Genomic DNA, 66,523 nt, shown 5'->3' with positions numbered 1-66,523 from the left:
ATGGCCGAGGGAACATCGATAATGACGCATTTGCGTGATTTCGATGAGCTGGTTCGTAAATTAAAGACAGCTGGGGCGAACCTTACGGATGGAGATTTGGTCTCGCAGCTGTTCTTAAGCCTGCCAGATAGCTACGATCCGTTGGTGACTGCTCTGGAAAACATGCCAGAAGCAGAACTAACGATCGAGCTAGTAAAACAAAGGCTCCTCGCGGAAGACCAAAAACGTAATATACGTGGTGAGAAAAGTGAGCGCGAAACGTCGGCAGCCTTTATCGGGCAAAACCATAAAGAAGTGAAAAAGTTTACAGAAAAGTGCTATAACTGTGGAAAAGTTGGACACTACAAACGGAACTGCCGAAGTAAACCACAAAAGTGGAAGAACAATTCGTCACGCACGTGTTTTATGGTTGATTGTGCAGAAAAGGAACGAGATGCATCAATGTGGTATGTTGATTCAGGTTCAACAGAGCATATCACGAATGAGAAGAGTCTGTTTAATAAATTGCAAAGACTTCCTGAACAAGTTACAATCGCTGCTGTGAAGGAAGGGGATCTCATTACGGCCACACATGGTGGTGATATAGATGTTTTTTCGGTTCCAAATATGGGTCCACCGGTTTTTATAACCATAAAAGATGTCATATACATGGAACATGCGCGCGTGAATTTATTATCAGTGATAAAGATGGTGGAAACCGGGTTGCAAGTGATTTTTCAAAATAATAAAGTGAAAATACTTCGCGGTAAGAATGTCATCGCAGAAGGAAAGAAAAACGGAAAACTGTACAGTGTCAAATTTTATAGAGACAGTTCAAAAATTTTTTTTGGTGGTCGCATAGAAAAGGACCAGGAACTGTGGCATAGGCGTTATGGCCACATAAGTTCGAAGAATTTACAAACACTTCAAAAGAACGATTTGGTGCTAGGTTTACCAGTTTTAAATTCCGTGAAAAACAATTGCGATACCCAAGTATGTGAAGCATGTGTTCTCGGAAAACAAACAAAAGAACCGTTTGCGAAACGGCGAAGTGAACAATCCAGCAGACCGCTTGAAATAATACACTCCGATGTATGTGGCCCCATGCAGGAAGCAGGGATGAACGGCGAACGATTTTTTGTTACTTTTATAGACGATTGGAGTCGTTTTACAATGGTATTTCTGATTAAAACTAAAAACGAAGTGTTCGATAAGTTTCGTGAATATGAAGCCATGGTCTCTAAAAAGTGTGGCATTGGTATCTCCAGGTTGAGATGTGATAATGGTGGAGAATATAAAAACCATCGGTTTATGGATTACTGTAAAAGTAAGGGAATACAAATGGATTTTACCGTTCCCTATTCCCCGCAGCAAAACGGTACAAGTGAGCGAATGAACAGAACCCTAGTGGAAAAAGCGCGTACAATGCTTGAAGACAGTGGTGTTCATAAAGGACTATGGGGTGCCGCTATACAAACGGCAGCATACTTAATAAATCGTAGTCCCACGGAAGCTATCTGTAAAAGTACACCCTACGAAATGTGGAACAAAAGAAAACCAAATGTGTCCAATCTTAGAGTGTTCGGTTCGAACGTGTTTGTTCACATTCCAAAACAATTTCGTAACAAGTTCGACGGAAAAGCGTGGCGCGGAATAATGATCGGGTACACAACAAACGGCTATCGAATTTGGAACCCCGCGAGAAGGGAAGAAGTTGCTGCTCGTGACGTTATTTTCCTGGAAGACAAAGTGCGGATAGGTTCGAGTCCAGTGAAAGAAGACAGTTCAGAGGATATATCAAACAACAATCACCAGAATGTCGAACAATTCAGTGAAAAGGAAAATACGGAAAGTGATTATGATAGCGCTTTGGACGAGACGGTGAACGTTCCTGAAATGGCAGATGCAAACGAAAGCCAAATTTGCAGTAATGAAAAGGTGTCAGAACTTCCATTAGTTGATGCCGTCGAGAATTCGGACAATGTTTCCAGAGAAGTCAACAGGCCGGTTCGCAGCACACAAGGTAAGCTGCCACGGTGGATGTCCGAGTATGTATTGGAAGCAGTCAACACGTCGGAAGGTGATCCCTCAACTGTACACGAAGCCATGGGTTCCGCGAATGCCGTTGCATGGAAGAAGGCAATGGATGACGAATTAAAATCACACAACGATTTGGGAACATGGGAGTTGACGGAATTGCCGGTCGGTAAAACAGCCATTGGATGTAAATGGGTGTTCAAAAGAAAACTGGATGAAACAGGTAAGACCATACGGTACAAAGCTAGGTTGGTCGCACAGGGCTATTCGCAGAAACCCGGGATAGATTTTCATGAAGTATACGCTCCTGTAACCAAGTATACTACCATTAGAACAATATTAACAATAGCAGGAAGAGATAAGCTAATCCTGAGGAATATGGACGTTAAAACAGCTTACTTAAACGGAGAGATAGATGAAGAAATTTATATGTTACAGCCACCAAATTATGAACTAAATGGTCAGGAGGAGAAAGTCTGCAAAATAAAACGTAGTATATATGGGCTGAAACAGTCAGCCAGATGCTGGAATTTAAAACTTACAAAAGTATTGGAAGGTTTAGGTTTTAAGAAAAGCATGGCAGACGAAGGACTTTTCGTGACAAAGAAAAAGAAAACAACAATGTTCTTAATTGTATATGTTGACGATATACTTATTGCTCACGATAATGAAGGCGAAATCAAACAAATTTATGAGGAACTTCGTAGACATTTTTCGATAACGTGGTTAGGAGAAACAAAATATTTCCTAGGTTTGGAAATTCAAAAAGATGATTCGGGAATTTACAACCTCAGTGTAAAGAGGCACATTGACGATATTATTACAAAAGTTGGGCTTGGTCAAGCGAAACCAGCATTGTCTCCAATGGATACTGGTTACATAAAGGATGACTCTGAAAGTGAATTTTTTAAGGATATTACTGAATACAAAAGCGTAATAGGGAGTTTAATGTACATTGCCCTCTGTGCCAGACCAGACATAGCAGCCAGCGTTGCCATACTAGGACGAAAAATGAGCAACCCAACTATGAAAGATTACGTTGCCGCGAAGCGAATAGTAAGGTATTTGATTAAAAGTAGACATTTGCAACTGAAATTAGGAGGTAATCCCCAAAAGGATGTGCAAGCCTATACCGATTCAGATTGGGCTGAAGATAGGACCACTAGAAAATCGACTACTGGATACGTGATTTTTGTCGCAGGAGGAGCTGTTTCTTGGGCGAGCCATAAACAGACTTCAGTAAGCCTCTCATCAATGGAAGCTGAGTACATAGCCTTGGGCGAGACATGCCAAGAATTAGTGTGGTTCAGAAAACTCTTATCTGACTTAGGAGAAAATTTAACGAAACCAATAACTATATATGGCGATAATCAGGCATGTTTAACTTTCGCTAAGACAGGAAGATCTGGTAGACGATCGAAACATATTGATACAAAGGAACATTTTATAAAAGACCTTTGTGAAAAGAAAATCATTGAACTGAAATATTGTCCATCGGAAATGATGAGAGCAGACATATTGACGAAACCGTTAGGAAATGTAAAGCATTCAAAGATGGTGCAAATGTTGAATTTAAATGAACGTTGAGGAGGAGTATTAAGAAGTAACGAATAGCAACGTTCATCGAAAGAACTAGTTCTCGTGTATATAAGTAAGCAAAGAACTGGAATAAAGTGAGTTGCAGTTTAACCACCGATCGAGCAAGTCGTGTTTATATTCTTCCACACAAGTGTAGTTTTTCCGAACACAATCAACCTAGGGGTGTGGTATGAGGGGGGCCCACGGGCCCCCCTTATTTCACAAATTTATAACAAACTCCCTTTTTCGGTGGACCTAGCGCAGTCCGCTCGCTACGCTCGCTGCGGGCGCGCCGCCGTTTCAAACTCATTTCTTCCAACTCCAACTTATTGGTTTATGATGTCCATCTTGCTCAGTTTAACCGATTAGTTCAAATCATTACAGCTTCTAACGGAAAATCAACGGTTCGAATATTCAAACTGAATTGATGTGCCACCTATTGCATAACTTTCAGGCGCAAACGTGGAACAAATGATGACGATGCGGCGCCGGGGGGGCTTCATTTGGGATTTTACCGACTTCTCGTATGCCGGGATACACGATTTTTTTTAAAATTTGAAAAAAAAACGTACAAAACACAAATTCATGTTAAAACAGTCACCACAAGACCAAAACATATCGCTAAGATGCACAAATCAATCAGAACGCAATAAAGAGCCTATACGAGATAGTTGATAGACATTTTTAGCAACAAATAGTTTCAAAGCTTACTAAGATTGATATGAAGGTAAAATCCCAAATGAATTGAATTGAATGTCTCGTTAAATTAAAGATTATGGTTATACTGGAAAGGATGTACAACATGAACTCCCTCATGCATTACTTGTATGAGTTTATGAAAATTCGGCTACGCAATTAACCTAGGGGTGCGGTATACGGGGGCCCCAGGGGCCCCCCTTATTTCACAAATTTATAACAAAGTTACTTTTTCGGTAGACCTAGCGCAGTCCGCTCGCTGCGCTTGCTGCGGGCGCGCTGCCGTTTCAAATTCATTTCTTCAGTACAACTCATTGGTTTATGCTGTCCATCTTGCCTAGATTAACCGATTAGTTCAAACCATTACAGCATCTAACGGAAATTCAACGGTTCAAATATTCAAACTGAACTGATGTGCCACCTATTGCATAACTTTCTGGCGCAATCGAGGAAAAAATGACGCCGATGCGGTGACGGGGGGCCTACATTTGTTATTTACCGTATAAAACAGAGTAACGGTACCTGTACTTGGCCAGTTAGGCGACGCGTGTCGCCATATGGTGGAATTCCTGATACTGCATGTTGCCGTCGCGCGGGCTGGCTATTCGATGGCCTTTCGGGTTCCTCAGGAATGGTTCCGTCAGAATAGTGGCATTGACCCAATTATGATCGTTCTTATTCTTGACGCTAATGTCGATTTCAAAACTGAACTCACGCTTACTCACTTACGCTTCACTGAACTTTACGCTTTACTATCGGACGATCAGTCATGGGCGGACTATGCCGAGCGGACAACTTGGAAACACTTGGGTTATGGCACTGTTTTTTCCGGTCGTGAAAAGAAGACTTCTACGATGGATGCTGGATTGATGTGGGTTCGTAGTTTTCCAGGCCGAGTGAAGCGTATGGCCAGCCAGAATGGCTCTCTAACGACTTCAACTTAAACAACTATTCTTGAAAATTGAAAAAATTGAAAATGAATGAAAATGCGACAGGCACGGATTGATGTTACCCCTGGCACTTCCAGGTCAAAACTGAGAGTCTTTATTTTACAATTAGTTGTTCTCATATATCATACTCAACCCTGTTGCTGTTTCTTCAGCTCTCCGCCCCCTCATCATCGCCACACCTATCCCTCCGCTTTGTCTTCCGCATTCCAGGATGGAGAAACATTCCTCGGTTTCCGCGTTGTTTCTGCTAGATGTTTGACCAACAATTCTTCTTCTGGTGTTGCAGTTTGTCAACAGCTGCGCTTGGAGTGAACAACATCTTAACTTCCTTGATCAACAATTCTTCTGCTGTACCCAACTCGTAACCAGGTTAAGTTGGTCAACATGTCCAGCGCTGCATTCTGCTGACGTAAAGTTTTTCGGCAACGGTGTGCCATGTGAGCAGTGCTGTGCTGGCGCGAGTTCCGACCCTGGCTGTGTTCTGCTGACGCAATGACGTTATCCTGAACCTAGCATATCTGAAGAAAGTTCCCTTTCCTTGTTCCGCTATGAGTCGCTTCGGCATGCGCTCGGCTCGTTCCGTGGTTCCCACGATGCCCCTTGGTGTCGTATGACACATGCCTATGTTCCGTGCGTGCCTCGAAGGTCGGCGTTATGTTTGGTGTTTATTTATGACTCATTAGTTTAAGCTTAGGTTGACTTTGACTTTGGTGTATGTTATGCAATATTGTAACCTGTGTCAAGATTCTTCCTTCTATGGGTGACTGGAACATTATAGAGTGACATGGGTTTTCCTATTTTTGGTTTTTCCCTTTCGGGGTTCTGCTTTTCGTTAACAACTCTCTGACTGTACATTGTGTTACATTGTGTGGTCTAAGAATGTTGTGTGTTACAAGGTGTGATTTGCTAAAAATATGCGAAAGGGTGTGTTGTGCTTAGCCTTCCAAAGGAAAGGAGACGGCAGAGAGAAAGATTGTACATAAACAATACGCATTCATTACTAGCAGAGAACGTGAGCCCGAAATTTGACAATCTCCAGATGGCACTGTTCTCATGATACACGTAAGTGATAGTATCCAGATGTCCACATAGAGCGATGCGATCGCTAGATTCAATGTAGGAAGTTTCAAGTGGATGTTACAATCGCAAGGCACAACTATCCTAGGGAACAATCTCTCATTAGGAGAAAATTAGACGTTTAGAAAGAAGGATCATGGAACGGGATTAGAAGATCAATCGTTACGTAACCCTCCCACGATGCGCGTGATCTGCTATATCGCTAACGCTCATCAGAAAAGACGAGCGATTTTAGTATATAAGGACGAGGAGATTGGTAATGAAATCAGATTTCCATGAGTTTCGTTCCAAGACGATCATTATGACCGTTGCCCTGAAGTAGGCCTTTCTAAACCTTCGTCCACAAAGACTACTGCTAAATTTTTTCTCCGTTGGCAGCATAGTCATGCCGCCGACAGGAATCTCGGTTTAACTTCAAATCTAGGTTGAAGTATCAGACGTTGTTTTCTCCGGTGTCGGTAGAGTTGCGGCTCAGATCGGATGCGTTGATACCAAAACCAAAGGATTTTAAGTTGAGCATACAGCAGCATATAGCAGGTCTGTTTGCTAATATTTGTTTTGTGACTTACTGTTGAGTATTTATCAAACTAAAGGCGTTTTCGTGGCCTGCTTATGAAGGTTCGTAAGTGGGCGACTACACTCGATACAAACAACCCACACAACGCAAGCTCTCTGTAAGATCACCGAAGACAGTTTTATCCTGAGATTATTGTTTCCTTTGAAATTTAATTTATTTAATTTTCTCCTAACTTTTTCCTTTACTGTCCGAAATTTTGCTAAAGTAAGAAAAAAACCCAATTTCGTAAACATTCGGACTTATTGTCCTTTCATTTTAAATGTTAGTGCCCCAATTTTTAACGTATGCAGGCTTTTCGCGGGGGTCCGCGACAGCCGAGCGGTAGCGCCGGTTAGAAAATCGACCCATGAGCGGAGCCGGGGCTCACCACCTCGACGGCGTGGGTTCGAATCCCAACCGAGACCGGACCCTCCCCTGTACGAGAGGACTGACTATCCACGTACAACAGGCAAAACAAGTCTCGTAAGCCCTTAACGGGCAGGCATGACCAACAAGGTCGTTACGCCAAGAAGAAGAAGAAGAAGACTTAAAAAAAAAAATGAATAAAATATGAGTTATAAGAAAATCCTGGTTTTTATCTGTATTTAGAGATATTTAAAAATGCAAATGGCAAATCGATTAAAGTTGCTGTTCGAGTATTCTAATGTTTTCAAATCTTTTTTATGTGCGCCATCAGTTATAAGTTCCTATTATACAAAAAAGTAAGTTTTCTTTCAATAGAAAAACGTAGAGGTAAAACAAGGCGAATCAAACACTTAAGCACTAAAATTTCGCAATTATTATTTGGATATTTTATTATAAAACGTTAACATGTATATATACAAACACACACACATGCAGACACAAACTTTCACTTTAGTACACGTATGTGTAACAGTTTTCGAGTTCCGCGTTTTTCCCAGAATCATCGGATTATACATCAAAACTATAAGTTCCCATCTGGTTTGTCGTATTGCGATACAAGAAAATGATTACATATCCATCGATTCACTGTGGCTTCGTGCGAAGTTCCCTTCCTCTCTAGATCTTCAATGCTGCATATTTTCTATCGCCCAATGTCGACTGGAACACACGTTTTTCCTTCTACGATCGAGTTGTATCATGCCCTTTTTTGTCTTTAACGTTCTATTTTCGTGGCGTGCTAATTGTCTTCCATAATTTGCAATCGGTCATCGCTTGCCCCCTCTCGAGTTTTATTTTTTGCGTTTTTGGTTGTGTCTGATCTGAACTTGAATTCTCTGCTGCGTTTTACGGAATTTTTGGATCTGTTCGTTTTTTATGCTTTTAATTTTCTTTGTTTTTGTTCTCATTTCTATTTAACTGGTGTGGTTTGTTTAATTTACGTTTAAATCGTACTATTTATTCATCCTTCGTTACGCATAGAATCTTAAAATTATCTCAGTTTTTTGTTTAAATACTCGTCAATATGACGAAACACCGTCTGTTAATTTGACTCGCCGATAACAGACTCTCTTTTTAGTTATTATTTCGTAAAAACTTGCGTTTGTTAAAAATATTCTTATTTACAACTTTTTTAGTAATTATTTTGAACTATTAAGGCCCTCAACTTTCAGGCTTATATTTAGTAAAAATTACTTTTCCCTTTTTTTCTCTCTTCTTAGTTGTTGATGTCATGCAATTTTCATTGAAAACATTTTGGCATACATAGATCGCTCGTTCCATACTCTTGGATTGTTGTCAACGTCATGATACAGTTTTTCAGCATAGCTCTCCCACTGGAGGGAAAATAATAAAACAAGTTATACTAACAAAACACGGCAACGGCAGATTTTGTATTCTGCATTATTTTAGGATACAACTGGGGAGAGGGTGTTGGTCAATCGAAGGAAAGTAATCTTGTGCTTAGGTAGATTGGAAACGGATTGACGTTGGAGATGGGGCGTGTACTTGCAAGGGTGTATGCTGCAGGGACTGTAACTGACGTACCCGACTCACGCCCAGGGCTATTAATAAAAACATGCAGAACGTTCTAGCATTCCTGTTTAAATGTGGCTTGGTAAGAATTTATGAAATTCATCCTGTTTTCTTAAAGGTGGATCCCGACCCCGGTCTCATTCCGATGCAACTCACCTTGGCCAACGGTAGGCGACGTATCGCATTACGATTTTAACATATGTTTGAACAAAACAATGTAAATATTTTTTCTCTTTACCAACCATTTTTTACCAGTTTGATCAAATTGATGGTGGAGATGTAGTAAACAATCGAAAAGTCTTATGGTGCGAAAAGGTGCTAAAATACGTATGTTCCATCGGTTCGCACAACATCGTTCGATGGTAAATCTATACTATCTTCTAGATTGGTTGATGAACTGGTTAGGATAGGTTTAAGTTAGTATCTATCATTTGCTGAGTAAAATGCAACGTGACGCTCGAAGAACCGAGGCCTACTGGGCACCCTCCAAGATGATCGTCGTGCAAGATAGCTTCAAATCCGAGGGGGATTCTGTTTGGTGGTGTATTCGGTGGTGATGCTCATGTAGTAGACGAAACAGTATGCTTCAATAATGCCATCAGTTTCCGCTGTCGGATACGTACGATCCCTTCAAACTAGCCTCTACTATAGTATCATCTTTTACGCAGGTATCCTAAAACGGATACGGACCGCAAAACATAGTCGACGTCGATACCCGCGATACGGGGCGTATCCACGGTTCGATCTCCATCCCAAAACGGAAGGAGCAATGCAAAGAACGCAAACGCGTTCGAATGGATTTTTCTAGTGCTTACGTTGGTAAGTGTTAAACATGGCTGCCGCGTCGTTTTTTTTTAGGATTGGCCAACCGGCTGATCACTGTTCGCGGAAAGTAGTGTACCGTATTTCGATCGGACGCGGATCATTTCCGGTGCTACTTCTGGTTCGTGTGGCTCACATTCGAAAATGAATGTGTCCGATTCTTTGGTTCTTGGGGGATTTAGGTAACTGTGTTCACTAACCATAGGCTAGCTTCGGTCTGCTTCGGTGGATAGTGCAATAAAAAAGTTGGCTTCATCGTTCGCATACTAACGGATCAAGATTACGCCGCCGTTCCCGCTCGCCCAGCAGTATCGGTAAGTTGCATCGTCGTGGAATGGAGCCGTATGCCACGGTAGCACGGAATATCCATCAACGAAATCTCTCTTCCTAACGGAAATAACACGTGTCGGAAAGGACGTGTAAATCGCACGTAAATATGTCATTTTCGCTTTCCTTCCTCTTTTTTGTTTGTATTCAACATTTCCCAAAGAAATGATCTCTGCTCTGTCGCTCAGCACACCCAAAGTGCCAAAGTGAAGATTGAGTGATAAGTAAACAGTAGAATGTCGTATAAATATATCGCCAATACAAATAGTAACAGTATTTACTTTCTACGTAAACGGTTCCCAGTTTTGTCCCCTCTACGGAGGTTAGTAATAGGTAAATAAAAAACTCCTTAAAAATGAACGGTAAACTGTAAAATTTCGTGCGGTGGACATTCGATGCCACATCATACCATCAACATCTTTTACTGGTTTTTTCCTTATTTTTGCTTTGTTTTGTTTCAACGGGGGCATAGTATTGTTCTCTCACGATTGTTTAATGTATGCTCGGTACCTTTTCTCTACTCGATCGCCATTCTCGATCTTATGCACTCCATCATTTATACCACACATGCACGCACATACAAAACACGCACACATATCTTTGGCGCTACAAACCGCTGGTTTCAAACTGCAACGCGAACGAAAGTAAACCCTTTGTCCTAACTCTTTTTGCGATTCCTTTCTTCGAAAAAACGATAGTGAAATGGGTAGTAGCGTTAGCGTAGTGTAATCGCACTAATAATGGTGCATACACAGTGCATCGCGTGGTTCGTATAATTCCGATTAGAATAGGTGTGGGATCTCTTTGGCACCTGATTTACTTTTTCAGTTATATATCATCTGTCTTTCACTACTAATAGTGCGCTATTGCGGTTTGCAATTGTACCGAATGGTGTCAATGGAACTGTACGCCATTTCGTAGTGTATTTCGTGCCCGAACGGGTGCGGTTATCATAACGTTGTTGCGCCTATTTCGATCGAAGCCTACTTTGATCGCAAGCTCCACGTGCTCCTGTTAATATATGATCCCCGTCTATGACGGAGTATGCTGCCATGTGCTGTGCTTGTGTCAGAGGAATGGTAATTCTTTGTATGAGTCTGTGCTATTGTTACGCTGGATAGTCTGAATCCTTTAACGTGGCTGTTACAGTGCTGTGCTTTTTTTCTATGTTTTTGTTCTTGAGCAAATTTATTAGCATCTGTCTAGTGAATAACTGAGATAAGGAAGGCAATTAAGTAACCGATAAGTCAATAATATTTCCAACCATAACGGGGTGCTTGCTGCATATGCTAGATACGTATGATACGTAAACATATACACACAAACACACACCCTCCATATGCCATCAGATTGCGGTTCTAGTTTTTGAAACGCGCCTAATATGTGCTGCAACCATTTGATACGCTTAAATTAAACTCTTTCACTATTCTCTCTGGTGATAATCACAAGTAACGTAAATTAATATATTATGTATACATATATATATATATATGTCCCTATTTATAACTCGATTATATACATATAAGTCTATGCATGTATATATATATTCATTTTCCTTTGCATGTATAAGTATAGAGCGATCCAATAATTCTCTTCGAAATCCTTTTGCCCATTCGAAGACTTATTAATTAGTGCATATTACAAATGCCGGCAATCATATGTAATATAATGCTCCGTGTGAATGTGTGTGTGTGTGTGTGTGTATTCCAGTTTTTTAATTAATTTTGCTGTCTCTGTTTTGATTTTCACCCCTATGCGGGGAACCGTGTGGGTGAAGGAGCTACTACTGTGGGTAGGCGGAAAGCAAATATGGGAACCAACCCTCGATAGCCTTTTTCATCCTAGTCGACCGACACTGCGAACTGCAGTGCGATAGCGCATACACACTACCGGTGGTGGGCGGTAGCGGTAGTAGGAGTAGCCACGTCATAGTAGATCAGTGTACTCGACCGAATAAGTAGTAGCTACGTGACTTAGTAAATGCTAGTACAAAATGATTAATCCTTTGCGTCGTGCGCCGTTGGTGGGTTTTGTTTTTATTATATATTCTTTTAAAGTGTGAGAGTAAGTATGCGATGATGTTACGTGTGTATGCTAAGTGTGACTCGGTACAATGTGCACTTAGTGTCACTGCAATCACACACACTCACACACAAACAATAGTAAACTCGAACATTACCAAAACGTGTACACCTTTTGGCAAGGAACATAGCATAAATTCGATTCTATATTGTATAAAAATATTAAAGACCTATCAACCTCGCTTATCGTGCCGGCCGCTGCTCGAATATAGTTGCTATTTTGATTGAGACGCTCGCTTATTGTGTAAAGTAGTGCGTAGTATACGTAGTTCGATTCGATCTACCGGCTACATTGCGCTATCGGGGCTGACGCACCTCGGTCTAGTAGGACAGCGTGGACTTGGGGTGGAAGAAAACCAGTGTTTTGCTAACAACAGCAATAGTAGTAGTAGCAGTAGTAGTGGCCATAGTAGTAGTATTAGTTTTAGTAGCAGTAATAGTAGTGCAGCAGTAATAGTAATGATAGTTGTGGAACTTTACTAGTAGTAGCAGCAACAGTCAATATAGCCTGTACCTGGTACTGTCACCAGTTAGTAGTGGTCGTAGTAGTAGTAGTAGTAGTAGTAGTACCAACAAAACAATCCAAAAACCCACCGAACAACGAACGAAAGCGTTCACCGACCGTATTTCGTATTATACTATATATGCATCTATCATTCAACAACATCTAGTTGCAACTTCTCGTGTACCATTACTCATTAACAAACTCGACGCTGGCGAATTGGGTTGCGCACGATAAACTCAACTAGAATCGGCATCCGATCCATTATGGCGTAATTGTCAATAACGTTTATAGCATCTGTCTCGAGCTTCTGGTTGCCCTCATTAGCTATGCGTTCAATGTTGTAAGTAGTTTCGCTCGCGGTAATATTTATATATGTATAATTTGCTGTCCTTATATTTTTTTTTAATTTATAGCAGCACTGTCATGTCGTGGGCGGCTGATTGTTACCACCCAGTGAGTTTCGCGTGAGTATGGCATCAGTTCAGATGGCTAAACCTTTGTCGTACGTTATCTGAAACCTATCACTAAGCTGCATCGGATTCTGCACGTTTTTTTTGTTCTTTTTTTTTGATAATCTTATTTGGCTACTCAATAACGCGCACGCATAACTTGCTATAGCACTAGAAAGAATGACTGTGTAGTGCAGTTTGATGTTTGCTTTGTCTATTTTTTTCGTTTCTTAATAACATTCGCTTGCACATTGCGCATTTGCATTTGCGTGCATCCTCCGTTACGGAAAAATCGTAATTTTTAAATTATTATTTTCGTTATTCCTTTTAGATGAATAATAGTTTTTTTTTCTATTTATCTGTTGCACCTATTCGATTTACTTCTTCTAATAAGAGAGACGTGAGTTTTAGGTTTTGCAGTCCCACCGTGTAAGAACTTTTCCTAAGTATTTCGAGTTAAGACAGTGGCTTTAACCGTGTCGCATATATTTAACATATGCGTTTTGCTTCACGCAAATCACCGATACACAGAACGTGATCGTTCACTTACTCGCGATCTAGCAACGATTTTTGTTTTTGCATTTTGCTTATCATGGTAAGTATTGTTATTTGCGTAAAACACAATTAAAATAATTTACCATTACGCCATCTACATATAGATGAGTAGTCTTCAATATAAAAGTACTTTAATCAAGTCGCTCGATTTTCTGCAGTACACTTAGTATACTATTTCCAAAAATACAACACTACAGTATCAAACAGCGTTCTCGTATCAAATCAAGATGCTTGATTAAATATATAGCTTTTTTCGATTTCACTATTCCATCTGAAATATTTTTTTTTGTTTTGGTTTCACTATTACTTTTTTTCAAATTTGTCCCTGTTGCTCCGTCACATTGCGCGCATCCGCTTGTATTTTGGTGGTATTGATTCATCGTAGGATTGTGCCATTTATTGGTTTTGCTTTTTTTATTTCATAGTTTGAAGTTCGCGCCTTGGCGACCACGTTTAGCCCTCGATTTTTGTTCTTTGTTTTGTTTCTTGTAACCATCTGAGATCGTACTGTTGGAATGTTTTGTTTGTACGAATCTTTTTAATAAAATTTTTCATTTTTTTTAAATCTTTGCCATGCAGCTGTGTGCGGATGTTCGTGGCAGTGCGATTAGATTTTAACACGCACAAGAGCGCAAAGTTGTAGCTCTTTGAAGCATTTGTGTTTTCATTCCCGACGATCATTATTGCTGGTCCTACCGCCGCCAAACAAACACGTCTGCGATGCACGTGACTGTGGTCCGCGTAACGAGGGAGCGAAACGCAAAAGTGAAATAATACACTCACCGCAATGTCCCGGTGCGAAAAAGGAAAAGTCGTAGGAACAACTTCACCGGCTTCCAGCTCAATTCCTGCGCAGCCAAGTCGTACCGGAGCCGACACCGGGATCCAGCCGGTTTACGCACGCTTAGTACGTTTGGTCGCGCTAGTGCTTTCCACGCTACGTACACTGGCGTAGGGATGCGATCCTTTCCGGTGCTTCTATCCGGCCCGACTTTTACCGTCTTCTCGTTGAACATTGTGTGAACGTGCAAACCGACGAGTCTGTGTCGTCGTATGGTAATTGTAGTCGATTAAAATCCATCTGTTCCATCTTTTGTTTTATCTAGAATCACTGCTACTATTTGTTCACGATGCTACTTATGTGTATAAAATATATATTTATATATATAGGTTTGTGTGTATATATATATATAGATATTTGTATTATATATATACGTTTTCTGGTTTGTATTTTTATCAGCTTGTCTATACGAAACTCAACACCACGTGTGCGCGTTGGGTTTAACGTTTAGCGGAAGCTGTCGTCTGGTTATTGCACTATTATATGAGGAGCTGATAGAAGCACAGTGACGGTCGCAATTATTGTGAATAGAGTAAACACGAAAAGGCAAAATCTGTTGGCATAAAAGTGTGGGGTTAAAATTTGTTTTTGGATCACAACAAGAAAACCCCGTGACAGGACTGAGAACGAATCTTACCTATCAACAACCATCGCCGCGAACTTCCAGTCACTGATCAATTCCGCTTCCTCGTCCGCCTTCTTCATACGGTTGGTGATGAACTGCAATTCCTTCAGTATGTGGTGCAAATCCTTATGCGTACAGCCCGAGTTGGCGTTCTGCTCTTCGACCGTAGTAAGACGCGTGAAACTGGAACGGGCGAGGGGAGATATTAAATGAAGTGATGTTGCTTGGCTATATTCGGTGAGCTTTCGCAATCCAACTCCTACGGCCAGCAAAGATACTTACACGGAGCCACCTATCGCGGTGGTCGAGCCGGATATGCCGGAGCAGGGATGCCGGAAATCGTCGTCGATGTCCAGCACATTCGCCAAGAGCGACTTCGAGGAGCGCTCCTTCAGCTCGAGCTCCTTCATGCGATTGCTCAGGATAATGGTTTTACGGGTGATCTTCCTCCCGGGACGCCCCATCCGTAGTATCCACGGTAGCCATTGCAGAAAGACCGATTTGATCTAGAACCGGCGAGTGAGTGGGTTCGTCATCGTTAAAATGTCCTGAAAAGCAAGACCGTTTTAACACTCACCCATGGAGGCATCTCGTGGATATCAGCAGTCCGATGATGGTAGTTGAGTACAACAACCGTCAGCACGACCGACGAAGCTACCATAAACATTATGCAGTTGAAGTACGTTCCTGTGAAATGAAGAAGTTTGATTGCAAGGAGAGCGTAAAAAAACATTACTAAAATGAAAAACCCAGCGGATGAAGATGTTTGTTAAAAGAGATAGAGCTCAACGTAATTTGGACATGCTAAATGAAGCGAAACACAATAATCAATACAGCACAACGATGCGGAACATATACTAAATGGATTTAGTGTTTTAGAAACATGCAGGGAGCTTTCAATCTCTTGAATTCTATGAGGTAGTTCCAACAATCGAAACCATGCAGAGGCGAAACTAAACCATGTAAATAATGTTGATGTATACAAACATGTCAATAGGGAACGTGGACAGAAAACTGAGACTATAAAACAAGGTAGCAATTGTCTTCCTTCATTTGCATAGTCAACTATTGCGATCCTTGACTCTCACGATCATGAGAATTAATGTATCTTTCATTTATTCATCTGATGACACAGATGTTATAGAAATAAAACTAACAATAACGTTACGTATGATGTATAGCAAAACAGTTTATCAGCAGTGTGCATATCGTGTATCAAATCTGACTAACTGGCAGCATGTTTTCATGTGTTTTCATCATTAGCGGGACACGAGGAGGCTTCTATGTATGTACTCAAAAGGCTCGAGCTGGCGATTGTTTACTCTGTAAACTGAGGTACTATTAATATCGTATCAGTAGTATAAATTCTAGCTGAACATGCAGTTACCAGATTGTTTAACGTAGCGCGTTTCAAATAAATGAAGAAACGATTACTCTATTCACAGGACAAACGATAATAGAAGAGTTTTAGAAGATTTACCGAAGATAATTAAACCGGCCCGTTTCAGCTGAAAGCATCGAACTTAAACATCAGCAGTAGTTAAAAATGCTGATGGTAACAAGCTTAGTGTTACCACCGACAGTACACTTCCAAATTAATACACAACATAGCAAAAAATGAGAAAACCAAACAACAATTGTACAAGCCAAGTCAAAAGGACAGTAGAGAAAAATAAGGGAGCGCTACATTATCTCTCCGTGCATAGGTTATATGCTCAAAAATATATCTACTAGCTTAACCAATATTGATAAGAATAAGGTTGCTCTAAATTTCTTGTTTAAAGAACGATTCGCCCTAAGTCTCTATTTAAAGCTTAACTGAAATGTAGCTGATTTTTTCTCTCTAAAATAATCATCACTATACTAGCTGGCAATGGTGCTGAGAGCGACCACGTCACATTGACTAAGTTTAAAGTAGGTGCTACCTGCCTTATAGAGGTTGTAGAAACTGTGTATACTCAACAAAGATCAGAGCAGTAACAGAGAAGTGTTTACAAGTTTATCCACAACGGTACTTATATCGTGGAGCTTCGCAAGTAGTTCGGGTGTATTGAATTGTGTTCTGTGCAATTTGTACCACTTCTATCCGGGATACACGCTAGGAAATTACGAGGAACTTCAACGGAATACGGTGAGCAAAGAAAAAGCGAACGTAAACCAAAAGTTAATAGAAAACAAACCATGCAGAAGTACATCATCTGGTAGCATCCACAAGAGTTAGTGGCGCACTTAGAGTTTAAAGAGGTTTGGAAAATTTGAGAAGGTGTTGAGAGTCTGGTAGTTTAGTTTTGTTTTTCGCTTTCGCTCCATCGCGGATGCTGTACGCAAATTTGGTTGGGGTTTGTTTAGTACCTCGAGCTACAATTAGGTTAGAGTAATTCGTTTAGCGTTATGTATAGTGGGTACAATTCGGTTTAAGTCGAAAAGCTTTAAATTGCGCCGCCGTTAGCCGTGAATGAGTGGTTTCATTCAACGCATCATTTAGTGAGCTCTGTTGGAATACATGTTATTAGTACTGGTTTACATTGGGCGATATTTTGTTTTTGGGTTTCGTAAAGGTTTTACTACAATCTTGGCTATACCTAGCAAAGGGACTGCTTCGCTCGTTTTCGTAATAACATGTCCCACTAATAATGAAAACACAGTTTGTGATACCAGTATAGTAAGTCCTGTAAAATATAACAAGAAAAACACAATCAAAACCATTGACACAGCTTTTCCAGTAACGAGGAAACCAGACATTTGCTTCGGTAAGGTCGGCCCCCAATACGACGTGTGATTGTAGCTCAGTTTGTCGCGTTACGTTATTGCCCTATATTATGGGCACTTCTTAGTGCACTTTAACAGATCCTTTCTCAATCGACGATTTGAACTAGCGATCGGGTCCAAGGGGGAGCCAAATATTGTATATTTCGGAAAGAAAGAAAAGACAACCAATGATGCAAACTGTTACAAATCATAGAAAATGTTTGGGTTTTTGCGCCTAAACAAGGAAAATCATGGTTTCGCGTTTGTAATAACGTTTAAAACGTGAAGATTTTGGGATAGTTTAGGTTTTCCCCTTTCTAGAATGTCATTTGAAATAGAAATTTGGAGAATTAAATAATAAAGCATTCTATCGAAGAACTACACGCAGACAAATAAAACAATCATACAATCCTAAATAATAATCACGTACTCTGTCGTGTTTGCTCAACGAAGAAAAATGTGTACAGTTCGTAGTGCTTTTTTGTTTTGTTTTGGAAATAAATCATGCCATTTAAAAAACAAACCAAAACTGCATGGAAAAACATTCAATTGTTACAAAATGACAAAATCGTTCAGCAAGAAGGCAACAACAAGAATGCTCCAGCGGTTTCTGCTGACAAAAAATAATGTGATGGGAAAAGTAGATATGCTATTTGGAAATTAAAAGGGCATGTATGAAAATGGCATGTACGACTGCAGAAATAAATTCATTCAATTTCAAAGGAAAAATAACATATTAACTTCATTGTCTTATGTTTAAACGACATTGGATTATGTCAATTCATGCAATTTGGTATGGAAGATGAAAACAGAGAAAGAGATGAACATCAACAAAAAAGATGAAACATTCTAGGCTTAGTAAAGAAAAGTAAAAAATTTGTTTTAAAAAGTTACGAAAATATCCATCACTAATATATTAGGAAATAGGATAGAATGCATGCTTTGAAAATGCTTAGCATAGGTTGATGTTAGTTTCAAATGACATTAAGAAATATTTAGAAACACGTCCACCATTTATAGTATAGATCAATATCTTATGTTTGATAAGGGAGTGATTTAAAGAATATTCCATTCAGATTTTAAAATTAATTAATAATGCAATCGGAAGCACTTAGAAGTCGCAATCAACGCAAAAATATGTAAGTATTGGATGATTTGGAGACATAATTTCAAGGGATTTTGTTATTTCTGTGATTCATGTCTATTCGTTCTGTTATTATATCTTTCCTAAGACTCTAAACACACACTGGTTGACTCAGCTACAATTGTAAGGACATCACGAGACAGAAAACGATTGCTAATTGTTTTCTAGGGTGAAATTTGGACGATCACGGAGAGACAAATATCAACGAAACCGAGATCGGAAACGAAACTTATCGATTTCAACCTAGGTGACAAAGCCAAGCATTCACACACAAGTACACAGTTACAGTTATCGGGACAACAGCTAATCATTCATCGGAAAATTTGGAGGATAAAAAAGAAAAGAAAAACGGAATAAAATGCCTAACATTTCAATTCAATTCTAACCTAGTAACGGAATTGCATCGGATACTTGAGGTAACGTCTCCGCGACTAAATTAAGGAATACAGTGAGTGATAGCAGTATAGTTACACCTGAAATGAGAGTGAAGGGGTTTAGTAGAACTCGCGTAGACTGGTTTGCGACGAACACCGGGCGGACCAGCAACCACACGGAGATGTGGAATGAATCGTTTGGAACAATCATTTTTCACCTGTACGCAGTCGCGTATTTCAGTATATGATATGAGTGGACAAAATGTTACAACGATCACCGATGGTGTAATGAAATGAGCAGTAGCTCAAGTTTTTTGGCTATGCATTTTGACCTCGTTGCAGACAGCTATAGCTGCCGTCGATATAATACCTTGAATATGGATATATCCAGGTTCGCAGGTTTTTGTTTGGATGGAACGAAAGCATCCAGAAACACAAATCGTCGTCCAATGATCACTACTTACCTAGAGTCAATTTTTCACCCGAATCAGGCGGAAGCGTAAATCCCAGCAGGGCCATCGAAGAAATTAAGACGCATGGAACTATCAAATTGAAGAAGTAGTAAAGCGTTCTTCTTCGAATCTGTATCGTGAACGTTATGTCAACGTACGGCTCAGGACAACACTGATATGTTATTGTATTTTTCTTTCCGGGCATTCCTGCAGGGTTGGGATGAAGAAATGGTTTGATTAGTGAGAATCCCAATTGGGCTCCAAAGAGTGCCTTTTTCGATTGGTGAAACCGGGAAACATACCTATAAGATACCACTCGCCGTTCGTTATGAAATCTGAGAGATCTCCGCCGTCGTCCGAATTGAGTACAAGATCAAGCTGAGGGAAGGAAAATGTACGCGTATTAAAGTCTGTTCAGGCCGACACACCTTCACTCTACATACCTGGTTGCCATCGTACGTCCAACTGCCGAACTTCATCTCGCAGTGCTGGTCGTCAAACGGGAACCACGTGATGTCGATTTTGCACGTGCTCTTGAAAATGCCGGGTGGAACATATAAGCAGCTGCCATTGTTCTTCACGACGATGTTCGTATGATATGTTCCATCGAATCCTTCATCAGCACTGCACAACGACGGGGAAGAGAGCGAGCCAAAAAACCACTCGATCATAATGACTCCAATTTCAGCCGCTGGCCGCCTGCCAGCCCCTTACCTGTTGTACATCAGCACGTCCGGCTTCCAGAGCTTGTTCGGGGTGATCCGCAGGTCCCGCACCCCACCGTACTCGGAGTCGTTCCAACGCAGGTTGTAATCGTTCCATTCCTATAATGCATTGGCCAAATTGAATCATCGCTATTTTAGCGGCGCGCAACCGCGCTCGTCGGCACGCGCTATCGATCAATGAGCCCCACCAATGATGGTTGCATGAGACTGTTGGAGTCTACTTATGATATGAAGCCGTTGCGGTAACCATATTTATGAACATTTACGGTAAGCGGTGTAGCATTGGGGTTCGTTTAGCGTATCGAAACATGCAGCGCAAATGGAATATGAGTTTATCGTGGTCAAACTGCTACTGACTTACTAGAGGACTAGTACTACGAGTGTTTAACAGACATTTAAAAGAAACGGTTCAGACTTATCAAAGGCAGTTAGAAGAATCAATATTCTACAAGCAATAAACACCATGCATATAATGATATCGAAAGGTAAATATAGTAAGTACTTAGGCGTTGTAGTAATTTATGTGGTTATTTCATTATTATCGTTTATTGTCAGCCTCAATTCTTTTACGATTATTCGATAGGTAGGAGTTTTTAAATGGCTGCATTTTGCTCACCAACTTTTGCCACAAAATGAACTAGATATCAGCTGCAGTACATTTTTTAACATCATTAGCAGGAGTAAAAATACATTTTGGTAAATTAAACAGTCAGATAACTACTTCATGTATCATGAAAGCACTTTTTTGTAGTATCGGGCGCTCCTCATCAACCGCGATAATTTAAATGCATAGTAATACCCAAGAAGAGAGAAATCTACAGAAGACGGAGAGTATTTTACAAATGAAGTTTACCCAAAATACAATTGAATCCTTCGCAAAAAATTTCAAAACGTGTCAAACTTGCTTGTGTGATGGTGTGGTTTTTGAGATAAAACATACCTCTAGAGATACTAATACCATTCGAGAGTATCTAAATAAGTATAGTTTGTACACAGTTTCCAACCAACTCTAGACATAAGTGAACCGATACACGCTCTAGGGGAGATAGAAGGTTTGCAGCAATGCCTAGGAAGCTGTTGAAGATTGTCAAAAAACCAAAAATGAAAAACGATCGGCGCAAAAACCTGCCGACCAATATGATGACGGCACAACTGGTGGTGTGAATCCAATGCAATATATCCAACAGTCCTAAGCCTTAGGGTCTAATACAGGTGGCAGTTAGAGGTAGTTTGTGATTTATTTATTCATATTTCAGTTTAAAGCATGCAACTTTACCGTGGAGTTGTGTAACTTACCAACGACAGCCATATGTTTGTTATTAAAAGTTGATTCTTCTCGTCCTACAATCATCAATTTGCAGAAATGAAAGGATTAAATCAAAAGAAACAAATCTATTGCGTAAGAAACCGATAAACGAAACGCCGACGGTGCGTACAAATCAATCGGCAGGAAGGAAGGACGAAAGTGTATACAAGAACAATTGAAGAATGACAAAGAAAAGTGGAGTATAAATTGTATTTAAAAAGTAAGAAAGAAAGAAAGAAAGAAAGAGCATCGAGAAACTATACGCTTTCCAGCAACGGATGAGCACATCGAGTTTGAATCGCTTGAAACATGATTGCGTTAGCGGTCGAACAACGTGGTGGTACAAGGTGATAAAGAATAACGGTTGGTGGGGAGGAGGGGATTATCGAACTGAAACTCTAAGGACGCTAATGCCGGTGAGTTTTGCACTGTGAAACACGTTTTATCCCTAAATCATATATAGGTGTTTTCCTTAGATTTTTAAACGTCATGCAGTTATGGATTTTTAAGATGATAACTTTAAATACACAAAGAAACAGCCGTCACTTTGAATGAAACATAACGGAATTATATACGATAAATCTATGATTATGACATGTACCCATTTATAAGCGACATAAACAGATGCCGTAGTCTAACAAATCAATCGATTACAGCACTTGGAATGTTGTTTAGTTCTTCTTTAGCATTAGTGTTTAAGTTGAGGATTTAATTTAGCGTTGTTAGTTTCGTTTTAGAACGGTTTGGTTGGCTACGTTTTGATTTGGTTTAGTTTTGTTTAAGCGTTTTAGCGCCAGCGTTAGTGTGGAATCATCGCGCAGATGACATTAGAGCCGCCCGCACCGGGATGATGTTGATTTAAGTTAAGCCTTCAATTATTTTTTGTTTTTGATTTTGCTATTAATAAGTTGCTTTTTCCACAAATTACAAATACACACAGTGAGTAAAAAAGGTCCAGAAAGACACGACAGTTAGTTCATAGCAAAATGCGTTGCGCAAATTATTTGGTCATTAGTAAACCACTCTTGCATGTTCTCGCCTCGCGTTGAAAAGATGATTTCTGCCATTTGAATGGTGTGTTGTTGCATAGGAGGCACTGGTGTTTGGATTTGTTCAGTATAGCTGGGTGAGTTTTGTCTTATTGTTCATAGACAGTTGGAAGAGAAAGGATAGCTTTGCGAAAGGTGATCTCGAGAAAGTGTTTTAAAAAGAGCCAATTTAGTTTAGTTTACATTTTTGCTTCGATCCTTAGGAATCTCCCACCAGGTGTTATAAATACGGTTCGACAAAGAACAGTGCCAGAGCGAAGGGACAGCGATAGAGAAGAAAAGAAGCGTACATATGGCTTTGTATCCTGGGTGTCCGAAGAAATCATCCTTTCAACGCACATACATACACACGTACGGCTCGAGGTGGGGGCAACGTAACTGTTCATAAATATAGGCTTCATCATCAGGATACAAGGTGCCGCACGATCTGCACACGCTCAACCCAAAACCTGAGGTAACGACGATATGCTGAGAAGAAGTGTGTCGCTGCGCCGGGTACATGCCACTTACCAAATTCAACCACGCGTTGGTAGTGAGTATCTGATTTTTTTCGTCCTAGAATAGTTTCAATAGGGTACTTTATTATCACTTTCACGCTACCGCAGGGACCGAGTCCGGAACCCCGGCATGGGTAGGGACGGTAAATCTAAACGTAAAAAACAAGTTCCCTCACGGGGACGCTGGGTGATCCACGCCACGGGTGTGGGGGTTGGGGGTTGTAGGAAGGATACGGACGAGTGACCGAGCGATCCTCGGTTCTTGACCAAAAACCGAAAAAAATGGAAAAAGAAAAAACCGAATCCAAAAACCAAATCGGAAAATCAAGACGGAAAACCAATCCAAAGCAAACACACTACATCCAAGCAGTGGACGCGGCATACTCACAACATCGATTATCTGCTGCAGCGTCAGGCCGAACTTCACTTCCAGCGGGTCGGACTCGTTGGCGACCGGGCGTTCGAGCGTGTTGTACGTTTGCAGCAGGTTGTTCAACAGCCTTTTCTCGTGCGGTCCTTGGATGCTATCTGCAAGAGTTCGTGGAAACAAAACCGGATGAAACGCAAGCAAAAAAGCAGGGGATGGTTACTCGACACTGGGCGCTGAGGTACGCGCTAAAGCTTTACCTTTAATGTAAATCACCAGCAGACACAAAACGATGAGATACAAATCCATAACAAAATACATCGTTGAACGCAACGCCACTCGAAACTGTTCGCCACGCTAAGCGATTACACATTTCACGCGCTTTTCTGGAACTTCATCGGAAGCGAACAACAGTGCTGGTGGCCGGTGGGTCGTCCTGGTGGGGGCTCGAAATGTTCTGTGCCGCGAGCTGGCTTTATTCTAATTGCTGCCCGCTTGCCAACTACGTTTGCCAACTTTGGTGCAAAACTCCGTAATCGGTCCGTAACTCAATTACGACGACGCGATCGACTCTCAGTAATTCCGTAATTGCCCCGTTTGTTCACTCATTACCAGCCGCTGACGTCGTTCAGCCGTTTCGGGTGCTACGGTGCTAAAACCTTCGTTTGTGATTCTGCACCACCTGGCACAGGAACTTGGCAGCAGTCGCAACACGGTGGTTGGCTAAAGGTGTATCAGGTGTCGCCAAGTGCCTTTATCCGTCGACTCGGGGGCGCCTAAATTTCCCGGTGGCAGCAGCCTTTCAATTCCTCACTCGATATATGGTACAGGCCATTTGGGTTGGTCCTGGCAACAGGCAGGATTTATGACCATTGGCAGTTCAGTGCTTTTATCACAAACGGGGGCATTTGGTTGCGTTTCTGTGCCTCGTTTTTTTAGCTCTCATCCGAGTTCTGAATCCGCTCGGTTAGGATTGATTTTTAAATCGCTTCAATTAGTAGTGCCAGCACTTGTAGCCTCCACTTAACAGGAACAGGAAATGAATCGATTTCAAATCGCTCTGGCAGGTGGTTTCGTCCTGAAATCCATCGAGTTTGACTGTTGGGGTATTTTTGTTGGGTCAATCCGAGTTAAGCGTTGGGCTTTCTATTGCTTCTGCTGTGAAAAGAGGAAGTCAGGAAAGCTATGTCAATTTAGGGAGGAGTTAAGCTACGAGAGGTAGATGAATGAAATATTAAGGCCTTCTTTAATCGTTAGTTTGATACTGTTCTTTATGCTAATCATAAAGCTTCTGGCGATCTTTAGCTCGTAAGCGCTACCACATAAATAAAATATTAAAATTTCTGGAAGGTGTCTAATAAAACCTGAGCGCAACGTGGTAGTCGATGATTTTCGGGTGGAATTGATTGGTTGCAAAAGTTGAGCCATACTTCCTTGCCTGGCTTATGCATATTTCATCAAAGGAGAAAATGTATACCACCACTTGCGGACCCGTTTGCACCACTTCCACCACGGTGTTGTAGCCAGTCATCTTTTACACATGTCCGGCCATGTACTCTTCACGTTATCTCGCACCTCCACGCTCTGGCGACAGGACACACGATGCACAGTGGCTCAGCCAAAGGACGGCCAATTTTTTACACAGTTTTCTGTTGAGCTTGATTAAAATAAGAGGTGTTGAATGCATAAAAACCAATATATGTAAAATTTGTCAACACTTTTACTTTTACTTTTCCTTGAATTTGACTGGCAAGCTTGAAGCTTCAGTCAACTAAACTATGATTTTAGTAGGTATTTTAGTACAGATGGCCTAATTATTTGCTCCATGCAAATAAAAACCCTTTTCCATTTCTTCCTATGCGCAAATCTTGCGCCTAAATCCCGTTTCCATGGCGTACCGCATCGCGTCCTAAAGTCGCAAGTTTTCGGAGCCGATTTTTCCAATTTACCTTCTTAAGATGTTATATTTATGCCCTAATATGGATCCAAAGGGTTCCGTTTAGTTTCAAAAAAGTGCCAGCTTATGAAACGTTATAAAGCATAGATATTGTGAGTTTTATTCTATTTATTTTTGTAAAATTCCTATAGGTTACTAAAAAATTAGCTTAAAAAATATTTTAAAAATCTCTCAAATTTAACATGAAAAAACGAACCAAATGCTTGAAAGCATACCTCATCTTTTTCTCTTTTTGCATCTTTCAAGAACGCTATCTCTCAAAATTGTGCATTAAAATAAATAATATACTGGAGATTTCTTATTAAACTATCTTTCTTTCATATGGTAGAGAGATTTTCAAAGTTGGTTTAATGAAATGTCAAGTCCGGGAGCCACTGTGCGGTGCCTACTCCGACCCCACTGACCTGACTCTCCGAAGAGTGTTTCGGTGTCCTAGTTTCGAAGATTTCATTCATTCATTCATTCACTCGCCCAAGACCCACCAGCAAACCCCATCTACAGGAGACCAACCACCAGCGCCCTGCCATCACCATCGTCTTTCGCCCGAGAGTATGTGATTTACAAGGCTCAACTCCTCAGCCTCTTGTAGCCGTGGAGTGGGAGCTTTGGCATGGTTCTTCGACACACACTCGCTTAGACACTAGAGGTTCTTCGCTCACTTCGGAAAAATGGTGCAGGTGTAGAAGTATCTCCCACAGGGATTCACAAGAAGAAATAAGGGAGCGGGAGGGGAGGGGGAGAGGATGCTTGCTTGATTATCGATGGAAAAGTGAACGGTTCGATATTTGCTGGCACACTGCGCCTGCTGTTGCTACCGTTACACCGTCGCCAACTAACGATACTGTGTTGTCCCAACGCTGCAGAGGAGCCTGATTCCATATTCCACCAACTTTCACTCGTTTTACGCGAGAGAACAAAGAGTTAGTAGCAAGGATGTTAAAAGGAGATCAGCAGAGGGAGAGAGAGAGAGAGATGGAGCAAAAGAAAATAGGTGGAATGGAAAGAGATGAGTGTAATGCGGGGAGCCTCAATAAAGTATACTGAGAAAGAGCAACGTTAACAGGGAAGAGAACATTGAAGTTTTCCATTTTAGCGAACGAAGAATGTTATAGCAGGACGGCCATAGTAACGCAACTCGGAGTCCTTGTATTCTCTACACCGACGTACACTTCGCACTGTTCCTAATAATCACGCATCACACACGCAGCCACACACACTCACGCACACACGCACATACACAATCAAGCTCTATGCTCACACGGACACCTGGCGCACGAATCATTGTCCTTGATTTTTGTAACTGGGTTAACCTGGAATGTCGAGCAACATTATCCTCGAAGTGGAAAATCGTGTCGAGCGAAACATTCCTTACGGAATGCTCGGCATCTGCTAGCGATCTATGGCTACTAGGATCGAAATGAGAAACGATATCAAAAAGAACCCTACGATGCACTAACACCAAGAACCACGGACACAGTGGACTCTCCTTTTGATGAACTTGAAAATGAATCAAAAGGTCAGAAACCACAGCGGGCATGTTTGTTTGAAAAACGAAATTTCCACAACGTTCGAATCGTGTTCGAGTCTCCTTGCTTTCACTCCATTTGGGGGGCTGGCGTACTTTCGATTGTCCTTTGGCAGTGAGCCAGGGAGCCTACCTGCCAGCTAAAAATGCCAGCTAGCGCCAGCCAGCGCCAGTTGATGGCGTTGCTTAAGGCGACGGTCGAAGGACCAAAGTGAACAGCCAAGCAAATACACACCCGAGCGTCCGTTAACGCGGCACTGCACTACTTTTAGTCGAGTTGTTTGAAACGGTTGCCAACACCTTCCAAAAGCGAAGGTCCATGTCTGTTCTACCAATCTGGAGGATGTGTGTCCTGTGTGCGATCCATCCAGCACGCGACCAACGATGTGGACTGAGATGGAGCGAGGCGAAGCTTTCAAGAGCCGTTGCTGTTCATAAGCGCGCGCGCACGAGATACATCTAGATGTATATCAACTGTATATCTAACTTTTTTTATCGCAAGAAGTTATCATAAAATATAGATTTTCCCTATCTTTTCAGGGTGGCAAATCCTACGGAATTATATTGAAATTCTCTAATTTTTTTTTCACTCGATCTGAAGCCTTCATGAACGTATGCAGTGAAAATGATAGGTTGATGAAAATGTAGATAATAAATTTAAAATGTTCTAGTTTCCATTAGACAAAGAAAAGGCGCAGTTTTGAACCAACGTACAATTGCTGAAACTATCGTCCGGTTGTCCTCGTGAAGAAAAATCGGCAGCAAAAACGAAAAGGCAGGATGCTGGATGCTGCAGGGTGCTGATGTTCCACGGCACCTCCACTCTTCCTTGGCGCACGTTCGCTCGTTTGCAAATATATTCCGACCGCAGGCCACTGCTAGCCGCGGCACCGTCGTTTTTCCCTCCCCTTGTAGGCACAACCACCCGAAAACTTTCACCCGTCGTATCGATCACACTGAATTCCTGCTTGTTGCATCCACTGGAAAAGGACCTGCCATCCAGAATTCGTGTTGAAGAGAAGCCAGGATATTGGCATCCGACACCACTGCCACCCGCCGCCGTACGCGCGTGAAGCAGTTTCTTGAAAATAATAGGTTAAACACACAGATTGCACGCCCGCCCCCCTTGCAAATCCCTACAGCGGTCAATTTCTGTGGGTTTTTTCCTTTTCGGAATGGGAAGAAAATTCCCCGTTTCGATGCGTTCACGGGCACAGGCTCATTTTCTGCGATTTTCAACTGGCCGACGGTGCACTACGAACGGTTCCGTTTGACTGCCTTTTCTTCACTCGTCAGCCTATCTATCGCGGACTCGTGCCGTTTCGTGCTGGTGGCGACTGGAGACAGAGTCTTTGCGCTTCTTCTGAGGCGAACACGAGCCGGCTCATGCGTATCGGCTACGAGGAATGTGCGGTGAAGTTTTCGCCCATTCCAAAAAACTTTGGCGTCAAAGTGCGAGCCTCAGAGCTTTTCGCCCTTAGAAGATGAATGAATGAAGATTTGAATTTATTTCATTTCATATCTGCATTCAGAGGCAATCCAAATCTGTTTGGCCGTACATATTCACCTCATGCGAAACGAGCCTACAATAAAGTAAAGTAGAGTAGAGTAGAAATATATTATATGTAAATGATTTGAGGCGCACAACAAATGCGTCTCATAAATTTCATAATAGTCCAACTCCTCATTGTCAAAATGACTTTGAGTTATTGGTAAAGTCAATTTTCCTATTAGCTGAACTGTATGAAGCTGTTCAGCTTTAACGCTTCTAAATCAATCTTATCTTAACAAGTTAAAAAATTAGCTTAGATTAAGTTATAGCTTGAGATAAAAGCAGGATTGCAGGATTTTTCAGATGATATCATAACAGCAGCAGCATTATTTCTAACTGCAGCACATGATTTCCAACAGCATCAGTTCATTTTATAACACGATCATGTTTATTATAACTTTGTCAGTTGAAATCAGAATCGTAGCAGTTGATATTATAATCCTGGTACAGCAACTTGAGCAAAGTACGCAACTAGCATAGGTCCCCATCGCTGCATAAGGACGTGAATGTACAGGCTAAAATCGATTTGTTCGACAAGTTTGATTAACTATCCTCCAGCTTTGTTCGGGGCAGGATTCAAACCGGATTCAAACTGGATTTAAACCGGACCCGGATCCATCATATCATGTGCTGATGTTATGATATCATCTGAAAATCCCTGTGATTTGGTACCTATATACGTAAAACGAGAATAATTTCGGTTGATCGATGTAAATTTTCGAACTAAAATTCATGAATAATATGAATAAGTCGTCTAATTAGGTGAAAATAACACCGAGAGGATGAAAGAGGAGTAAACAAAGTACTGAAAGGAGTGTTCAACATAAGCTCAAGGCGGTTCTTTCGATTCTTCAGTTGATAAATATCAATATTCTGTTTCCGTATCAATACGTTCTTTTTCACGGAAATATATCCGACGGAAAAGCTAAATGCACGTTTAATAAAAAAAATACAAATACTTGAGGATGGATTGATGATGGAAAACTTATGCTAGTTAAAATAATGATAGTGGTTCCAGGCCGTTACTGTAATTGGAAAACGTGATCTGGTAGATGAGTGTTTTGCTCTCTTCACCTTCTTGCTTAATTTCATCACTACTGGCAGTCACATAAAGGGTAGCAGTCGGCGCAGCTTAGACGACGAACTCGGGCAGATTGTCGTACTTTTCCTTTGTCTTTTCGTGCTCCGTGTTGACGAGCAACAACGAGTGGGAGTAGCCGAGCGCTATCATTGGGACTTTCATGCCCTCCATTCGTGTGACCTCCTTCGGTGTTGATGATGATTTTTGTAAATCTCCCAACCCCTAGAATCACGAATTACACGTGCATGAGACATGGTACACGTTATTAGAGAACTCTCGGGTCGTAGATGTAACATTTGCCACCACAACTTACCAGTTCACCATAGGTGGGTGATGCGCCCCAGGCAATCAGCGAATCGTCAGCCGATATGACGATCGATGTGTAACCCGTGCCAATACTGGTAATGTTCCAACCGGCCAGATCCTGGACCGGTTTCGGATACATGTTTGCCTCGCCTGTTTTTTTGTTCTGCCCAAACAAATACAGCGAGCCAATGTCGGAGATTGCCAAACTGTACGACGATCCGCAGAAAACGCGCATTACTTTGCGGTTTTGCGTGTCGAAGAATTTAATCAGTCTGTATTGAGTAAAGGGTTAGAAAAGGGGTTAGACATTCCGGAAGATAACCGCATGGACGTGGAGCATAGAAGATTGATGCTTACCTCGGGACCATCTCATCCTTTTGCTCCGCATGGCCTAAGCGGCCGATGCCACCAAAGCCCCAACTGTACGCACGATTTTTGGAATCGATGGCCACCTTCGAAAAGAAGAGAGACGGTGGTAAGTTTTGGACATTTTTGGAAGCTTATACAACTAATACTGATTTTTGCTTTCAGCCTTACAGTATGATTGTTGCCGCAAGCAAAGTCGATGATGTTGACATTCTCGATCGGTAGCACATGGCCTTCCTTGTTTTTCTCCATGTAAACCAACACCTTGCGAGGTTGCGTCTCGAAATGAAACGACATCTTGGTGGAGTTGACGAAGTACCGCCCGTCCGTGTTGTGCCCCAACTGGCCGTACTCGGGCAGGCCGAAGGTGTGCAAATTTCCCTTTATATCGAGAATCACGGAAAACTCCGCACCACATCCCACCTTGATGATTGGCGGTCCGTTGTAGCTGATTCGAGTTGGCGATGTTATCGTCGGCAGCTTGTTACCCACGCCGCACTGGCCGCTCTTGTTGTCCCCGCAGGCGTACACAGTACCGGTGTCGGTAAGGAAGAGCGTATGGTTACGGCCGCACGCTGCCTGGATGACGTTGAAGTCGGCCAAATCAGCCACCTGCGTTGGCTTTTCGTACATTGTTGTGTCCCCGTGACCAAGCTGGCTCAGCTGGTTGCGTCCTATTGAAGAAAATCGGATCATAATTTAATATTACCAGGACCGTGGGAGGCAAATATCCTTTTCCAAGAGCGAGATTCATACCGAAGGTCCAGGCCTTCCAATTGACGTCGATCAGAACGGAATGAGCTGCAGAGCAGAAACTCGCCATCGAACGGTACTGTAGAAGCAAAAAGATACAAAGAAAAAAAAATCCAAAGCGTCAGCGAAATGCAACTCACTTTCAGGTAAGTGACAAATAATTCGTTCAATCAACACGTCCTTTGCTACTACATGTGGCGGAGGTCAATGAACGTTGCGTCGAAATTTGTTTCTACGATTAACACCAGTATGACCCCGCTGCTTACCGTTTCACCGGTGAATCTGTGAAATGTGTACAGGTTCGGGCGAATCTTTGTGACGCCCTTCGAGTCGCGCTTGCCGGTCATCTCCCAGGACACCATTCCGGCGATGAGCAGCTTGCCGGGACCCTTGTCGTACGCACCAAGCAGCTCTTCTGGCAGCTTCTCCATTGGGCGAAGCTCTTCCACCACCATCTCCCTGGCGGAAGTTTCACCTGCCCGCGGATACTCATCGCTGAGGTCCGAGTCGTAGTTGGATTCGGAGTTTTTGCGCTTTTTCACCGCTTTCTTAGTTCCGTCCGGCTTTCTTTTGGATGACATGTTGCAAAACGTGCACACAGGAGGTTGATTTCACAGACAAAAGCTTGATCACAAACACGGAGGAAGACGAAAATGCCGCAGTTCAGGACAATCGTTTGGTAGATGGCCGGAGCGCAAAACAGACGCCAAACAGACGCAACACAGAACGGTGAAGACTAGACGCCGCTCAAGGTACGTGTATTACCAGGTGGTACTGTGTGCTCTTCTCATCGCCATTTTTGTGGGAACGAAATGTCAGCCTGCTTAGCAAGCAGCTGCCGCAAGTTCGTAAACAAGGGAAAACGGCCGATCATGGTGTGTCAAATCGCACAACATACTGAACGTTACCTGGAAGTATAATTACCTTGCTATCGCTGGATCTTTTTTTTCAATCACCTTCCTAGTGGTGCGTAACCTGACCTGCACTAATAAGGTTCGTTCCTTTTCTGTTCGTGGTTCCTTTTTTAAAACCAAGCACACCAAAGTCATGTGATTTAAAAAGGAAATTTTAAATTTTACAAAAATTAAAGAAAAAACAATAATAAAGTATTTAAAGTTTGTCTGCTCGTTAAAACTTTAACGAGTTTGTCTGCTCGTCTTTCGTTAAAATGACGATAGCGAAATACCCTGTGAACTAAGTTCCTTTGAAATTATTTTAGTTTCTTCTTTCCATTTTTCTACTCCTTCGTTGAAAGCTTTCAAGTTTCTGAAAGTTGTAAGTAAATTGTTTGATGATTTACTGAAATGATGATGAATTAAAACGGTAAATAGTCGATCTATTACTGATAATCAGCCACGTTACCAACATATAGAATTTCATAGTTTGTAATCAAATAATTCTGGGAAATTTCTTACCCTCATTATATGCGTTCTACACAGACAGTTTGTGTAAATGTAAGTTATATGTTTGACAATTTTTCCTAAACTTTTTATTTGTTTCCGGAATACGTGATCGTCATGAAACGTGATGGAGATGAATGCGCGAGATTATATTTTAGCATATCGCAAGCTGATCCACCCGATCATTTTGATCTCCATTGCCTAGTTAAAGGTTTTAACATCGTTTCTTCCTTTTACCGGATATTTCACTCCGTAAGACTCGAAACAGATTGTTGACTTGACAATACCGTTAAAAGCTTCCCAACGGTAGAAGCGTGACTCAATTTCTTTTTGTATACTTTTAAACACCCGAGCTGGTCATTGGCTTTTAGGATGCAAATAACAAATTTAAATTCAATACAAACAAAACTTATCCTTCATCCAAATCCAAAGAGGATCAAAATCATGCAAATTAAACTAAATATACCAGGTGGTAGGTTTCTGCCGTAGCGAAACCATTCAAAAGCTCACCGCGTGGTTCGAGTGCATTAAATATGCAACGGAAAGATATTCTTCGTCGTTTTTTATTCATATGCTTCCGTTTCTCGGCGAAATTTCTTGAAGGCATGGGAAAGATATTTTTAGAAACATTTTAATAGTTTACAATCGTCAGATGTCATCGGCTTTAAAGGAAAGGAAGATGAGAACATATCGATGTTTTCGCGATGTAAAGCAATTCTCGCACATTGCCAGCACAAGCTTTTAATTCAACGATTTACGTACTTGTTAACATCAAATGCTTGGCAAGTGCATGACCCGCCGCAAATTCGCGGCACAGTTCTTGTTGCTAATTAGTAGTCCTACAAGGTCTAAATTATTAAGCAGCAATCCGCCATCTGAGGAATCTTTTAATGAAAGGACTCCCTCGGGAACGGACCCGCCAGGTACGCGCTCTCCTGCAAGCACACGGCCGCCGAAGTGCATACATATGTTTTTTTGTTTCTACTATCTTTCCACCTTTTCCTCCCACATAGCCATCCCTCCCAGCTCACCCTTCCCTTTTTGCTCAACATTATTGCTCTTGTTTGTCAAAGACGGCCCCTTCGGTTATGTCATGCGCATTGGCGAAAGCTCGCTGAATAATGGAAAATGATTCCCTCTGAACGTTCACTCTCTAACAGCGCCACATCGATCCGCTGGGGGCTGGAGTGTTTTTAGGCAAAAGGTGTTATGCATTCTACGGCCTGCCGCTGCTGGTCCTAGGAGCACGAAGTGCTGTTCTTGAGTTTTTCCTACTTTTCGGTTTACGGTCGCTGTGGAAAACGGCCGCCTGTGACGGGATCAGTGCGCTGTCGGTGGTTTGGTGCGTCCGTACACGTTAGCAGCAGTGAATTTCGACCGTTTGAAAATCCACATCGCCGCCACCACGGGAAAATAAAAAGTTCCACCACAGCACACACACACACATACGCACACACCCACACGGGAGGACCGTGATTAGAAAATCCGTGCGATTACGTGATACACACCGTGCGCCGTTAATGTTTGTGTGTGTCTTTGTACGTGCGTGTGCACTCCTGGGAGTTTGACCGGAGTCATCTATAGACCGTGTGGACGCTCTCTTCCCCAGCAGTCCAAACGGTCCCCGAGTGTGACTCGCATCCAAGGACCAAAGGAAAGAAAAATTGTGCTCCAGCTACCCCTTCATGTGATAAAATACAAAAACGTAACAAAAATCGTCAAATTATAGTGAAAACGATAGAGTAACTTATTCACCACGTACTCCCGTCGCTCGGTCAGCATCTCGCGGGAAGCGAAAAGCAATCGCAGCAGGCAGCAAATCTTTCCAAACTGTAGGTACCCTGTAGTTGTTTAGCACCACGTTAGTAGCGCCATAATCACTTAGAACTGTAAAGTTTTTTGCTGAATCCCAACCACTCGACCGTACCGCGGCAAACAGCTGGTTGGGAAAGGAGAACAGTAGAACGGTCGGAAAACCCCAGTGACAGGTGCGGAGATCCGTTCATTTGCTTGAGCACAAATTGGCATCCAGTAGTGGTACAGAGACAAACATGCTGGCAAGCATTGGCGTGTCCATTTGTTGTCCTTATTGTGACAGAAACCACTCGACAGTACCGAGGTATCAAGAGGCTCGCGGATACTCTTACACAATCGCACCTAAATACGCATTCGCATTCCCAGCGAAATACCTCCTGGCCCCCGCCCTGGTCTACCTGTCGCTCGCTTCTCGCGGAATTCGTGAAGAGTTTGCATAATCTTATCCGTTCGCAACCATTTTACACAATCCGGAAAATCGGATCGATCGATTTATGAATCGCTTGCAAGAAAGGCGATCTCTAAACAGAATCCAGTGAGGAGTATAGCGAAGTTGAAGAAAAAAAAGTATCGAAAATCTTACACAAGATACATATCTGTCAATACGGTTACGTAACCGAGACCATCGTCGTCGTCGTCCTCGTCCTCGTCATCATCGTCGTCGTCGTCGTGTTTGTAGTCGTCGTCGTCGTCGTAGTCCTCGTCGTGGGTCGAACGATCCCGCTCGCCAGTGTGTGTTCGTGGGGAAACAACCAAACGTGTGGCCCCTTTGTGTCTGCCGCGAAAACGAACGGCTCCCGGTGTGGCGGAGCCCGTGGTGAGAGAGAACGCCATCCGAAGGTTGGCAAGACAACAACAAAAAAGGATAGAAAAGTGCAGTGCACAATAGAAAAACACACGCGTCCGTAAACACCACCCCCTCCCGCGCACATACAAACTGTGGAAGGGTGAATTTAGGATACTTTTTTGCGCCCCTTGTCCCCTTCAGGGGAACCCATGCGTTGCACGATGGCACAACAACGACGCAAAAGCGGCCGCATGGCGTCAGCATGCGGTGCCGAAGGCGGTGGATGCTGGGCGGAAGTGGTCAGTGCTGCGCGCTGGGGTTGGTGTTATGCACGGGTGACGAATGATAAAGTGCAGGTGGTTAGTGCTGCTGACTGAGTGCCCTCAGTAATGGGCAATCGCGTGCGCTCTTGGTGGTAGAGAATTTATACATCGTGCCGATCGAAGAAGGCCATGTGCTTGGCTGGCTGCGTGCGTGTTTTTCTGTGGTGAGGTCAAACAGCTGCTCCAATGCTGGGTGCGAAGTGAAAATATTCAAATGCATGCATACATTGTGGACAACCGAACAACCTAAAAGTATTCTTTTGAATCGAAAGTGATTTTGCCAGCATGAAGTGAAGCACATAGAATATTCACAAATATAAAAAAGGATTAGGATGCATTTTAGTACATCGAACGACGATATATGCAATTTCCGTAGAGGCATATAAACAATCAAATTGGTCACACCAACAATGTCATAAATAAGAAATTATTGTGATAAAATAATGCCATATACTTGAATCCGGTTGATCTATACATAGTTGTTTTTCTTTTCTTCTATTTTTTCCCCGTGCATCGTACACCAATGAACCAGGAGCAATAGAAGTGCAACATCCCACTCTACTCCCCACGAAGGAAACTGCCTCAACTGCCGGAAGGAACGAAGCAATCAAGAGACAAACTGTCTAGCCAAAATTTGTAGGCACACATCAATACTTTACTGTGTCTCAGTATTTTCCGACTCCCACCAAACAACGCAACTGTCAGTACTCCTTCTACTACCACCACCACCACTAAAGGCTAGTAACGGTTAGTAACGGCTAGTAACGGCTAACGTGATACTACTAGCACTTTCACCGATTCAAAACTCCGTTACAAAACACGTACCCACCAATACGCGATAAACTTTGAAACCGTGTCCAGCGTGTGTTCGACTATTGTTTTTTCTCTTGAGCTTGGGCTCTACTCGTTCTGGAGCTTGCTCTCTCTCTCTCTCTCTCGTTCTCTCTCTGTTTTTCCCACGCATAACCCCAATCACTTTGTCTCTGCGTTATTCGCTCTCCCTGTCTGTCTGTCTCTCTCTTTCTCTCGCTTGATCTCGCTTATTCAACGCAACATACGACTCACCGTCCTTACAACCGTCGTCATCTTGTTCGTGAAAATCGTGAAACAATCGATATCCCTCCGTTCATCTGAAGTTCGCGCGCGCCCACCAATCTACGGGCAGCTAAAAGTGGAGTGATTTCGCGACCATCGCCGCGCGTGTTTCTGTGTGTAAGTTCACGAGTGATTGTGTGCGTGCGTGCGTGCAGTTGTACCGACCAGCCTTTGCCCCACGCCCCTTCCGGTGCTAAATCGGTTGCGATTAAAAAGAAGCTATTCCGAGCGAATCCGATTGATCATGATCAGGACGATGGTGCGCCGTGACAGGTGGTGAAGAAACACACCCCAAACCCAAGGGCACACACACGTACATCTCCCCTCCCCACACACAGTTCAACTACTTCCGCACGCACGCTTTCCCCAAAGCCCGCCCAAAAAGACGGTGGCCGTGCAGGATTCTGGCCCGTTCTAGGATCCTTCTGTTCGCCGCCATAAAAGGGGTGGCGCACCTCGTGTGACGTGCAAGTGTGATAGTGTAGAGTCGACCTTAGCCGAAAGGCAGCTCGAAGCACACCGCTGGAGGGAAGCGAAAGCCGGAGCGGGGAGAAGACGAAGGAAAAAAAAACACCATACGAATCAAGAATTAGATCAAAAGCTCATCGAGATGGAAGGGCGTACTTGTCAGGATACGGCACGAGTGCGGATTTATTAAGGGTAAGTGTGTTGCTTTCTCAAGCACCCCTATCGGGCTCCCTATCTTTCGATGCTGGTGGCGTGGTAAAGATTTTCCCGTGTGGCACTTTTATTTTACTTTCCCCTTTTCTTACCTCCTTCGTCTGCGTGTGTGTATTTTTTTTCTTTAGTCCTCCGGCCGTTTTTCCTTCCTCGAGTCGAGTACTGTGGCCCTGTGTCCGTGCACTTAGGCTCGGGATCCGTACTTATTAGTGTGTCCTTTAGGCGATTTAGATGACGAAAGCGCGACGCGTACTACGGAAGAAAGGCATATTTGAAGTTGCCTTCGAGCTGTTTCTCCTGGAACGTGAACTCACACACAGCCGCGCACACACAAATCCAAACTTGCACGTGTGAAGAGGAAAGAGAAAGGGGGTGGTGGTGGGGGCTGTGTGGCGAGATAGTCACAGAAAGTCTACTCCATGAAGCCCACCTACCCATCAGCGCTCGAAGCCTTTCTGGAGCCTGGGGGCAGTTAAGCCACGTTAACTCGAATCGTTTCGAAATGAAGATGAGTTAGCAGATTTGTGGTTCGCCAAAGGTTTGGGGTGCGGGTGGATAGAATATGAAACGTGGCAATGGAGGTGGAAGGTTGCTAACGGCAAAACCAACAGCACCATAACCACAAGATGTTTGTAAAAACGGTTTTTGGGTCGATATACCTGGGTGTGAGGCATCGGTGCCCTTTCTGCCTGCTCACCACGCACAGTGGTTCTGGTGGGAGGTGCTAAACGGTTGTCAAAATGGACAGGTCTTCCATTATTAGGGAAGTAAGTGCATTTTGTCGTACAATACAGAAGAACGTACTTTGTATAATTAACTTAAAATAGATTTAATCATCTACAAATATCAACTAAGCTTTTATTTTCTCCTTCCGAGTACTTCCTTTTTCGACGTTATGACATCATATTAAACAGTCAACTTTAATAACAAATCGATGAGGTTACTTGATATGTTGTTTTGTTCAGGGTTTTTTTTAATTTAAAGAAACGAGTTTTCATATCTTACATAAACTCTTTGAAAAGGTTTATTTATACAGGTTGTAGATATTGATACTAACGTAAATCTGTTCCAAGCATAATAGTTTCTATTCGTTTTATACGCTCCTTAGGTATTATTTTTTTATATTGCAGACAAATACTTATATTAACTTTTTTTAAATTGAACAATTATTAATATGTTCGATGTGAGCATACAAAAATAGGTACAAGCTAAATATCAATGGAAATAGTTAGGGCAAACCCTAATCGTTTATATTCAGAAGCGAGCTTTTCCGCCCACCAAAAGCCATAAAAAAGACGCCTTTTTAAATGTATTGTATGTAACGCCAAACTGAACGGCCACTTCCTATGCCACAGTGCAACGTTCACTCACAGCCTTCAGCCAGACCTTTTACATCCGCCCACAAACGGGACGAACATGCGAGGGCAGAAAGTTCGTTCATTCGTTTCGTTACACAATCCACATTCAACTCGCTCGGGCGCTGAGGTGTACATTTTCACGGAAATTATTGTTCCGTTTTGTTGGGGGAAAACCACCTCCGCCGCATGTGGAGATTCATTGTTTTCCTTCTCCGTTCCCCGTGAGTAGGCACACACAGACACATTGGCATGCCCACGCCTCCAGCCAGCAGTGGATAAAGCGGTCCGCGTTTCGGAGAACGGAAAATGCTCCCGCGGGCTCCATAATTAAATGTAGTCTCCGTTAATCCGCACTCGGCGCTCGGGCGGGATGAATAATGATGACGGGCGCGATAATGATGACGATTCGGTGTGAAAGTTTGCATCCGAACCGACAAATGAACGAACGACAGAAACACGCTCACGGCGAAACATCAGACCGCGCAAGCGATTGCAATAAACGGCAATCCTGGGTGCCGGTATCGGAACATTTTCCCTGGTAATTATCGGCCAACGTTCGATCCTTTTGTTCGACGAAAAGAAAAAATAAGGATTAACACAAAGAGAGCAAGCAACTCCTCCCATATGTGATTACCATGCATTAGCAGTTTTTCATTAGAATGCAAATGCGAAAAGTTCGGCAGTTGCTAATGGGAGTTCTGACCGGGGACAATGGAACCCGGGACTATGATCCTTTTATCGGTTTTTCCTTGTGGTTGGAAGCTTTATATGTTTGCCTTTAATACGAACTCTCACCGAATTCTGTTTCGTAACCCTCAATTTTATAGTATCATTTTCCGCTGAAAAGTGTTATGAGGTGCTTTCCGTTGTCAATTGTTATCCTTTGCCGGATGGTGAGCCAAAGGGACCCATCTCGAATGCGGTCAAGGCTCTTTTGCTGTTCGAGTGGTGAAGGTGTGCGACGCCATCTTTGACCATGGCAGCTCGTTAACGGAAAGCTACGACGCCATGGGCCGGTATAATGTAGGGAAGACAAGTTGAAACACTTCTATCCGGGACTCGATCTCCGACTCGGAACGAAGAACACTTTGAACGGTTGGGAAAATTGGGAAAAAACCTTCCGCCCAGCTTTTGTAGCGCACCACTCATAATTGAACAGGTAATAGCCATTCGGAGCCGGAGCCAAGAAATTGTGCGACCAAATTGGGTGCCCCGGCGAACCGTTGGCGAACGGAGGATTCCCTCCCGGGAGGGCATCGCAAAGGGAGCACACGGGCGGGAGGAGCGGGTATAAATATAGGATACATACAATATAGCAAATGAAATTGATGTCACCGGTTTGAGAAATCGTGCCATGTGGCGTGCAATTACTCAATTGTCCAATTCCGCTGAGTGTTCTGCGGAGGAATCTGTCCGTAGAATAAATAACACGTGCAATAACAGTTCAATTGCAATCAATGCAATTTTGCCCCGGTTCAGATTCGGAATGGTGTGATTGTTATTTTCTTTCCTGCCCACTTATTGGACAACACTGGAACGATGGTATCCTATCACCAACGCACAACCGATGTCCGTAAATTGATACGTTCAAATGGACGAATTCTTATACCGTTTGGGAGATTTGTGCATGCTTAAAATAATTTCTTCACCCAAAAACGGAATATTTTTTTAAAAATTCTATTTTCACGGTGTGGGCCGTATTGTAGCTAAAATGGAGTAGAACAGAGATTATTGCATCAAATACATCAAGTTTCAATATTCCCGTGTATAGCACCATATTTTTCGTCCACATTTATATTCTCGAAAAGCAAAGTTATCAATTTGACAATTAGTTTTACTGTTTTTTTAAATATAAGTTTATATTTTCCAATCAAGTTTCGAGCTTCAATTTTATTCAAACTAAAGCTGAAAGTAAAACAATGTATAAATTTTGTTCAGGGCTAATTGATATATTTGCAAACAGTTAAAAAAAACGACAAAAAATTTGAAAAGCTTGATCGAACTGATCAAGATGGACATGTCAAGAAATCATGACAAGTGATGTCTCATAAAATATATTTGTTTTTTTATGACGTAAAATTATTAAAAACCTTGTACTTAATGCAATAGTAATAGTTTATTTCTGGTGGCCATATTCTGTTTAAATGTTTGCAAAAAAAACAAACGCTCTGAACAGCTGTCTCACAATCTCTTTCCTTTCACCAGGAAATTTGTTTTCTTTTCACTTCCTTAAGTTGTCTTTTAATTAGCATTTTGCCTACGCAAAGCAGACCTAAATATGCACCACGAGGGTCCCTTGATGCAGCCTCAAGCGAGGATGTCACTGGTTAAAACAATAAATACTCTCTTTGTAAAGATTCACTCCATTAGCGCAATGAAAACTTTCTTTTTACATACATAAACCTACGAGCACGAAGGGTTCCCACGAACATTTTAAGGAACCATGTGCATTTTATTTTTTTCACTACATTCACCGATTTTTTTTTTAATAAGACAATATCTCTGAAACTACAACTGGTTAAATATAAATATTAAATATAAATATTTCAATACACTTTCATTAAAACAAAGTTTTTGATAGGTGTATTATATAAAATAAATGAAATTGAAATTGATCTATGAAGATGTTTATTCTGAGGAAAAAAACAAATTGAACAATTTTTTTTTTATTTGCAGTGTAAATAAATGCAAAACCGGAATAAAATAATCCAATTTGGATAAAGTGTCATAAAGCAACCGATGTTTTAATGTGTAAAATAAAGTATGAAGAAAGAGGAGAAGTACACACATTGTAAGCTAGCGAAATGAACGTGTTGGTTTAAAACCACACGTAAAGTTTTGATGCATACGAATGAGCCAGCTTTTGTGCCTCTGCTGCCAATATTTACGTAATCAATTTTCGAACCTTCCGAACTGGAGGCTGCCTGAAGCCGTGGCTGGGAACGGGTTCCACCCGAAAAGCCGACGTCAACCGCCATCTATCAATCAAACAAACAAATCAAACGATTCATTACTGAGGGGCCGCCCAAAGTGGGTTGAGGTAAACAAACGGGCGAGAAAATGTAAAAAAATAAAAGATAAATGAGGCCCTACCCGATAAAAAGAGCAGCGCGGCACCGGAGTTGGCCGGATGTGTGCCTGTTGTTTGTTCGAAATGCTGTAAAGCTCACCGACACGTACGCCCCACGGCGTGGGACACCGTTGGACACCGAAGGCGAACCGTACCGGTGAAATGTCTAATTTAACTCCCCACATTATTACTTTCATTATGCTGGCCGACACTTTTGGAGTACGTCAGCGAACAAACAAACTCGGCTGCTGCTGCTCCTGTTCGTGCAGCAATGGCAGATGTCGCTTCCGTGCGCGCCACCGCTTGGCGAAGCGTCCCCCGGAGAGGGTAAACAACCTCACGAAAACAAAAAAGGTCCTGGCAAACGTCAAACATACCCAGCCCCACACTTCTGGGCAGCAGCAGTATGTACAAACAGTCACAACCAACTTTGGAACGATGAGGCCGGACGGGTGCGAACAGAAAAGCACTCACTCAGCGAATTTTCCGGCCTCGACGAGGCGAGCTTTTCTGCCGGGGTGAAGGTGGCGATGGCGTGCGTGCGGTCGGTCGTGTTTTTGCCGGCGGGTTTTGGCCTCCACTCGCCGGACTTCCGCAGTGCACGCCGCACACCGTCGGACGCTTCCGGCGAAACGTTCGCTTCCTTGCGTCATTCACGACATATTCGGCATTTTGTGACCTTCGGGTCCACCTACCTCGTCGGCTAACTCCCCTTCCAAATATCGAACCACCACGGTCCGACCGACATTCCACTGGTCGTGTTACAGGTCGACTCGACCGAGTGGCCCATTGTGAACCTCCACCCAAGAACACCCTCTCTCCCCGGCGGCTCGCTGGCAACATATGTTTCATGAATGTAATTATGTTTTGACACGCACCTAAACCTTGCCTGCTTTTCAGGCGGGCAAATTGGTCGCCCTCATTCCCCAATCCACCTGGGGGATGTGTGTGTCCCTGGTCGGAACGGTGAATGTTTACAAACCGCGCGCGCAAAACGGCCACTTTGCTTGGAACACGCCACCTTCTAGAGGTAAAGACAGCGTCAAAGGTCGTTACAGACAACCCGCGATGCGACGATCTTTTGTTTTGCAGTTAATGAGTAGAGAAGTTTGTCTTCGCTGTGATACCCGATTTGTCATGAGAACAAATGAATAACAAATGAAACCTAAATTTTAGTAACTATCTACAATCCTTATAAACCTAGGAGGTACGTTATGTTAAAATAGATTTTTTACTTACGATACTTTTTTTCCATTTTTAATTTTTCACCAAAAAATTATAGAACACTGTTCAACGTACGTACTTTGCGGATAAGTCTAAGTCCTCTGAGAAGGTATATTGTAAAACAACTAAAATATAGCAGCTATTCGGATAAATTTATCTTGAGTCATACACAAATTTCATGTAAAATTTGTGAGTAGTTTTATATTTTAAATCATTCACATGAGCCATTAAATCTCCAGAATCGATTTTTATGCTGCGATTTTTTAATTATTTACAAAATGCCTTTTGGATCAATGAATGATTCGGAAGAAGCATTAAAATGCCTTTCAGAACCTCCCAAAGCATTTACTCCAGTTTGCTATGAATTGTTTATGCAATTCAAACCTTCATCCGGCATTCATTTGAATTGATTTATGAATATTTCAAAATTTATGAATCTCCAAGACATTGAGAATCTCCAAACAATCAGTCATTTTTCCAAAGAAACATGGATCAGACAACTACGAAACATCATGATTTAAAGTCTTATTTACAGAATTGAATGTTTTAATGTATTTATCTGATGTTTTTAAAGTTTACCAATCTATGACGATCATTCATGTGTTCGTGGAGCAAACAGATGGATGCGCCTGGTGGTTCATGTGGAGCATAGCGTTGCAAATCATATCGAATGGAATATATCAATAAATCGTGTCGTTACAGTCGATGATTTTGTAATGATATCAATCTATCTTTTCTAAAACATATTTTTGAAAACTATAAAAATATCGGTTTCTTCCACTGGAGTGTTACAAACAATAGGAGTTTTATAATTTATATCGTGATATACGCGTTCGCAAGATACATTTTAACTTTGGCTTAATTACATACATTAATAATAATACATACATTGGTTAACACAAACCACGTTACACAAGCTGGATTATGCTCACATGCCTATGTCCGTGAATAACATAACCCTTTTTTTAAGATATGCGAGCATATTAACCCTAGTTCCTTTCAATTGCCGTTCCAAGTAGGTCCTTTAAGTGTGTACGCAATGAAATAAATGTTATTACACTTTTCAAAGAGCCCTTTCCACTGCAATGGTATTCATCCACTTCTCGGTCCTTCGAGCATTGCCACCGTTATTGACAGCACTTCTCTTTCCACTTTCCTTGCAGATAACCATTCCCAGCCAACGCTCTATAATACGCTCTAGATGTATTGAAAGATGCCTTTAGAAAACTGTCACCGTAGGATACAAAGTCCTGGCGATTACTGCAGCAATCATATTTTAAGCAGGTAACTAACTAATTGGCCACCATTTACTAGCGCTTTATCCTTTCGATGACCCAACGGTCATGCGGACGTTTTCCGGCGTTGAATATTCCGCCTATCCGCGGACCGATCGTCAAATGACCTTCTAGGCTCCGCTGGCATGAATATTCACCGGCTTTATTATTTCATTATCGTAGCAAGCGGGGAAAGGGAAATACAGAAAATGTAAGGAAAAATAAACGATCGACACATTCGACTGGCTTCGAATGTCTAGCCTGGCGATGGTACGATTTTCGTTTGATATCTGATCACAAATTACACTGCAACACTGACGGAAGCAGCTCGACTGACGTGCGCTATTAGTGGTCCGTTGGCGAATATTCAAATGAACCGGTGCGACGTCCACGACGAACACATACCCCGGAGCAGGTGATGGATGCAGTAGCGAAGGCATCCGTCCGGCTGGGGATTTTCCTACTATCTCTCGCCTAAGGATGGCCCGATGGAAAACGATGACTCGCCTCGATAAGGAAGCAAACGGATCCAAAACAAGAAAGCTGATGTCTGGTGATTTTCCGAGCGTTCTGTAGCTTTGGCGGACGTTCACTATTCGCTAGAGTTCCACTCAGCCAATCCTTCTCTTTCCTAGCCCCCATCCCCTGGGGAATTCCGAAAATGCAACGAAATGGTTCGTTCGGGCGTTCCGTTCGTTCTTGGCCCAGCCCACAAGCAGTGGGAAGCAGTGTTGTGTGGGTTGGGTTTGGACAATTTTCCACCTTACGTAACGTCACGTCGCTCGTAGACCGATCGGCGAACCGTAGAGTCTGGTTGAATGTTTTACTTTATTTCTTCATTGGATGAAGTGAAAACTTGCTAATCCCGTTTTATTTCTTCTGCTCTTCCGCCCCGACAGGATTACACACATTGTACCCCCGTCACCCGTTCATCTAGCGTAGATGTTTGAAAATGCCTTTTAAAAACTTTCAACGGCGGGTTAGTGGTCCTGGAGCATACTGCAACAATTACATACAGAGCAGGTAAGTGCATGTCAATAGCGAACCTAGAATGATTCGGATTATTGTTATTCAAACCAGTAAGTTCCTTGACTCAAAGACTTATTAGTTATCGAACTTTTATTTAAAACCTTGATGCTCAGGAACTTAATTTTCGTGTAATTTCTTGCTAAAAACAATTCATGTTTGATGTTGAGCTTTATTTGGGTACAGATTAAACAATCAAATATTACCAGAAATGTTCCAATTGTCATTTGCATTCAAACAAGCCTTATACAGTATTTAAGAATGTGTCCTTAGGCTGCAACAAACTTATCATATTGTTTGGCGTTCTTTAATGAGGATTTACCTTTTTTATTCTTAACATATAGGAATTAATTGTCTTCGGAAGCTTTCTCTTAGTATAAAAAAAAAAATGAATAGTTGAACAGCTACGGTTTTAGTTCAAACATTTCAAGTGTTCAAACTATCGCTACTGAAAGTACAACGTATTTCCCAGATCGTCTTGTGTTATATTCGTAATTCTTATGCTTTCCTTTAATCTACTACATTGTATTTTTATTTGATACAATACACCAACGTCCGTAATATCATAATAGATAAAACAGTTTTGTTTGACTTCCAAAATGATCGAATCGGTGTAACTGAAATTCAGACAACATAATTTCCAGAACCGGGTGTGAAAAACACGTGATTTTTATGCTTTGTTTTATTCCTGATATTTTTTTAATACGTCGTCGATAAATGTTTCAAAACTTTATCCCTAGATCGTCGTGTTCGAACCACATTTTACTTTTACTGTTGTTTTGACTTTCCGTTTTTTTTTTACACTTCCCTTCACTCCTTGTAAGTTTAATTTACGTCGAGCAAAATGTTGGTGTCCTGGCTAATAACACCGGTGACACGAACCAACTCAACTATTCTAGCAGTTGGAGTATCGCCCGAACCCGAAAACGGTCGCTCCAAACGATCGCCTCCGTTCCCGGTGTTGGTGGCCAATAAACAAGTGCGCTCCAGTTCGCTCAAGACCAGGCGTCTGTGCTAGTAGAACCCCACAGCAAGGGGCGCTTGCAATTATTTAGTTGAGACGTACATACGGTTCGCAATTGGCCGAAGCGAGCAGCCCGAGCTTGAAATAGATCCACAAGGGAAGGAATACAAACGCCAGCCGCAGCTTCATGGTGTGCAGCAGCGAGCGCGGGAACGTGATTATTTATTTACTTTTGCTGAAATTTGTAAATCCGTTAATTTGCAACGAACAGCACAACTCGCGCACACTTCGAGCGGTTTTCGTGATCGATACACCATTAAAACCGGTAGTAAAACAGGCAACTATTAGCATTGTCGAACACGTCTTGCTCCACATTTTACGATGCCCCTTCCCATAATCCAAGGTTCAAGTCGTGTTCGGAGGAAAGAGTGCAGGGTTCCCCGTTCGTGTTTGCCTACCTATCCCTTCCCTGTTGTGTCTCCGATTCACACCAAATCTGCTCAAATATCGTGAGATGATTGGTCGTAAGCAATGCTTAACATTCTATTGCCGCCATAAGTGTCGGTTGGAAACAACCAACAAGCGTTAGTTGATCGGTTTAAGTCAAGGTTAGTTTTGCCGATCCGTGCCGGTGTTGAAGCGCACTGATGGAAGCGCCTGGTGCCTCATGCGGATCACACCATTTTCCAAACACACTGAATGGAATAGATCAATAGATAGTGCTGTGAGCATTGTCCATTCTACAATACTAGCAATAATTTTTTAAACACGGTGTAAAAACCAGGAATTGTAGTGCAAAACAATTTCATTATTTTATTTTTGGAATGAAATGAATTAAAAATATTCCCTTCCTCAGTAAAATAAACGCACATGTAGTAATTCAAAATAACATTTAAAAAAAACATTAACCATAATGTTAAAACCAGTAATTGTTGAGCTAAACAATTTTATTATTTTATTTTTTGCAATGAAATGGCAATAAACAGTGTATAAGTTGACAGTTGTCGTCTGTCTCGTTCGGATGCTGAATCACCGTGCTTCAACATAATTCGTTAATTCTCACTGCATTTTGTGTTTGGTTTATTTTACTGCTCGACTTTATCGCTCGCTAAGCGTTTTCTTTTAGTCGTTTCGCTGGAGTTTCGTCCTTTCACCGCACTATTACCGTCCTATTACCGTTAATTTCCCCGGTCGAGTTCTTACGCCGCGTATCCCACCCTTATTCGCGATGGCCGCTATTTGTTTTTCGTGCGCTGAACTGGTCGACGCTGCCGACTGCACTATGGTTTGTGCTTTTTGTGAAGCTTCGTTCCATCGCGGTTGCTGCAAGCTTCCTGCCACGCTGATTGACGCGGTTAAGGTTCATGTTGACCTTCATTGGAGCTGCAACGGCTGCACCACCATCCTGAAAAATCCGCGAAGCCGGGCAGTGAAAGAGATGGGCTTCCAAGCCGGCTTCCAGACCGCGCTCAGTTCGTCCGTGGCTGCAATGGGAAAGCTTATGGAGCCGTTGGTTGCTGAGATCCGAAGTGGCCTTGCACATTTGCATCCCACCAACGTGCCGCGAACGCGCAATTCTGGCTCGCAACCTTTCCCGGCTGGTAAACGCAGGCGTGTCATTATGGAGCCCGCGTTATCGGACGGCGTCATAACTGTAAACAATGATGGCGTCGATTCGTCTGATGTTGTCAAACAAATCACGGACGATATCACTAATTCATCCAGCGGCCCGGCACCACCACCGTTAAAGGATGAGATTACTGGTACTGACACTTTTCTCTCTCCGATGCGTGCCGCTGTTCCCGAGCCCCGAACTGACCGAATCTGGATACGGCTTTCGAACATCTCCACGGCCGTCACCACCGATGATGTCGTTGCCTCGGTGAAGCGTCGTCTGGCCACCGAAGATGTCGCGGCCTTTTGCTTGCTGAAAAAAGGGACCAGAGCGGACAGTTTGAGCTGGCTGTCCTTCAAAGTGAGAGTCCCTGCGAGCCTCCGGGACAAGGCTCTCACTCCCTCGACCTGGCCCGCCGACGTTGGTGTCCGGGAATTCATCCCGTCGATGAGATCCCGTTATCGTGATAGCCAGCGGGCTCGATCTCATGATCATGAACTCCGCCACTCGTCGTCGCCGATTACCGCTGAACGTCGCCGTTCATCTCTAGTGCAACCATCCATCACAAACACTCCTACACACACTTCTGCTCACTTCAGCAACGGCACCATGAACGATACATCCGAGGCTCCAAACGTGACGCTCGTTGAAGGCCCATCGCTGATCAAAAACACCGTGATGCGTAATGATGCGATGAGAAAGTTGCATCAGACTTCTCTTGACAACTTTTTTCTGCAGTAACGCACTACTTTCGGGGCGATCGTCCCGTCAGTGCTCCCGTCCTGCACCGCTTGACACTACGCACCGGGCTTCCCGTTACATCAACCACAGCGACTCGACTACTCGGACTACTACACCCCGCCGCGCATCGAATTCCCGTTTGTCGATCTATTACCAAAACGTGCGCGGTCTGCGCACGAAGGCTGATGAGCTCCGTTTAGCTGTGTCCGAGTCCGACTTCAATGTGGTGGTGCTGACCGAAACCTGGCTTGATCCCAGTCTGCCTTCTTCGCTATTTTTTGACGATAGCTTTCGGGTGTACCGTTGCGATCGTGACTCAGTCAACAGTACTTGCTCTCGCGGCGGTGGAGTTTTAATTGCGTGCTCCCGCCTGCTGACGTCACGGGAATTCCCTTCGAGGCAGCCGTCGTTGGAGCTCACATGTGTCATCATTCACCTGGGAAACACTCGCCTGCTTATTGTTGCGGGATACCTCCCGCCTAGGCTCTCCGCTAACGCTACCACGCTCCGTGCATACGAGGATTGCATCAGCGCACTATGTGCGACTCTTCACCCTGGTGACGGGATCCTTCTCCTTGGGGATTTCAACCAGCCAGCGATTTCTTGGAACATTGCTCAGCCTGATCCGGATGTTCCGTTTGTATTTTATGAGCCGCGTACGCGTTCCGCACTTTCTGCTCAGTTTGCCGATGGAATGCACCGTAGCGGACTATTCCAATTAAATTGCTGCTTCAACACTTCTGGGCGAGTGCTTGATTTGATTTTTGCAAACTGTGTCGTCGCCTCAGCCTGCTCGCCGGTAACCACCTGCAGTACCCCTCTCCTTCCAATGGATGACTATCATCCTCCGCTTGAGCTGGTTTTCTCGGTTCCTCATGCGGACTTGACTGTTCCTGCGCCAACACCTTGCCTCAATTACGCGCGGACTGACGTGGGCAAGCTCTCTGCGCTCATCTCTTCGTTTGCGGCCGACTTCGAATGCACGAACTATGCTTCCCTTGACCTCGCTGTCGATGGATTTGCTGCATTTATGGTGTCCGCGCTTAATGAATGCACGCCGTTAAAGCGCCCGAAACGTGGTCCTCCCTGGAGTGACCGGACTCTGCAAAGGTTGAAGACGGCCAGGGCTGCCGCCTATCGCATATATCGATCCCGAGGTTGCCAAACGTCGCGAGGTAATTTCAATGTTGCTCACACTCTACATCGACGATACAACAAATTCCGCTACCAAGGTTACGTACGGCGCCTAGGCACGCGTTCACGCCAAAACCCTCGTGCTCTCTGGAATTTCGTGAATGCCAGACGGAAATCCACCGGTTTTCCTGGATGTGTCCGCTACAACGGACGAAGCGGCAACTCCCCGTCTGCGGTTTGTGACATATTCGCAGAGCGTTTCGCTGACACATTCCTTCCGGACATTGTTGACCATAGTCGGATAGCTGATGCGCTCGCTTACGTACCGCAGGACGCCATGGCCCCGAACCTGCCATCGGTCGATGTAGAGTCCGTGATAAAGGGGATCAAGCGATTGAAGCCATCCACTTCACCTGGACCTGATGGGATTCCGTCGCTGATCCTGAAACGCTGCGCTGCTGCCTTGGCCCCTATCTTGGTCGCAATTTTCCGCGAGTCGTTTCGGTCGGGAATTTACCCTGCGACCTGGAAAGCTTCGTGGCTGGTCCCAGTGTACAAAAAAGGCGACAAAAACAACGCTGCGAATTATCGAGGCATCACATCATTAAGCGCCTGCGCCAAAGTGTTCGAGCTGCTCGTCTATAAGCCGCTTCTTGTCGCAGCTTCGAATTACGTCAGCTCGGCTCAGCATGGGTTCACCCCAAAACGATCAACAGTTACCAATCTCGTTGAGTTTGTCAGCAACTGCCATAGAGTGATTGATGCCGGCTCCCAGGTCGACGCTATTTACACGGACATCAAAGCTGCTTTTGATAGCGTTCCGCACTCCTTGCTGCTCGCCAAGCTTCGCGTCCTGGGACTGCCCAACTGCCTGTTGGCCTGGATGCGGTCCTACCTGAGTGACCGTTCATATTGCGTCAGATGTGCATCGCACACGTCGCGCAGCATCAGTGCCACCTCGGGGGTACCGCAAGGAAGCAACCTGGGGCCGCTTCTCTTTGTGCTGTACATCAACGACGTCACGCTTGTTCTACCCCCTGGCAGCCACCTCCTCTATGCTGACGATGCGAAGCTATTCCTTCCGATCCGAAGCCATGCCGACCAGGTCCAACTCCAGGCCGTCTTGCTGACCTTCCAGTCGTGGTGTACCCTGAACGGTCTTGAGCTATGCGCCAACAAATGCTCCGTAATTTCGTTTGCTAGAAGCCGTAGACCATTAGTTCACGGGTACTCATTGAACGGCGTGGTCCTGGAGCGGAAAAGCTGTGTTCGTGACTTAGGAGTGCTCCTTGACGAAAAGTTGAGCTTCCACGACCACCTGGAACACGTCGTCGCGAAGGGGAACCAGCTGATTGGTCTGCTGAGGCAACTTACACGCGAGCTCGATGATCCCGCCTCCATAAAGATGCTGTACTGCTCGTTAGTTCGGTCTGTCGTGGAGTACGCTTCTGTGGTATGGTGGCCGTCGGGCCCGCGTCCACAGGCGCGCCTCGAGTCGATCCAGCGAAAGGCTACGCGGCTGGCCTTACGCTCCTGGAGTGTCCCGGTCGATTATAATGGACGATGCGCGTTACTTGGCCTCGACTCGCTCAGACAGCGTAACTGTACCGCGCAGAGATTGTTTGTTGCGGGCCTACTTGACCATCATATTGACGCGCCGGAACTTCTCTCTGGGCTCTGTTTATACGTCCCTGCGAGAACACTCCGTGCTAGAACGCTACTTGACGTTGAGGTTCGTCGTACCCGTTTTGGATCCTCAGACCCGTTTCTTGTTATGTGCCGCGAATTTAATGCAGTCTGTGATCGTTTTGAACCTGACATGTCTAGATCCGCGTTTTTGTTTTCTATTCGTGGGGTGCAACCGGTCACCCGTTAGATGTAAATAGTATTAAGCTATGTATTGTACTAAACTTAAACGCTTCAAGGGGGCCAAATATGGTCCGTTGAATTTCAATAAAAATTACAAATTACAAATAGCCCCTTTTGCAGTAAAATAAACGTTCATGCAGTGATTCAAAATAATCCATGTATTGTAATTATAACTGTTCATAGTTCCTAACGAATAAATCTGTTGAACTATGTATTGTAATGGCTCAGGTAAATAATTACAGATAGTACATTATAACAAAAAGATTCTTGTTAAAATTCATACATAAGTGACAATAAAATAGATCTCTAGAATTTTGTACACAACTATATCTCAGTTGATAAAGAATTCAAACATCATCAAATAACTTAGTATTGATCAAGTTCAAGTGTAATTTTTAAACGATTAACTTTCATTTTCGTACAATTAAAACTAAGATAATAAAGAAACATGCGATGTAACTTGTAATTGGATAAGAATTGTAACAAATTAAAAATACGTTGATCATCATGAAGAACTTTCTAAACGATCCATCAATCACGAAATAAGCTAATTGTGCATACGTATGATTTTATTTGAAAACTGTTTCTTCACAATATTTGGAAGTACTGTCATCAAAAGCTGACGTAGCGATATTATCGCGTACGCTCTATTTCTGGCACCAGCTCCCTTCTATCCTCAATCTTCTACAAAAACCAAAACTCACAACTGGCAAAAATTTCCCACTTCCCCCGCAGATGGTTTGAATTGACGCGGTGCGTTGAACGATCGATCGATCCTCCCGGCTCCGATCGCGATCGATAAATTTAACCGACCGAGGGAAAATTATCCATCCTCCAAAAGTAAGAGGGAATAAAAGAACCTCAGCGTATGTGTGTGTGTGTGTCAGTGTGGTTTTCCCCGGTGGGGTGCGGGAGGTTCGCAACCCCCATAAGTCACTCACAACTAGTTTCCGTTGGCCGTTTACCGTAAATTAGATATACAAAGATGTAAACTGCCATTCAGCGATTTCCGAGCGGGCATCTGCGGCGATGATGGTGGTTGATTGGCCAACCGAAGTTCAGCCAACCAGCCGGGGAGCCGGTGGTTGGAGAAAGTAGTCGCTTCTCGCTGAAGTTGATCGGGCGAATCGAACCGGGACGAAGGCAGGGACGCCGCGAAAGGTTGAGCATTATTCGTCGGAGTTGTGCATGGCGTGTATAAACATCTTGTGCCGTTGCGTTCCATTTTTATCCATTTAATACATATTAGTATGTACACACACACACTCAGATGGCTGGCCACCATGGAACGAACGCTTTACGCGTAGTTTGTGAAAAACAAAACGATAATAAGAGAAATACAAAAAAAAACCGGACCACGTTCGAAGTAATCCCGCGCAGTATGAATATGTGTTGATATTTCATGTGTGTACGCCTATGTATGTATCCATTCCCGGCAGGCAAGAAAACTCGGAGTTTCTGCAGCTGAGCCAAACCCAACTGCATCAGTCATCGGTGAACATCGGCTTCAGTAACATTGTTTACAATAGTGCGAACAGTGAACCACTGAACAGCTCCCGAAGCGGCTCGACATCGCTCGCAGTGATTGGTAAGTTTTTCCTTTTGCTTCCTATAAGCTTCCTATCGGTCAAAGTTTGGCGACATTCGCGCCAGGTGAAAGTCCCCTTCCGTACCGCGTAGACAAGCCGCGATCAAAGAGAGAGAGAACAGATCAAGCGTTTCGTAGATTCGCTCTCAACAATGTGTTGAATCTGCATCGCCGCGGTGGCACCGACCGGCACCGAAGGAATTGAATAACGAGAAGATCAACTTAAATAAACCACCAAGGTCTAGGTAATGAACGTGGCCCCCCTGGCTCTCCGTGGTTCGATCGGTTCAGAACGTCGACGTACGAGGGAGTTGTGCAGGACTAGCGGCGATACGGTGCAGTCGTTTATGTGGCCGAAAATACGCCCCAGCCAGGGTCACCAAATAATCATCCGACACGAGGAAAAGAATAAACTACAGCGGGGTTAGAATGAATTGTGTTTGATTGGATTCTCGACTTACACTTGTTTCTTGTTTTTTTTTTCCATCTCTTTTTCTGCTCCCGCGTGTTATCTTATCGCGCAAAAACACGAAACCAAATAAAAACAATACCGAAACCGTAGACAAATCGGGCAACGCGAAGGCGGACGCAGGCGACCAGAAGTCGGGCCACAAGTACAACGATCTGAACAAAACCTCGCTGTCGGTGGAGGAGAGCAACCTGAACTTCAACTACGTCAAGAGCAATGGCAAGTCGGTGTCGGCCAACAACTGCAGCGGCTCGTACAAGGGCCTAGCGAGCGGCAGCAACGGTGCGGGCAGCAGCAGCACACCGCCCTGTCCGTCGGGCAGGGACGGCGGTGGGCCGGCCGGAGCACCCGGTGGCGGTGGGGGCGGCTTCCCGTGCAAGAAATGCGCCATCAGTAACAACCTCAGCAATCCGGCCGCCGCACTACACCCGGGCCCGGGCGGGGAACACTTCCAGCAGGCGCACCACGTCTGCCACGATCCGTCGCACGACGGCAGCCTCCGGAGTTCGCCGGCCCACGCAGGGCAGCAGGGGTCGGGGTCGGGCCGGGCGGCCAACATCGTAGCGTCGTCGGCGCCGACCAAGTCCACCACCGGCAGCGGCAAGGGCAGTGCGCTGATCAGCTCCTGCCAGGGTTCGTTCCACTCGCTGCAGGGCGGCGGCTCGGGCAGCGTCGATGGGACCGGGTCGGCCCTGCCACCGTACGGACACCACAGCGTGTCGTCCAGCGGCGCACAGACCGCGTCCGGTGGCTCGATGCAACATGCCTGCAGCAACCTGCTGTCCCACCATCAGGTCCAGCCGCGGCTGAGCTACTCCACCAGCCACACGGACTCACCGAACGGCAGCGGTACCGTGCTGTACAACCGGTCGCGCATCAACAGCCACAGCAACGCCGCCACTCCGGGGGAGCTCGAGCGCGGCGGCAGCGTCGGGGGCGGAGGCGGCTCGGGCGCAAGCAGCAAGCAGCAGCAGCAGCAGCAACAGCAGCAGCAGCACGCCACCAACTACAACGTGTTCAGTGTGAACTACGAGCGGAAAAGTGCCAGTATCGGTGGAGTCGCCAGCAGTAGCGGTAACGGGTTCGGCGCGAGTGGCAACGGCGGCGGTGCCGGCGGTAGCAGTAGTAACGGTAACGGTAGCAAAACGATAAACAATAGTGGCAACAAAAGCAATAACAGCAACGGTGCGATCAACAGTGCGTCGAACAGTGGGAACGGGTACGGCTACCACGCGAGTGATATTAGCCAGCTGCGGAACATCATCGAGCTGAACAAGCAAGTGAACGATCTGAACTCGAAGAACGTCGAGTACAACCGCCAGCTGAGTGCACCGGCCGAGAACAATATCAACAAGAGCAGCAGCAACTGCTACAGCAATAGTGTCTACAATCTGTTTTCCAATCACATTTTGCCTCAGTATCACAGCAATTCGCCCAACACCAACAGCTTGAACCGCGCGAAGAAGAAGCGCAGCTATAAGCTCAATGGCAGGTAAATACTTCGGAATGGGGGATAGGGAGGGGGTCTAACCGAGTGGGCGGAGGGTGGTCCCTTTTGGAATGTCTGGATGTCTGGTCTTCGTTTGGCTTCCGTTCCGTTCGCAGACTGTCATACCTTACACAAGGTGTATCACAAACGTCTTAGTACATACCCTGCATAGTGTTCGATCATGTACGCAGTGGAACTTTACAAAGGAGTGCAGCACATCGAATTGGGTCGAAAGCGGGATTGATATATTCGTAGTGTAAGTGAATGCTCCAAAAGTGGAAGTCATTTAAGGCACTACCGAAGCATCCTAGGTACATTTACTAAACAATAGTTTGAATATTTTTAACATTAGTATACATTGCTTTCGAGTCCTGCCCCAATGCTTTTTAGGGATTGTTTTGACCCCTATTTCTAAAACCCTATAACTTCACTGTATTTTAAGATTTTTCAAATCCGTAAACTGTTACTTTTTACTATCTTTTGGCGTTTTAAATTTGTTGATGTACCACTTATCATTATTCCGCTAGCTCAGTGTAAAAAGATCGATGTGAATCGAATTTGAACCCTTTCCGTTTTATTTTTTAAAAATGTATCATATAAATTCAGAAAAAGTGTGCGCTATATTGCTTATATATTAGGCCACCTGCAAAAAATAATTTCATATTTTTAAGATTACAAATGGGACCACAAATTGACCTTGAAGATGTGGATTTTAAAATTGTTCATAGGTTGTTTCCGTCCTGTGCTTTGTTCCGTTATTTCGTACGCGAGCATTTTGAAGCATTATGCAGGATACGTTACTATTGGAATTAGCGTTATTTACGATCTTTGAGGCCAATTTACGGCACCACTTGTAATGGCAAAAATATGATTTTATTTTTCAAATGTTCCTCAACAAACTAACTTTCTAGCACACACTTGTTTTCTGGATTTACATTTACAAAGATTTTGAATTCAAAAAAGCTGAAAAAACTCAATTTTCACCGTTTTTGCTATACACTGAGCTAGCGAAATGATGAAGAAATGCATCGAATAACCAAAAACGTCAAAAGATAGTCAACAAATATACTAAAAGGTAACAGTTTATGGTATTGGAAAATGTTTAAAAATAGTGATGTTACTACGTTTTCAGTGATTTTCAATGATGTTCTAACGGTCAAAATGACCCTAAAAGGCATTCTAGTGATAGTCAAGTTGTTTCTCAGCACTGGACGTATAGAAAAATATTAATTTGAAAATGAAATTTTTTTGTAAAAATATTTAGCCTTTTTCGAGATATTAAAAAAAAAAATCAAAAATTTCGTCGGGGTCAAAATGACCCCGATTTGTCACAAAAGCTCCGATATTTCCGGTTTGTCACAAAAGCTCCGATATTACCGTTCGCAGAATATGTTTAACCGTTTTTCATTTAAAATACGTTTCATTTCAATTGAAGCGACTTTCTTCTGCTTTTTAAGTAATCGAGATAAAACAACTCGAAGCAAAGGTAAACCACACATTGATGTTTTGTTTGAAATAAAGTTGTCTGGATTGATGCCAAATGATCCTCCTCCAGCTTCCGATGAGACTTGGTAGCCTAACGTCTGGCAACTTGCTCAACGCCGGCCACTGTTTTCTGGTTCTTGAACCTTAACAACACATATTTTTCTTAAATTCCTCGAGAATTCATCTCTAGATCTCTGGTGATCCCCAGACAAACAAAATTACTGGACTCACTACGTGGGTGGACACTTCCTTTTCTGTGTGGTAAACTTATTCGGCCTTAGCGTGGGCTTAAGTTCGGTTTCTTTGACGTAATATGTATGAAAATTGTCAGTTCGATTCGATCGGATTCATTCGATTCGAAATCCGTCCTGAGGCTGAGTGTCTTCGACGGATATCTATTTTTATCGTTATTACGAATTGGACGAATAAAAACGTCGTATAATTAAAAGGCAGACCATAAAGTACTCGAGCGTCAATGAGATTGGCTTTACTTGATCGGGATCGGATAGTAACGTGTTCTGGGTCAAGAAGCGTTGCTATTGGTTCTTCTTCCAAAGGGCTGTGTATGTACACGGAACTACAAATAGATTGTCGAGGTGAGTTTTCATCCAGTCAATGTAAGACATCGCTGGTTTTACTTGCGAAACCGATAAAACGATCGATTTTATCACACCGCCCGATCAATTCAGCCCATAAATCAAAAGGTTACCCCGCATCTGGCGGTGGATCTTCCTTGGGCCTAGAATAGCCGATGCCTTCATCTTCCGACGTCGTTACCAATGAATAATAGGGATCTGTTTTTGGAAGCCCCTCCTGGCATCGATTCGGGTGGTTGGTACGATTTTTTACTCACAATTTTAATGAGCGTACCGAAAGGATGCGCTCGCGCACACCATCGATTGTTTACAGAATCGATCGTACATATTCGAAGCGCCATAAACTAGTTTACTATTATCGGTTTTTCTTCGCTTTGTTTTTCCGAGCGATCGAGACGATCGGTGTACACACACTTTGCTCCGCGAAGTGAGCCGTTCGTGGCGGGAGGCTGGGCCCGAGCTGTCCAGCAGCGAGAGGGTAATCTAATGAATTAGGGTTTTATGGGGTAATCTATAAAAAAAGAAACAGGCGAAGCGGAATCCAAACCAATCCCCTGCGCGCCGGCCCGATCGCGTCACCGCTTCCAGCCTCCGCAATCTACAAGCTGCTACTATTTTCGTACGCCACTCATCAATCCCGGGCCAGCGGGACTGGCCATCTTTTCGATTGCAAGCAGCTCGAGAGATCATCTCGAATGATGGCGGCCGAGCGCATTGATTGATATTTCCGGCAGCCAGCCAGCCGGCAGTGGTGTGCGTTGTGCGGAGCGCTTTGCGGGGTGGGTCCTAATTTCGGACGCTCGGACGCCAAATCTCGAGTGAACTCTTCACGTCCGCGAGATGATAGTAAACGCGCTTTGATCGCTTGGAAGTGCTGCTTCGGGGATTAAGTATTTTTCAACAATTCATCGTTGATAGGGAAGCGCCGTGCGCTGACGTGGCCCGTGGCGTGTTGGCACACCCGAGACACCCGAACGATTTCGTGCGCGCCGAGTGCTTTTCAACAATTCATCGTCGATAGGAAACGCCTTGAGCTACCGTGGGGCCGTGGCGTGTTTACACACCCGAGACACCCGAACGATTTCGTGCGCCGTTACTGTAGATCAAAGTGTACTCCAAAACTGGCCAGCTGGAGGCTTCGTTCCCGAAGGAGGGGATCACGTATAACCCCTAAGCAGCAACACCTCGCGGGTCAGTTCCCGTCGGTCGGAGACGTCATTGCGCTATATTTTTAGAACCATACGAGTTGCTTTGAGTGAAGTTTCAGGTGCATTTTTTCCCTCCCCCCCTTTTGAACGTAAAGTACCCCAAGGATCATAATTTGCGTCGACGTATAGGCAGAACTGCTGGCGCACGTAATTGTGAGCGGCAGGTGCGAAAATACGCCGAGTCACGCTTTTAGGTAAATTAATGACATCTGCTCCTACCAACACACCGTACCTCGGTGGAGTGAGAGCACAAAAACGTAGACCGTAGTATAATTCCCACGTCCAAGTGAAGGCTGTTTTTATCCACCGCTGAAATGGTCCTTTTTTGTGCCGCGTCACTCGTCGACCGCCCGCCTTGTGGCCGGTTCCGAAATGGAAATGGATGGAATAGTTTCCCCATAATCCCGTATCGTATTTGCTCAGGTTTGCGAATGGTGACGCGGAACCGGTTCGGCATGCTCTTGGGACGCCCGGAAAGCGCACGGCTCTAATATTTACCCAGCTGGCTAAAAGGACACCTGCACTGATAGAGATAGTGGAAAGCCCTTCAAAGCCCCGAGCCGAAAACATTGCGTGCCGGGATACCGTATTTTGTGCCCACCGCCATTCTGTTTTTTTTTTTTGGTGGGATCGGGCTTGTTCAGCGTCGGAAGTGTGTAACTTCCAACAAGTGCCGGAGTGTACACGAGCGAGCGTTGAATTAGGAACGAGCAGTTGAAGCCATCGCGTTCACGAGTTGACACAGGCCACAGGCCGGCGTGTGTTTCAGAAGGAAAACATTCCGCATCCGAGCCACAATGTCATCGAGTGTGGACAGTTAATGGTGTGCCTACCGTAGTTGGAGTCTGTCGGTGTGGTGTGTCCGCCAACCGGGACCGGGTTGCCGAGCAGGACTTAATTGATGCAAGCAAAACGCGTCCACGCTTCGGCCAGCCGCCGAGGGCCGAGTGTCTGGCCGCTAACGATCCGGCGTGGCACGACACTAATTGCCTAAATAATCCATTCGATCTGATTCGCCATCAACTGCCGTTGACCTGACCTCGGGGGGGAGGGGGGAAGGGTGTCCACCCAACCAGTCAACCGTTTGCTGGTTTGAAATTGCGCTTTTTCTCTGGCCAGCAGGCTGATATTTGGTCGCGATACACGGGATCCGGGGGCCTCAGACTGGTGCCGACGCGATCTCGGAGTGCGATCCCGCAAAGCTGTGGACGAATAAGGGTGCGGGCAGCGTGTGGCCACGTACACACTCATTACACACCGGCGTCATCGTTCAAGTGCGGTGCAGTGTAAAGTGAGTGAGTTATAGATCCTCTCCTGGCGCTCCCGAAATGCCGCCGGATCCTAGCACCGATCTTATCGGTGACGCGCGCTAACAATTGGCCGGTAATACACAAACGGCAAGTGGTCACAGCCGCTCGCAAGTGCTGAGCGTGGTGGTCCAAATTCAGATTCCTTGCCACGCTCGTGCACGGGCACAACAATGGGCTGGAGGAGGTTGTTGTGGCTTGTGTTGTCCACCGTCCGACGACAAACGCCGTATCCCGAGTTCACTTCCATCAAGCTCAATTAGTGGCAGGCAGCTGCTGCCGGCCCGGGGTACATTGTGCCGCTGCGACGTGACGACAGTGGCAACTTGGACGGCGTGGCAGCATCACTCAAGGACCGGAGCCAGTCGTGTAGCGCGGGCCGTCACGCGTCTCTGCGTGATCGATTCGCATGTCAATCAGTTTGGCTAATTCCCTGCAACCCCTCGGGACAACTATCTCATCAGCGGAAGCGACGGGTTGATTCGTTTAATTAAATCGTACCGCAACACACACATTCCGGCGGGGGCGTCCGGGGTCCTTCCCGTCTTAGCCGTCTTCTGATCGGTCCTTCTTTCTTCTCCATTCCGCTTGCGATGGAATTCGTCACCATTACGTCACCGCGGCGACAACCTACCGCGCTGCAACCGCAACTTGGCCGCACCAGCAGATTGTTCAGTGCAGCCAGCTCCGACTCGATAAGGTTCCACTCGAATCTGTCCAACCAGAACGACACCGATCTGCGGGTGTCGATCGACAACACCTGCACCGACTCCCTGGTGACGGCACTGGACGATGAGGCTCTGCTGATCACCGACTACATGAACGACATGGCTAAATCGAAGGTAATTTTAGCTCACCTGGGCCCATTCTTCCCACTTACTCACCTCATGGTATCCCTGTTGCGTTTGTCTCGTCCGGCCACAGGTACACTTTGATGACGTGTCCCTCTATGGCACACCGAAGGAGGAACCGCTTCCCAATATTCCTCCCTCCATAGAGAAACCGTCATCGAACTTCCTGAAGAACCAGCTGCAAGCATGGTTCCAGCCGACCGACAATCGGCTTGCCATGAAGCTGTTCGGCAGCAAAAAGGCGCTGGTCAAGGAGCGCATCCGACAGAAGACGGCCGGCCACTGGGTCATCCATCCGTGCAGTTCGTTCAGGTTCGTACTCCATCCAACCTACCTCTACCTTGCTGGATAACCTAATTCCTAATCTATCTCCCTCACCCGTGGACAGATTTTACTGGGATTTGTGTATGCTGCTTTTGCTAGTAGCAAACTTGATCATCCTGCCCGTGGCGATATCGTTCTTCAACGACGACCTGAGCACCCGATGGATCGCGTTTAACTGTTTAAGTGATACAATCTTCCTTGTCGATATAGTGGTCAATTTTAGAACAGGTAATGGGCCGCGGTTAGTGGTACGACCCACTCAAACTCGGTACACTAAAGTCATCCCCTTTTGCCTTACGCCTGCAGGTATTATGCAGCAGGACAACGCAGAACAGGTGATACTGGATCCGAAGCTCATCGCAAAGCACTATCTCAAAACGTGGTTTTTCCTCGACCTGATATCGTCGATACCGCTTGATTATATTTTTTTAATATTCAACCAGGTAAGCGTAACCACAGCGAGGATCCGTGTATGTGTGTGAGTGTGCGCGTGTGCGTATGTGTATGTGTCAGTGTGGTTATTTGCTGTGTAGGTTTACTAATGTGTGCTAATGTTTTTACCTAATGCTTCCAATAGCTTAGTCTAATTTACTTGGGTTAAATGTTTTTTATCCGTATTGTTTTATTATGAAGTAACTGCTGGTAACAATTTAAAGCAAATTTTTTTTTATGTAAAGCCTACACTTATTTGCATGTAGTGTGAAAAGTTTGACATTTTAGATAGCGTTTGTGTTCATTACTTTTTCTTAAAAATGACTTTTTGAATATATTTTTACAATGTAATGTAATGTAATTTTATATGTAGATATGCATGTATGTGTGAGTGTTTATGTGTATCGATGTATATTTTGTCCTCCGTTTCTCTAGTGCACACACCCTCGGTGAAGTTTGTCGAGCTTCGCACGCATGCCCTTCCTAGATTGCCGACTTGTCCAAATTAATTTTTCCTATTTTGTTTTTTGTTTCTTTTTTCCAGATGCAAAAGTACAGTCAGGTAAGGAAGGCATGGATGATTACGTTTTGCGTCGAAGCAAAAAACAAAAAAAAAATTACAAAACAATAATAAGCTGATTTAGATTGACACACTCTCTCTTAAGTGGAGTTTAGACCGAGCGCCATCTCGTGCGAAAGTCCCTTTGCCCTAGCGTTTGACGTTGAAATGGCGTGGTGTAGTGTGTTGCGTAACGGGGGCCGTTCAGGACCCCCCGGTGTTTGTGATTTGCGGTTGTACCGGTTTTTCGTAATGTGCTGTTTTAGTTGTGACCGACAGTATAGTATCGTACTAGCAGAAGTTTAATTTTTTTTACAATGCGTTCTAAACGTGATAATGGTTCTTCACTGTTTTAGTTTTTTCTTCAACAAACTATTTACCTTTTCTTTTCATTACTTTAGTATATGTTTGTTTTCCCCATCGGATACTTTTTAATGGTTTCCAGTTCGTACCACAACTGCGGCTCATCGGCTCGTCGTTCGAAGTGATCGCTCTAACGGTCTGTTTGGTTCTCTCCTTCCCTTTCCACAGGACTTTTCCGATTCGTTTCAACTGTTGCACGCCGGCCGGGCCCTGCGCATATTAAGATTGGCCAAGTTGCTCTCGCTGGTACGGCTTCTGCGGCTTTCCCGCCTGGTGCGCTACGTTTCCCAATGGGAGGAAGTTTACGTAAGTACCGTCTGTTCCCGTTTTGCCAACTTTTTCGCGCGTCCCATTCTCGTCCAGAAGCAGCATCAACTGCTACACCTTACATTTACTACCTACTATTATCCACTGATCGTGTACTTTGTTGTGCTAACGATATCGACACATACACTCAACCAAATTCGCCATGTTTTACAAATACATTCTTATTATGTCTCGTTCGCGTTATTCGTCCGTATTTGCTCTGATCGTTTCCTGTTTTTTCTTTCGGGGGTTTCTTCTTTTGTTTTTGCGTTTATCTTCCCAATAGATATGGTATACTTTTATCCGTTTACACAACTCCTCCCTTTGTTCGCTCCAAACTCGTGCGTTTTTTCTGCTTTGGCTTCAATGGAAATACATACATGTTCATCGGGAAATCACGTGCCGAAAATTTGCAAAGCATTTTGTGTAATCTGTTACGTTCTGTTTCATATATATATATGCTATATACAATTGCGCGGGTTCATATACAGCTTCAAGCAGTGCCTTTATATATACACACATACACAAACACACATACACATACACATAGACATACAGATATACGCACACTATTTTGTAAACATTTTATACAACATGAAAGAGCTTTGCACCATTAGGATTTTGAAACAGTTTGCTTGTGTTTTTTCCCCTATTGTTGTTCTATTGGTTTAATTATGGTTTTAGTTTCTCTTATAGGTGATCGTTAATTTTAGACTTTTTTTAAACAATATTTGGCCTATTTATTCTTTGTGTACACGAAGAAACGAGTTTGATGTTGCGTGGAGTTACTTTAATTTATACAATGATTAAGACTTGGTTTTGGATGGAAGTTTATCGATCTTTTTTTTCCTCATTTATTGAATTTATTTTGTGCAACCAAACGTATTCCAAACAACACATGACACCTATGGGGTTATCTTTACCACTGCACCAAAGAATTTGTTCCTAATGTGTGAAACATTTCCTCGCTTTGTGTTAAAAGATAGGGTCAGTTAACGGGGCCAGATGAAAACAATGAAAAGTGCGTCAGGAAACAAGATTTGATGCGATATTGTTTATCAAACTTTATTTTTGCAACAATTCTTAAGCAAGATACAGTGATTAGTGAGAAACTATACATGAGATGAAGAAGTTTTGGACGCAGATTCTCGCAGAAGTATCTAAATTTAACCATGACTAAATCTTACCTCGGCTCAGTAATAACCCGATTCCAGAAACACAATGCAACCAAATGAGGGAAAGACTAATGAGAAATGTATGGATGGGCCGTCAGCACGTCGTGCCATAGTCCTCCCATTCCGACTAGTTTATGGGAAGTGCAGTAATTGATCGTTAGCATTACTTCTGCTGCTCGAATGTGCTCTACCACTGGCTAGTAATTGTTCTGTATTGTGGATCTTAGCGTAAACCATTGTCTGTATGTGTCGTGTATGTGTGTTGTTAGTTTCACAGAGTAGAAAAAAGACAACGATAACCGGTTAAATGGTATGATCTTATTAACTAACCAAAAATATAGAAAATTTAAAAAGCTAAGTATTTGATCAGTCGCCTAATTTTAATTATTTCGCACCGCCTTGTTGGTATCAAAATTGACAAAATAATCTTTGATCTAACTGTTTCAACCGGCAGTCGTTAAACAAGTACGAAAGTCTACCATTAGTGAACCCTCTTTTTCATGTATGTGTGTTGTTAGATGTAATTGAAAGTAAATGTCTCCCAGGTAGACCGAGGTAAATTCATACCAAATGCAATCAAAAAGGCGCGTACGCACATTCCCCATCAAATTTCTTATTTTTTATTGAAACGGAAATAAAATTAATTTAATCGTCTTTTTCATCCTTTACCTTATTCTTACACAGCGGTTTGGCTGTTGCCTTCAATGTTGCAAGTGATTAAAAAAAAAAGTTAAACTTGTTAAACTTCAAAATAAACTCAAACGTGATTGACTTGATGATCGAATAATTCGTTGAAGTACCATCAAATAAAATACTTGATGCGGCATTAATATCGAAAGCACTCGTTTTGGTTTTGGGAAAACAATGGTCAGTTTACCCATTTGTTGTAGCTCCTCATTGGCATTTGCTTTCTGTGTTGAAAATTGAATTACTATTTTTTATAAAAACAAGTTTTAAAAATCGTATAAATATCGGCTGCTATACACACTCATAAATTGTTGCTGGATAATAGAGGAACGGGAATTTGCTGAATCCTTTCACACCTTCCAAACCCCTTCATTCCTCATGCTAGGTTCTCTGATCCATTTACCGACCATCAACGTAATGTTTCAGCCACACAAGAGAGAAATAAAAATTAGACAAAAATGCACCACACAATCTTCGGCACCTGTTTGACGTTCGTTCGAATTAATTTCTCTAAACATATGGGCTCAACTGAATTTGGCTGAATGTTGTTACATGCGCTGCAAATTATTATTACAACCACACGATGTTTCATGCGACGATCAACATCAACAAAACACACCGGGAGGGCAGTATGTTTTCTATGATTGAAAACACACTTCGCGGGGTTACAGAAACAGTACAGCTCATCTCACACTCGCTAGTGTTACTCGAAAAATAATTGTTACTTCACGTGAACAGGGATGATGTTCATGTGTGCTGTGGAGTAAAAACGGATGGGAATGAAAAACAGTACGCTGTCATTAGGGGTTTATGTGAACACGTTACATTTGCTTCATAGGAACGCCTCCTAGATTTATTGTGTGTGTTTTTCGCGTTGGTATACATATCAGTTGAGTTCGCGCGCTCGCAATTACTGTGTGTTATGAAATCAACTTACATGCATATTATATTTAACAAAAATAAACTGCACCTGGTGAGCCTGGTGTGTGCGCTTTCTAAAACCCCAACAACTAACTCATCGCTCGTACCCATCATTGAGTTTTGTGATGGTTTGTGTTTAGTTATATTTTATTAAGCCATATTTTGGAACCCACCCCTTCTATCCCCCCGTCCACCCCCATAACTTTTGCATCCTGTGTAATTCATTATTCTGTCAATTTAATCGTTTTCCCATTTGACAACGGCCGTTTAATCATCGCCCTTTTTCGCGTCCGACCAACTTTCGTTGCTCGCACCGTTGTCCTAAGGGTTTCGTGGTTTTAGTTTCCTTCGGGTTCCCCTTTGTGTTTGTCTGCCCCTTTGTTACTAACCCAACATCAACACTTTCCCCCTCACAGCCCCCAAAATTACCGTCACCATCACTACCTCACCACTCACCAAACACCATGTATCTAAGCATTAATCAAATAAAACCATCATTTTTTTAATCGATTATTTTATATACAACTTTAGATACTTCAAAACCTACAAAAAAAGCATTCTAATCGAAGAGGGAGATCCTTTCAAAAAGAACAAGCAGGTTTTTCTAAGAGCAGCCTTATTTTGAAGGTAATTAAGAGAAAGAGAAAGCGCTTTTACTTCATTATTTTTACCGTTTGTTATTTACTTAAACAAAAAAAATCTTAGAAACCATTCGGTACATAATCGTTTATCAGCCAAATCTGTTCAACTTGCTTATTTCGCTTCTAAATACGCTTTGTCAAAGAGATTTTTCTTTCCCATTTTGCTAGAGCAGCAAATAATAACTGCAATATTTACGACATGGCAAAAAAACAATGTTAATATGAAAAGTGCATCATATCGCAGCTTTTGTTCATATCTATAGCAGATCTTAGAGCAATGCAAGCACATTAGCACTTGTGCAAGTTTGTGAATAGTTGTGTTGGAACCCAACCTCCGGTCCGCAAAAAGAAACTCCCTCCGCGGAGGCCGTGTTGGCAATGTTATTGGCTAACGTTCTTCCAAAAGTGCGATTGTTGTCCTTCGCAAACATTCAGTAGCTAATTTGACTTGTCCAAAGTACCGCTATCGGTGTTTAAATTGAAAAAAAAAAAAAACTAATGTAGGACTTC

At 43.5% G+C, this 66,523-nt stretch overlaps 3 protein-coding genes across 7 annotated transcripts in view; 1 reads left to right on the top strand and 2 right to left on the bottom strand.

Annotated features, from left to right (window-relative positions):
- Positions 1-13,547: 13,547 nt before the first annotated feature.
- On the bottom strand, positions 13,548-24,848 carry LOC131284421 (neuronal acetylcholine receptor subunit alpha-7). 5 transcript variants are annotated; one of them, XM_058313276.1, is made up of 13 exons: positions 23,957-24,848; positions 23,718-23,857; positions 23,343-23,387; positions 21,774-21,818; positions 20,467-20,576; positions 20,196-20,376; positions 20,055-20,130; positions 19,765-19,959; positions 19,313-19,399; positions 15,612-15,721; positions 15,318-15,540; positions 15,047-15,221; positions 13,548-14,962 (listed from the first exon to the last, which is right to left on the bottom strand). In XM_058313276.1, the coding sequence occupies exons 1-13, from the start codon at positions 24,015-24,017 to the stop codon at positions 14,878-14,880; spliced, it is 1,533 nt and encodes a 510-aa protein (XP_058169259.1). In that variant the 5' UTR covers positions 24,018-24,848; the 3' UTR covers positions 13,548-14,877. The 5 variants fall into 5 exon arrangements, with proteins under 5 accessions (XP_058169259.1, XP_058169258.1, XP_058169260.1 ...); XM_058313275.1 differs by lacking the exon at positions 21,774-21,818 and having other exon boundaries at positions 15,047-15,217; positions 15,317-15,540; XM_058313277.1 differs by lacking the exon at positions 21,774-21,818.
- Positions 24,849-29,618: 4,770 nt separating this feature from the next.
- Positions 29,619-31,975, bottom strand: LOC131286472 (protein RCC2 homolog). The gene is made up of 6 exons (XM_058315432.1): positions 31,503-31,975; positions 31,240-31,315; positions 30,655-31,157; positions 30,475-30,569; positions 30,125-30,389; positions 29,619-30,033 (listed from the first exon to the last, which is right to left on the bottom strand). The coding sequence occupies exons 1-6, from the start codon at positions 31,815-31,817 to the stop codon at positions 29,863-29,865; spliced, it is 1,425 nt and encodes a 474-aa protein (XP_058171415.1). The 5' UTR covers positions 31,818-31,975; the 3' UTR covers positions 29,619-29,862.
- Positions 31,976-45,215: 13,240 nt separating this feature from the next.
- The window catches only part of LOC131289139 (uncharacterized), a 29,000-nt gene continuing 7,692 nt past the window's right edge, over positions 45,216-66,523 (top strand). The window contains exons 1-10 of the mRNA XM_058318344.1: positions 45,216-45,286; positions 53,052-53,200; positions 53,763-55,161; positions 60,419-60,596; positions 60,679-60,917; positions 60,994-61,157; positions 61,236-61,372; positions 61,906-61,923; positions 62,452-62,589; positions 65,904-65,999. Coding sequence (XP_058174327.1) covers positions 45,216-45,286; positions 53,052-53,200; positions 53,763-55,161; positions 60,419-60,596; positions 60,679-60,917; positions 60,994-61,157; positions 61,236-61,372; positions 61,906-61,923; positions 62,452-62,589; positions 65,904-65,999 — 2,589 coding nt within the window. The remainder of the gene's footprint in view (positions 45,287-53,051; positions 53,201-53,762; positions 55,162-60,418; positions 60,597-60,678; positions 60,918-60,993; positions 61,158-61,235; positions 61,373-61,905; positions 61,924-62,451; positions 62,590-65,903; positions 66,000-66,523) is intronic.

The sequence above is a fragment of the Anopheles ziemanni genome, chromosome 3, assembly GCF_943734765.1.
Source record: "Anopheles ziemanni chromosome 3, idAnoZiCoDA_A2_x.2, whole genome shotgun sequence".
NCBI classification, from domain to species: domain Eukaryota; kingdom Metazoa; phylum Arthropoda; class Insecta; order Diptera; family Culicidae; genus Anopheles; species Anopheles ziemanni.
This window is presented reverse-complemented; position numbering and strand designations above follow the sequence as displayed.

Bases quoted from the DNA above. Each gene is read 5' to 3' on its own strand.
- LOC131286472 (XM_058315432.1), bottom strand. From the start codon at position 31,817: ATGTCATCCAAAAGAAAGCCGGACGGAACTAAGAAAGCGGTGAAAAAG. The intron at 30,390-30,474 runs GTAAGCATCAAT...TACTCAATACAG, and splicing joins AAGGATGAGATGGTCCCGAG to ACTGATTAAATTCTTCGACA. The intron at 30,034-30,124 runs GTAAGTTGTGGT...TCGTGATTCTAG, and splicing joins CACCCACCTATGGTGAACTG to GGGTTGGGAGATTTACAAAA.
- LOC131284421 (XM_058313276.1), bottom strand. From the start codon at position 24,017: ATGTATTTTGTTATGGATTTGTATCTCATCGTTTTGTGTCTGCTGGTG. The intron at 19,400-19,764 runs GTAAGTAGTGAT...CTCTCATTTCAG, and splicing joins GGGTGAAAAATTGACTCTAG to GTGTAACTATACTGCTATCA. The intron at 14,963-15,046 runs GTAAGATTCGTT...TTATGCCAACAG, and splicing joins GCGGCGATGGTTGTTGATAG to ATTTTGCCTTTTCGTGTTTA.